This window comes from Triticum urartu, chromosome 1 (assembly GCF_003073215.2).
Source record: "Triticum urartu cultivar G1812 chromosome 1, Tu2.1, whole genome shotgun sequence".
Taxonomy (NCBI): domain Eukaryota; kingdom Viridiplantae; phylum Streptophyta; class Magnoliopsida; order Poales; family Poaceae; genus Triticum; species Triticum urartu.
In genome coordinates, this window is record NC_053022.1 from 19,093,655 (window position 1) to 19,165,743 (window position 72,089).

General features: G+C 45.0%; 2 protein-coding genes across 8 annotated transcripts; both read right to left on the reverse strand.

The window, feature by feature from the left end:
• Window positions 1-3,747: 3,747 nt before the first annotated feature.
• LOC125532578 (protein Rf1, mitochondrial-like) lies at window positions 3,748-29,861 on the reverse strand. Its single transcript, XM_048696588.1, has 5 exons — window positions 29,715-29,861; window positions 5,541-8,505; window positions 4,618-4,774; window positions 4,021-4,138; window positions 3,748-3,872 (listed from the first exon to the last, which is right to left on the reverse strand). Exons 1-2 carry the CDS (start codon window positions 29,859-29,861, stop codon window positions 6,064-6,066), a joined length of 2,589 nt encoding a protein of 862 aa, XP_048552545.1. The 3' UTR covers window positions 3,748-3,872; window positions 4,021-4,138; window positions 4,618-4,774; window positions 5,541-6,063.
• A 17,026-nt stretch (window positions 29,862-46,887) lies between these two features.
• LOC125543599 (proline-rich receptor-like protein kinase PERK7) lies at window positions 46,888-50,669 on the reverse strand. 7 transcript variants are annotated; one of them, XM_048707001.1, is made up of 7 exons: window positions 50,258-50,653; window positions 49,937-50,192; window positions 49,649-49,769; window positions 48,818-49,421; window positions 48,576-48,726; window positions 47,831-48,465; window positions 46,888-47,731 (listed from the first exon to the last, which is right to left on the reverse strand). In XM_048707001.1, exons 4-7 carry the CDS (start codon window positions 49,090-49,092, stop codon window positions 46,951-46,953), a joined length of 1,842 nt encoding a protein of 613 aa, XP_048562958.1. In that variant the 5' UTR covers window positions 49,093-49,421; window positions 49,649-49,769; window positions 49,937-50,192; window positions 50,258-50,653; the 3' UTR covers window positions 46,888-46,950. The 7 variants fall into 7 exon arrangements, with proteins under 7 accessions (XP_048562958.1, XP_048562988.1, XP_048562983.1 ...); XM_048707031.1 differs by having other exon boundaries at window positions 48,818-49,066; window positions 49,163-49,421; window positions 49,937-50,652; XM_048707026.1 differs by having other exon boundaries at window positions 47,831-48,459; window positions 49,937-50,657.
• Between the last annotated feature and the right edge of the window lie 21,420 nt (window positions 50,670-72,089).

The window sequence follows — 72,089 nt, forward strand, 5'->3', positions numbered from 1 at the left end:
TCCGGGAAGTACCTTGATTTCAAGACACGGGCACTCAATGAACTCGGATCTTGTAATATCCTCCAAGCTTGTCTAGCTAATAAAGCTAAGTTAAAAAGCTCAATATTGCGAAAACCCATTCCCCCCATATACTTTGGCTTTGTCATAGTGCTCCAGGAGACCCATGCTGCCTTCCTTTCACCCTTCTTACTCCCCCACCAAAATTTCCTCAGAAGCCCATTAATATGGTTGCAAAGACCACGAGGCAACTTGAAACATGACATCGAATATGTTGGTATTGATTGGGCAACTGATTTAATTAAGACCTCCTTTCCTCCTACAGAGAGGCACTTCTCCATCCACCCTTGTACATGTTTCCAAATTCTATCCTTCAAGTATCGAAAGCATCCCTCCTTGGATTTACCAACATCGGTTGGAAGACCCAAGTATTTCTCCGAGAGAGATTCAGTATGAACTGCTAGAGTCTCCTTGATTTCACCTCTTAAACTGTCCGGAACTCCCTTACTGAAGTAAATGGAGCTCTTGTCAGCATTGATTTTCTGGCCGAAGGCGTTACAATAAACCTGCAGCAGGTCACGGACTCTCCTTGCTTCGTCATTTGATGCCTCAAAAAACAACAAACTGTCGTCTGCGAACAGAAGATGATTGACCTCCGGGGCCGTCGATGCCACCTTGATACCGCGGATGCCATTTTTCAGCAAACAAGATAGACCTTCTGCAGCAATAATGAATAAATAGGGGGATATTGGATCCCCTTGCCTAACTCCACAAGAAGGCCTGAAATCATCCAGCACACCTCCATTAAAAAGAACCGAAAAAGACACCGACGATACGCACCTCATAATAGTCTTAATGAATCTCGGGCTAATACCCAACTTCGTCATGACCGCCTTCAAGTATGGCCATTCCACTCGATCATACGCTTTCATCATATCCAGCTTTAACGCACAAAACCGATTGCTCTTTACTCTTCTCGTTTTCATATAGTGTAAACTCTCGTAGGCAGTTATAAAATTATCCGTGATGAGACGTCCAGGAACGAACGCTGACTGCTCTTCTGAAATCACCTCTGAAAGAATCATTTTCAGCCTATTAGCTAAGACCTTTGAAGCAATCTTGTAGATTACGTTGCAAAGGCTTATTGGCCGAAATTGTCCTAAAATTTTTGGACTAGCAACTTTCGGAATCATAACAATGAACGTACGATTGATATCCTCCGGTGAGTCAACTCCATCGAGCACTCTTATGATCATACCCGTAATCTCTTCTCCACATAAGTCCCAATGCCTCTGGAAGAAGTGCGCCGGGAATCCATCAGGTCCCGGAGCTTTGGTTGGAAACATTTGGAATAGCGCTTCTTTGACCTCCTCTTTGCTATATGGCTTATTCAAGCGTGCATTCATCGCAGCATCTACCCTTGATGGTATATGGGAGAGCACTTCCTCCATACCAATTGTACCTTCCGAAGTATAGAGATTAGAGTAAAACTCAGTAGCCATGCGTGCCAGTTCCTCCGGATTTTTTTTGCAACTGAGTTATCTTGTTTTTTGCCCTGCGGGCACTTGCCTTTTTCTGAAAAAAATCAGTATTCTTATCCCCTTCAGCGAACCACTTTATTCGTGATCTCTGCCTCATCATGATCTCCTCCGCCAGAGAAACTTCGATCATGCGATCTTGGACTCGCTTCTCCTCCTCACTTGGGCCCACCCGACCCGGTACTGCCCGTAGGGTAGCTAGCTGATGTCGCAACAGACGCAGCTCCTGCCGGACTGATCCAAAAGACCCGCGTCCCCACTGAGCTAGCGCTACAGAAACTGAACTGAGCTTGGCAGCTAGGTCCGAAACTGAAAGAGAAGGTTGATTACGGTTCCAGGCTTCCTCCACTACTTGATGAAAATCTTCCTTTGTTTCCCACATACACTCATATCGGAAGGGTTTTTTTAGAGCGTGCCTCATACTTGTTGTCTCCAGCTCTGTATTAAGCCTATTTATCTCCCTTTTTTCTCTCTAAAACCAAGCATGTACCTCCTCCTCCCACGCGTTCATGGGCCGGCCCATGTGCGGGGTGTGACGTCCCCGTCCCCTTTTTCATTCCATTTTCTTGCCTTTTCTTTTCTATTTCTAATTTTTGTTTTTGTTTTTAATATTAATTTAGTATTTCCAAAAAATCTAATTTTTTTAAGTTGAAAATTTGAAAAAAAAAGTTTGAGGAATCATAAAATTTTAAGAATTGAAGATATGTTCGGGAAATCATAAAATGTTTGCAAATTAAAAAAATGCTGGTGATTTTCAAAAGTTGTTTGCATATTATGAAAAAAATCACAATTTCGAAAACTATGTTCGGGAAATAAAAAAGTGATGATTTTTTTTAAAATGATCATGTATTCAAATAATATTCTTGAATTTGAAAATGAATTTGAGAAAACATTCACAAAAATCAAAAAACATTCATCCATTCAAAAAATGTTCGCTCCGTCAAAAAATCCTTTTATTTGGCAAATTAAATCTGTAGACCATAAAAGCATATTTTTGAGAGGATAAACCCACAGACCATAAGAGTGTTTTGTAGGGAGGTTTGTGCCAACGAAGAGATCCTCGCGTGGTGCACGTAGCTCGACCTAGGCCTTTCACAACCCGTGCTCCAACTTAGCCGGCCCAACTATCACGAAAATAAGGCAACACTGCTAAAATAATTAGTCAACTACAGCATTTGGAATCCAAATTTATACTATTATTTGAACGGTGCAATTGAGTGGATTTTGGAATGCGTGTTGCTTAAAATCGAAATACACCTTAAAATTTTGTCCCATTGCAATGCACGGGTATTTGGGCTAGTACAAATATAAAATATGAAAATACTTTTTGTGATGGATCTAATGATACAAATTTACTACTGCAGATATTGCTATATTTTTTTCTAAAAACTTGGTCAAATTTGCAAAAAAAATTGGAAAAAACAAATGCACCTTATATTTTGGAACAGAGGGAGTATATGTTCTTAGCTATGCGATAAAGATCCAACAGGTCACACAAGAGTAAGTTTGCACTCACAAGTCGACTGACCCACATCACTTCTATAAAAATAGGACACATATCTGGTGCAGTTAGGACTGCTACTGCAACTTAAGCAGTCTGCATCTGGCCATCCAAAATAAAATCAAGGGCCATGATATCACACAGCTACTCTTCTACAGTACATGACAGAGTTAAGAAGGAACAGGTGAGTGTTCAGTTTAAGTTGTATTACAGAGAACTGTGGCATTTGACATCACTGCAATACAGTAAAGCATGCGCCAGTTTATCAATCGACGACTCCACCCTAATCAGTGATCAGCTGCCAACCATTAGGAGTGATGATCCTTTGATATATTACCCCCATTCCAAAATTCAAGACGTTTTGGTAGGCTACTTATATTTTGGAATGGAGGTAGGAGTATTATTTTAACTGGTTTCGTCTGTCGACCTTTGAGCGTGCAAATAATGCTAGTACCAAGTGTTTCTCCACTAGAATGAATTGGTAGTACACCTGCCCTTTACATAAAAGAAAGCCCCTGAATATCCATCGGTCATATCAATTATTATATCTTCTGGATACCTTGTCTTATTGCACTTCAGAACCCCTATCTTTCTTGCTGCATCAGCACCAACGGCTCCGGAATAATCTTGTCCAAAGGTGTGATCTGAAACTCAAAAACAGAAATTTCAGAATACTTACCATGTTTACTTGAATTAGTCAGGCCAGTATTATGATCTTTCTGGGGTAATTTGTTACTGAAGTTTAACGGGAGGGACTGAGCATTGAGTGATCAACTAATATCAGCTCACCAAAAGAAGCATCGATTTTAACAGCCAGTTCACTGGATGAGTGGTTTCTGCAAGGAAGACGAAACAATCGTCATACATTCAACTGTACACTTGTTTCTTTTCTATCTTCATTTTCTGGGGCAACTCTACAAGAATTTGACTGCAAATAAATGTAGGGGGGGGGGGGGGGGGGGGGGGCTATTCATTAGAACTCACAAGGCCGTAATTGTTGGAGGAGTGGCCCGCGCAAAGCTACAGTTCAACAATCGCAGACATAAGAAGACATAGGGGCAAATGGACAGGCCACCCAATTTTTCTCCACAGAGAAGTTCATCTGGATGGTCATATGGCATTAGCTGAAGATACCAAATAAAAGTTGAGGAAATGCACAGGTTTAATTAACATGATAAAACACAGTCCATGCATTATGAAACTAAACTCAGCAGGGCATTAACCAGGTAATGTGGTAGACATGCCAAATTATTCACAAGGTACAGTTTTAAAAGATCAAGAACAATATGACCTCACATCAGTTAAGATTCAGCTTCGCAAACAATTTGAGCTGGTGTGGTTTATTGTTAACATTTTTCATCGTACATAATTTATTATAAAATGGTACAGCTGATTCCAAAAAGAAAGTCATGGGTGAAATATAAGGTAGTCCTTTTCCTTTAATAGTACAACTAAAACAGGATATCTAGGGAGTCAGAAAATAAACTTCCACAAAATTAGATATCTGTAATTTGAATAATAACAGTGCATTAATACAAACCATATTCAAGGTCTAGACATGCCAAGGAAAAATTAGAGTACCTCAAACATGTAATGTGCCCCCAAAGCGACCAACTTAAGAAGAACTTTTCTGTAGTACCAAAATGTTACAGTTCAGCATAATTCCACCAGGCCCTGCACCAAGGAACAGAAGAGAAAACCATGGAGAAGCTCTTCAAAATCCATCAGACTATGGCCCCTAAAAAAAGAGGCGAGATGAATGAACTGATCTATAACTTAGGGCACACTTTTAATGATAACAACAACAACAACTAGATTCCATAACAAAATATAGTACCACATATCAGTTCGTTCCTGCCTGCTTCCTGTTCATACTACCAAAGCCAAAAAGAAAATGATATAAAGCATAACCCAGACTGCACACTTTGAACTATGGCAAAGAAGCTCAAATCCATCCGTCATATCCTTGTCAGTCTTACCATCATTATATACAGAGTACTGAACGACAACTGGCCAGCCTACTTTTCAAAAAAGGAACATGTTGACAGTCAATGAAAATTACCGACAGAGCCATATTAACTGTGAACACTGTTTGGAGTCAGTTTCTGCAACCACAGAGTATGTTTAATTCAATGTAAAAAAACGCTGAGCCCAGTGATAATACAATTTCCGGCGATAACACTAGCATGATCGAGGTGAGCCAAGTTACAGGGTTAAACTCAACGTGGTGCTGCCTCCATAAAAAAAAATTTGCAGACCGGTCCTTAAGTAAACCTCTACACCTCATATTTAATGCCAGAATGTACATACTACTTCAAATGGATCCATAAAATCTGTACATGGAAAAAAGACTAAAAAGTTGCCAAAATAACTAACAAGCACATATGATTCAGACTTTTGCATGCTTCACAGGTCACCCTAATCATCAAGAGCTTGGCATATAACATATTACACCTCAACAGTCAACAAAACACCTCTTTATTACCATGTTATAATTAACTAACCTTAAACTGGCTTTGATGAGAACAAACCGGTCAAGCTCCTGTTGCTGCTAGCTTCTTCAAATTCTTCTCGAACCAGACAAAAGGGGCATGCTCGCTGATTACTCTGACCCTTAGGCGTATTTGGCGGCTAGAAACGGTTGCATCTTCAATGGAGGCGCCCAAACTCGCTGGGAATTGGTTGACTCGATTCCGTGTGATGCTAAGCCATGGATGCTGGCAGCAGCGAAGGCGCATAGACGCCTGCCACTTCATGCCCGGCCGCCTGACAATCTCCTGTAGGAGTTTGGCTAGCAAACAGTACAGCTTCGGACTTTTGATGATGCATCTGTTTGAGTTTGGATTCAGTTTGGCGAGGTTTCTCTTTTGTTTTGGAGTGCGTTTGATTTGTTCTCTCTCTGCCATCCTGACGGCTTCTTATAAGCTGACTTTCTATTTACACATATGAAAGGCATTTGTTGCAAAAGCAGGAGAACCTATGGCAAGTAACAACTCAAGTTTAGCTTCTAGGAGTTACGTCCAGATATCATATAGCAAACCATTCAACTGTGGCTGCTTCTTCGAGAAACTGATACTTTGTAGGTAGCAATCTTATGTGTTCTCTGTATTTCCCTTTCCCTGAAAAGAGATAGATCAGCAACGAAACAGTTTTAGCTTCAAGTGAGTAGCTCTTCGCATCAACTTTAGACATATAACATCCAGCCTTGACTATCTCTCCTTTTTCCAGCAACCTTCTGATAATAAGATTTAACATCCACGAGTTCGAAGTACAGCCGCTCATCTCCATCGATAAAAAGAGTGTGTCAGCCTCTTCCACTGACCCTTCTTTTATAAGATTTGTCATCATTAGGCTGTAGGTAAAAACATTAGCAACCAACCCATTGGCTGTTATTGCAGCAAACAAATCCTTAGCTTCTTGCTTTCGCTGAACCCTGAAGAAGGCATCAATCATGATATTGACAATTCTAATATTGAATTTCACATCCATTGCGCTTAATTTCTGGAATAGCGTGATGGCTTCGCCGCTACAATTATTTCTGCAAAGTCCAGCAAGAACTATCGAATATGTATCAGTGCACACACTTACTCCAGATTCAACCATCTCATCAAACTTTTCCTTTGCAGCAACAGTTCGTCCAGCCAGAAATAACCCATCCAGTATGACATTATAATTAAAAGTTGTAGGTTTAAGTCCCTTGTGCAGCATCTCTTGGAACAGAATAAGCCCATCATCAATCCTTCTATTTTTGCAATAGCCATTAATAAGTATACCATACGTAATATTACAAGGTTCTAAACCAAATGACACCATATCCTCAAACATTTTTGTTGCATCCTCCATCTTGCAGACTAGGCAGTACCCACCGATCAGTATAGTAAATGTGCAAACATTAGGCCTCATACCTATGTGTGCTATCAAGCCAAGGATATCCCGTGCTTCTACTACCCTTCCTTCTGTGCATAGGTTCTGCATGATTGAATGGAAGAACATAATATCAGGAGGAGGTATACCTTTGTTCATCATTTCAGTAACCAATTCCTTTCCTTTCACCAAATCGCCGTGTGTACAAAAACCCTGGATTAGAGAACCATAAACAGCTGTGCCCTGTCGTACTCCTGTATCAACCATCTGATTAAACTTTATCATAGCATCGTCCAACCGACCCTTTTTACAAAATGCATGTATTAAGGTTGAATATGTGAATGCATCTGGGCTCACTCCTTGTTTCTGCATTTCTCTAAATATAAGCATAGCCTTATCAAGCTTCCCAGATTTAGCATATGCATTAATCAGTATGCTGAAGATATGACAGTTAGGTAGAATACAGTCTGTTGCCATGGAATTGAAGAGATTAATCACATCAACTAAGCATCCTTCGGTGGCATACCCATGAAGGAGAATAGCATATGAAACGTTGTCAGGTTTCAGGCCCTTCATAGCCATGGAATCAAAAATTCCTGCAGCTTCTTTGCTTCTTCCATGTTTGCAAAGAAAGGTTATAAACATGTTGTAAGTATGCACATCTGGTGTAACCCTCCGACTTGTCATCTCTTTGAATACCCTAACTGCCTCCTTCCAGTGGCCTGAAGAGGAGTATCCATGGATGAGGCTATTATAAGTCACATTATCAGGTACGACACCATCATCAACCATTTGACGAAGGAAATACTCTGCCTTGTCCATTGCTCTGGCCTTGCACAGCGCATCGATAACCGAGTTATATGTCACCACATCAGGCATAACACCCTGCTGCACCATTTCATGGAATAGATTGCACGCCTTGCCTACTTGGCCTTCCTTGAAGAAGCCATGGATGACCGTGTTATACGCCACAACGCCGGGGGTGCAGCCCAGCTCAGGCATCCTGTGAAGCAGCACGTCCAGAGCCTCATCTGAGCGCTTTGCGTGGCAGAGTCCCTTGAGGAGGGTGCAGAAGATGACTTGGTTTGCCTCCAGGCCCGTCCTGAAGAGACGGCCAAAGAAAGCGAGCGCCAGATCCGGGCGGCACGCGTGGCAGCAGCAGTCCATGAGGACGCCATAGGTGAAGACATTTGGCTGCACCACCCATCGTCCGGCGCCTCGGGACAAACGACCGAAGAGGGCGATCGCCAGGGCGGGGCCATCGCTGCAGAGTGCGGCGCGCCCGGGCGCGCGGGCGAGGGCAGCCAAAAAATTAGTCAAGGGACGCTCCTGGACAGGATTGCCCTGCCGCAGCAATTCGTCAAACAGGTGGTGTGCGTCCTCCGTGGTGAGCGTGCCAGAGCGCGCCCGCTGCGTCGCGGCGGCGAAGGCGGCGTGGGGATCCCAGATGCGTGAGTGCGCCGAGGTGGATGTGGAAGTGGAGGAGTGGCGAGGGCGGAGGCGGAGGCGGAGGCGCGGTGGAACAGAAGCGAGGCATGACGATTGGGAGACGATAATTTTTGCTATGGCCTTGCGTGTACTCAACTTGGCGTGTACATTACCAAGCTGTACCAATGTGCTAGGTGGCAAACATTCAGTTATCGTACTAGTACAGTAGCATTTTTTGCAGGTAAATTTAAGTTATGGTCTCATATGGATATATTCAAATCACACAATTTTCACAATATAACTTCATTTAGACCAAGAATATAAATTTAGTTGCAAGCCGTAGAAATGTACTGTGAAGCCATAAAAATATTTTTTTAAATATTCCCACGGAATGAAGATATTTTTAAGATTTAGTTCTTTGAGCATCTAGGTAGTGAATTTTGCGCCGTGAAACCCTATCCATGTTGTCCCAAACCTAAAGGTTGAAAGTCTACTATTAGAGATGACGAAGGTTCTCAACTCTTTTCCTTCTTGTGCCTAATGTGGGTAACAAGACGAAAATGGTGTTTTGTGGTGCGAACCATTCCTTCTAATGTGTCCCTTGTGCTCCGGGATCAGATGCATTCGGGTGATACCAACTTATGGGCAACAGGAATGTTATAATATGCCACAAGGGATGCCTGGAAAATGTACTCGACATGATGGCTTTCTCATGGTAGAATGGTGTCACGTTGATTATCCTGGTCGTGTCGGAAGCCAAATAGTGCATAGCTATGCAAAAGTAGGCAAATAGGAATGGTGAATCAAGCCATTGGTGGTGTTAACTTACTTGACCATCTGGATTCAGCGACGATGTTTAAGGCATTTTCTCACTACAAAAAATCCCATGATCTATCCCTGTTAGCTGCACAATTTTTATTTTTTATTTGCAAAAATACAGTGATCCATAATACCAGCAAACAGACCCCTAATGTATGCTATTCTAGATCACGCCATTTTCTTTTCTGTACTGCTCATGGTCCAAACGAGTTTCTTCTGAATTTCGAAAACTTAGTAGATTTCTTCTTACACTTACATGTGACACCCCCCCTCCTTGAAAGTTTTAAAAAAACTAAAATAATGATATTTAATATATTTTTCCTAAAATAAAAGGATGAATTGAGCTCTGCACAAAAAAATGCAAAATATAGTGATCCATAATACTGGCAAACAGTATAGGGCCTTTTTCACTATTTTGACCCTTTCAGAAAACTTTCGCACAAAATGAACTCCACACAAAACTATTTCGATCTAACCCTTTTGGTAACGCCACAAGCCATGTCATTTCTTGTCTATTTAGAAACACCGAGCTAGCCAACATTGCTCCACTTCATAAAAAAAATGGCAATATGAACAAACTAGTTCAAACGCAACGCCAGCCACCTTTGGCTTTTCCAGCAACGCATCGTACTTTGGTATTTCTGCCCTGCCACGTAGCGTCTCGACTAGGCCACAATGTTGGCTAGCTTGGCGTTTCCAAATAGAGAAGAAACGTCATGGCTTGTGGCGTTACCAAAAAGGTCAGATTATGAAATAGTTTTGTGTGGAATTTATTTTGTGAGAAAGTTTTCTGAAAGGGTCAAAATAGTGAAAAGAGCCACAGTAGAGTACCCCTAATGTCCGCTATTCTAGATCACACCATTTTCTTTTCTGTACAACTAATGGGTCCAAAAGAGTTTTGTCGGGGATATACCCCGCGGCGTAACCCGGCCGGACTTGGCGATTCACCGGCGACTCGCACTGACCAGACGGTTTACAAGCAACCTGACTGAACATTATGACTCACTAGTAACCCGTCGGGCAGGACAGACGGATGACAAGGCCCAAGGCCCAGAAGGTGTGAGGAATATTTCCCTTATAAGGAGTCAAGACCGGGACTTGTATCCGGTTTGTATTAGAAGATAGACTAGTCCTAATTCTAATAGGACTCCACATGTAACCCGCCCCTTCAACATATATAAGGAGGGGCAGGGCTCCCCAAAGGGAGACAGAAAATAATAGTTAAGGCTAGACACAACTAGAGGAGAGCTGGTTTATGCGACGACTCCCTCATGAGCATAATGAGACCTAGCCACAAACAGCACGTAGGATTGTTACCGGATGATGTTTCCCGGGGCCCGAAGCTGTCTAAATCCTTGTTTTGTGTGATGATCCGCCTCGCATCTCTCGATTCCGACCAACCCCTTCAAGCTACCGCATAGATGCGTTGGCCTCATGATTAAGTACTCACACTAGGACATCTGCCGTGACAATTCCACGACAGTTGGCGCCCACCGTGGGGCCTGCGCACGGTGGTGTTAAGTTTTTGGAGGGCGCTATCCCAGGGATCGAGAAGCTCCGTCCGGTTTATTGAAGAAGTTCCGGCCGGTTCGTCGGAGAGTTCCAGCTGGCTCGCCGAAAAAGTTCCGTCAGGCTCATCGAAAGGTTCCGCCGGCTCGCCGGAAAATTCCGGCCGGATCATTGAAAAGTTCTGAGCGCCTCGATGCAAGGTTCCGTCTGAATCACCAAAAAGTTCCGATCGCTTCGACGAAAAGTTCCGTCCGAATCATCAAAGGGTTCCAGCCGAATCAACAAAAGTTCTGATCGCTTCAATGAAAAGTTCTGTCTGAATCATCAAAGGGTTCCAGCCGAATCACCAAAAGGTTCCGTCCGAGTCGATAAAGAGTTCTGACCTAGGTTATGAAAAAAGTTCCGGACGAACCTCAAGAGGTTCGAGTTCAAAAGTTCCGGCCGGATTATCAAGAGGTTCTAGTTCAAAAATTCTGGATTATCAAAAGTTCCGGCCGAATTATCAAGAGATTCCGGTTCAAAAGTTCCGGCCGGATTATCAAGAAGTTCCAGTTTCAGAAATTCCGGCTCAAAAAGTTCCGGCCGGGTTATGTGGAGACCTTAGCCACTAGAAGACACAGAACCAATCAACTCTTCTGTCAAAAACAAAAACAACACTATGCATTATCCAGCACCAGCATCTAGCAAAAAATACCAGGTGTTATTTTTCCTATGTATTTTATCAATACATGTTAATTCATCCGACAACAATTACTGTGGCCTGTAATATTTTTATGCAGGACAGCTATTAAAAGAAAAATGGGTGGTATTATACCGCGGAGGCACGTTCGGCTGTGCCGCACAGCTTCACGGACACGCGTATCGCGGTCCGGTTTATATCAACGCGCCGGCTGACTCGCCCGTCCGCACCACCTTACAATGCCACGGATGACTCGCCCGTCCGCCTTCGCCGCCGGTTCATGTGTCCGCGCCGGCTTACAAACGCGGAGGACAACTTGCTCGTCCGCACCGACTTACAAACGCTGGGCCGACTCACCTGTCTGTTCCCGCGGTCGACTCTGCCGAGACTGATTTCGGCTTTACAGCAGCGATCATCAACTTTGTGATGGATAAATTCCGGTTTAACATATCAGGTGAAATCCATCCATTATATTTCTATATCATATATTGCTTTCTTTAAAAAAAGCAATTACTCTGGTTTGCGATGTTGTTAAGGCAGGAAAATTGTTCACTACATCAACACAACGTGGTTGACTCGCCCGTCCATGCGGCTTACCGCGCCTACGATTAAGTCGCCCGTCCGCGCCAGCTTACAATGCCGCGGCCGATTCATTTATCTATGTTGCCTCTGATGTTGCGGTCGTCCTTCCCGTCCGTCTCTTGCGGCTTGGTTTACATCAACATACCAGGCCGCACCTGTCTGCATGAGCTGTTTATTGAGTATGAGCAAGTCACAGCTTGGGTAGCCCGGTTTTCTTTCAAGTTGGAGGCAAAATTATCATCAACTGCCGTTTGCACTAGATGGCTCAATGAGCAGGCACAAGTCTCCGCCACTACTGTTTGGTTAAACTTCAAATAGCCAGTTGGAAGGAACCATTGGCCGAGTTGCTGACACGGCTCATACGGGATTATTTATGACCCGCCGCAGTGACCTCAACCTTCTATGGATTCACATCATGCTATCAACACCAATGATATACAACTTATGCTGGTTTATATCATGGTAAAATATGGAGAATCTCAAGTCAACTCCTCGAGTTACCTTGAGACTCGGGGGCTACGATGACATGTTTCAGCAAATCTTGCCAGTTTCACCCCAGGACGATGGAGGGAAAGATAACCCGGTTCCGGAAGCTACTGTTATATTGATGAAAATTTAAAGACCTTCAGAAAATTTCCGGCTTAGAAAGTATATGACAGTTACAAAATCCCGGCTCAATGAAGAAATTCCGGGTCATCGGGAAGAATTCCGGTTTACAATCCGGTTCAAGGGAAATATGTCTCCCACAAAGCTCTGACGCTCTCAATATCTGGTTCAAAATCCCGGTTCAAGAAGAATTTATCTCTTGCAAAATATTTAAAGGTTGCCGAAGAGGACCTATTGCCATGACGCGCGGTTCAAACATGGGTTATCCTGCCTTATTGACTTATCATATTATTGATCACATGGGGGCTTCTGTTTATAAAGCGGAGTTTTGATTACATATTGATCCGGCTGTCAAGCCAATATTGTCATAAGAGCACAGCTCTGGTTACTTCGGTAATCCGGCTATCAAGCCAATATCATCATAAGGGGCCAAAGAGAGTCTGTTGCACATCACAACTCAAACATGGGTATCCCTTGAGCATAACTCATAATACCACTTGGGGGCTATGTTCGAACCATAGTCACACCTCTTGATCGGCGTAAGGCCACCAGGGAAATCACTTGGGGGCTTGGTCGTATTCGAACCATAGCTACACCTCTTGATCGGCGTAAGGCCACCAGCGAAGTTACTTGGGGGCTCTTTGCTTCGCAACGAACTAAGAGTGTGCACCCTTGTAATAGGCTATCAAGCCAGGCTTGGAAGCCAGGTGTACGCACCTAAAACCCCGGATTAACCTGCCTTCTTTAAGTAAGTCACTCCGCCCAGGTAAACCTGGTACGACCCGCGAACGTTTGACAGTCAATCTCATAGACCCTGAACTTGTCAAAGTTAAAACGTGATTGGTTAAAGATTGAGGTCCATCTTAAGAGGCTTTGTGAAATAGTTAATTCAGTGGCCTAGCAGCCCATGAAAAGCCTCGATTTGGAGCCTGGCAGCTCGTGAAAAGCCTCGCATGTTTCTTTTTGAGTTCTATTTGCCAAGTTTTTTCGCCTTTGTTGAGGTTCATAATATCTTCTGATAAACCGGCGTCCTTGACCCGGCTTGGCTTTCAACTACAAGTTGTCAGTACATAATAAATTATCCAGTGTTTGTTAACCCAGACTGGCTTGCACTAGTGCAGAACCGGGCAATAGCACCAGTTCGTAAGGCCCTTTAGTGCCGGTTTAGGAACCGGCACTAAAGTTTCGGCACTAAAGGCCCCCCCCTTTAGTACCGGTTCAGCACGAACCGGTGCTAAAGGGGATCCACGTGGCACGAGCCAGCTCCGGGGGCCGGGAGCCCACCAACCGGTACTAAATGGTTGTGGGGTTTTTGGTTTTATAATTTCTTTTTCATTTAATTTTGTGTTTTCCATTTTAATTCTTTTTCGTTTGCTGGTATTTTATGGTACTACACATTGTACACGTTATGCATATATATATATATATATATAGAATTTCTAGTAGAACCAATCATATATATATATCATCAATGTCTCACAAACCACCATATTAATTTACACATACACACATGTATAGCTATATACAATTTCTCCTACATATGCATGTTGCCTTCGGAGCCAGTGGCATTAGCCTAATTGGTGCCTTCGGAGCACGATGACAATTGGAAGTGGTTCATGGGGGCGGTAGCGGGTAATAGTATTCTCCCTTCGGATTTATGACCTGGTCGAGCAAAAATCCCGCTATTTCCTCTTGAAGTGCTTCTACGCGCTCCGCTGGTAGGAGCTTGTCCCACACCTCTTTGAACTGTTAAGAAGGAGATCAATATGCATGTGTATTAGTTGTGTGACTAGATATCGATAATGGTGTAAAAATTGTGAATATTGTTCTGACAAGTGTACCCATTCCTGTCTTTGAGATCTGCTCCTTTCGGACGCCATCATGCGAATGTTCTCGCAAACGCAAAATGCACACAGATCAGTCCCCTGCGCCTGCTTCAGGGCCTTTATTACGAGAATGGAATTTAATTTGATCAGATAATAATTAATCAAGCATGATAATTAAAGAGATGACATCTAGCTAGCCAGCTAGTACTACTTAATTACTTACCTTGGATCGAAACCATTTCAGCTTTGGTTTCCATTCGCCTTCCGTGACGCTGATGAACCTTGCCCAAGCCCTGCCCGCCGACAAAGAAAATGAATAAAGGGGTTATTAAATAGTTCATATCATGAAATTAATGACGAACTAAATATGCCGAGATATATAGTTAATAATGATTGAAATTACCCATTGACTATCCCAAACAAGATGTTATAGTCACTATTTGCTTTGAGTAGAGAGTCCAGTATTTCAACTGTTCCGGCGTCAACTTTAATGATACACAAGATCCAGTGAAATCTGCATGCACACACGTTTGCATGTCTTAATTAAGCGGGCATATGTAAGCAAAAACATGTAGCTAGCTAGTAGGCAAAAACAGAGAATTTGTAGTACAAGAAAGTGTGACTCACTGGAAGTTGTAAGGAAGTAGTATATCTTCATTATATTTGAGGCGCTTCAAGAACTCTAGCATGCTGTCCTCTACCTCTTTTTCTTGATGCTTGTTCATTTTCCATGTGTATTCATTAACGGTGTTTGGGTCAATGAACCCAATGCCATAGCGTCCACTTTTCTCATTTCATACACCTTCATCCTGCATAATACCACAGAAAAGAATATAGTAAGGATAATTACAGGTAATGATTGATCAAAAGGATCACTACAGCTAGCTTGAGATTTAAATTACAGAAAGAAATCACTTACAGACAATAGCAACTGACGATAGATTTGTCGAGTGCGTCTTGATTGTATAACTGAAACAGTTCAGGATACTCAACGGCCACAACTTTCTCATGGTAGTAATCATCCTTCTTGACATTCACCATGAGGGACTCTCAATTGGATCTCTTGGTAATGTCCATGTACCATTGATGCAATTCATACATTCTCGTTGGGAGCTTGTTGACATCTTCTGGCTCGACCAAAGGTTGGCCCCGGACATATTTCCGTTTTATTTCCTCCTCTGTAATCCCAGGCATGTCGTCGATCTTGAGGAGTTGTCCAACAGTGATCTTGAGTTCTTCAGCCTGCATTATATGCTCCTGGGTTATTACCACATCGCCCACCTCGGGAACGTAAACTGTTTGGCCACAATAATATTGGGCGTGCGTACTGTCACGTGTTGTTGGCGGCACAACAAGCGGGGGGGGGGGGGGGGTCAATTGCGCCACTTGTTTTCCCAGCTGGGCAACGGTTTTCCTGCATTTTTTGACAGCTGCTTGTTGTTTGCTCGAGCTCAAGCTCGCCTCCTTCTGTAGACGTCGTCGATGTAACTTCCTGATGTGGCGCTCATAGTCTGAGTCAACAGGCTTAGGAGCTGGTGGTTGAGCCATACGAATAAAGTGGTCAACTACTTCCACAGGCACTTTCTCCCTTGGCGGCAGTGGCGGTTTCGGTCCAAAATGGGCGTCGACTTCTGCCTGCACTATGGCATTGGTTTGCTCCTCGGTCCTGTCGTAAGCCCTCACAGGAAGAGGAGTAGTGAGGTTTGGACCATATTTATATCGCTTGCCTCCGCCTGTACTTCCTGTACTATGACCTCGACTCGTACCGCTACGCACCATAGCTGCGGGGTGTCTCTTCTGCGACTGCTGAGGCGGCGGAGACGGCTGACGGGGCTGAGTTGGACGAGGAGGAGTGGCCTGAAGCTGTGCCGGACTTGCAGTGGCCTGAGGTTGTGCCGGACTTGGAGGAGGAGTGGACGTCTGACGCTGTGTCGGACTTGGAGGAGGAGTGGCCTGACACTTTGCCGGACTTGGAGGAGGAGGAGTGGCCTCACGCGTTGGTGGACTTGGAGGAGCGGGAGTCTGCTGACTCGGTGGCGGACTTCGACGAGGAGTCGGGTGACGCGGTGTCGGTGGCCTTTGAAAGATGATGCAATCCTTTCTCCATAGGATGACATGATGTATGGCCTCTCCCAATGTGTGCTCGTCGTCACCTCCAGGAATGTCAAGCTGTAGCTCCGAATATGGGTCCACCACCTCATCAACCAAGACACGAGCATAGCCCGCTGGAATCGGGTTGCAATGGAAGGTTGCCTCGGGGGAATTTGAAAAAGCAACGGCGTCCGCCACCTTCATGGATATGTTCTTCATTTTGAAGTGTAGCTCGCAGTTAGTGTTCTCCGTGATGTCATCCACGGGGTATCTATCCAGCACTACTGCGTCGCCCGGGATGGAACCCACGCTGCTTCTCGGCATGGATGGGGCGGTGGTATCCAATGCTGGATCATCCGCTAGCTGCTGCAGATGCTGAGACCCCCTTTGCTGGCCATGTAGCGATGGACATGCTCGTCCTCCTCCCTGACACGGCGACGTACCACCTCCGGCGGGGCCGGCTCCCTCCGCACCGAAAGTGGCCCACGCGAACGCCACCAAAGGAGATGAGGGTCGACGACGGGACCCGGGGCCGGGTTCCTCACCAAGCGTCGCGCCCCTGAAGGTAGCACCTCCCAGTGCCAGCCCGGCGGAGCCCAGTCCCGGACAGGGGTCCTCTGAAGCAGGACGTCGTCGCGAACGGGTCGACGGCGAGGATGCGGGCCGTGCATCGTCGACAACAAATACTATATGCAAATGTAACACTAATTATGCTATCATTGCATATGTCAAAATTCTATATGCTATTTCATACTAATTAAGCATCTAACACTAAAAACAGAAAAAACAACTTCTATACATCCATCTAACATGCATTCATACATATATACTAGTGAAAAAATAATAATCTGAAAAAATCTAAACTAATTAAACATACAAAATATGTATATACTAATTAACTTAATTAAGGAAATGTGCGTGTGTGTGTGTTCATGCTTGTGTGTGTATGGGCTCGGGGAGGGGTGGCGGCCACCGGGGGCGAGGGATCGGAGAGGGGTTAGAGGGGGAGAGCTCACAGCGGGGCGACGGCGACGGCGAGGCGACGGCCCGGGGCGTGATGGGGCGGCGATGCGGGGACGGCGCGACGTGGACGGGGTAGGCCCGGGGCGGCGGAGGGGGAGGGGGGCGGGGAGGGGGAGGGGGGCGGCGACGGGGACGGGGGCGGCGACGGGGATGAGGGCGGCGACGAGGATGGGGGCGGCGACGGCAACGGCGCGCGACTGGGGCGGCGTAGGACGGGGGCGGCGTCGATCGATCGGGAAGAAACAGAGGGGGAGAATGAAATTTTTCGAAGTGTTGTATATATAGAAGGCACCTTTAGTACCGGTTGGAGCCACCAACCGGTACTAAAGGTCTGTTTTGGCTAGCCCAAGCGGCGGGAAGCGACCCCCTTTAGTAACGGGTGGTGGCTCCAACCGGTACTAAAGGCCCCCCCTTTAGTACCGGTTGGTGCCACGACCCGGTACTAAAGGGTGTGCGCTGCCAGGCGAGGGGCGCAGAAGTTTAGTCTCACCTCGCTAGCCGAAGGGCGCTCACACCTGCTTATAAGCCCCGCCGCCGTTGCTGTCTCGAGCTCCTCTCTAAAGCAGGCCTTCTGGGCCTACCTCTGCTACTCTGCCCTGTGGGGCCTATTGGGCTTGCGCGCCTGCATCCTGGCCCAACAACAGGTTGGGTTTCTAGTCGTATGCAGGCCGCTGTGGCCCGGTAGGTGGGTTTTTTTCATTTAGTTTTTTCTTTTCTGCTTTATTTATTTTGTTTTATTTATTTTTAGTTGTTTTTTGCTATATTTAGAGTTTCTTTGTGAATATTTTTGATAGTTTTTAGAAACTTTCAGTTAGTGCCGGTAGTTTTTAAATTTGAATAGTTTAAATTTTGAATTATTTGAAATTTGTGTGAATCACTAGTTTGTGAATAACTTAACTTTAAAAATACATTTTCCAGTGATTCTTTTTTCTTATGTTTAATATTAGTGTGTTTTATCATTATATTCAATTTGGTAATGCTTAAGTTATTTAAAAATGAAATGCCTTTGTAACGGATGAGTTTTCGTCCGAAACCCTGATACTTCGAAACAGATTGTCCATTTTGTACACGAAATGCATCCAGTTTTTGCGATAACCCTCTCTACTTTTTTGCACATGCTATGTGGGTGAAATAATAATACCATGCCAACTTTCATCCTTTTCTGAGTTCATTTGAAATGCTTTTCAATTTCAGGGTCATTTAGCTGAAAAAATCAATAAATGCATGAAAGAATTTGCTTGCACATAAAATTTCTTCGCGTTTCAAATGCCAAAACACATAACTAGCTACCCTAACTATTACAGAGATTCCCTCCTGGGTGTGAAACACAGAAGAAAGTGATGATAGTTAAGCCGATCACATCCCAGATCTTTGGGTGTGAAACTTTTTCTTCGCGTGTGTCCCTTTGCGTCGTAGCCATGGAAAATCTTCATCATTTAACGGGATGCTCGGGTCAATATTCACTGTGAATGGAGCAATTTCATCAAACTTTTCATAATCTTCTGACTTGTCTGTCTTGTCATCCACTCCCACGATGTTTCTCTTCCCAGAAAGAACTATGTGCCGCTTTGACTCATCGTACGATGCATTCGCTTCCTTATCTTTTCTTTTTCTTGGCTTGGTAGACATGTCCTTCACATAGAAAACCTGTGCCACATCATTGGCTAGGACGAATGGTTCGTCTGCATACGCAAGATTGTTGAGATCCACTGTTGTCATTCCGTACTGCGGGTCTTCCGTTACCCCGCCTCGTGTCATATTGACCCATTTGCACCGAAACAAAGGGACCTTCAAACCACGTCGATAGTCAAGTTCCCATATGTCCTGTATATAACCATAATATGTTTCCTTTCCCCTCTTGGTTTCTGCATCAAAGCGGACACCACTGTTTTGGTTGGTGCTCTTCTTATCTTGGGCGATCGTGTAAAATGTATTACCATTTATCTCGTACCCTTTGAAAGTCATTATATTCGAAGATGGTAACTGGGACAGCAAGTACAGGTCATCTTCAATAGAGGTGTCATGCATGGTACGTGCTTGCAACCAGCTGGCGAAACTCCTGGTTTGTTCACGTGTAATCCAGTCATCAGACCGCTCCGGGTGTTTGGAGCAAAGCAAATTCTTGTGTTCATCCATATACGGAGCCACCAAGGCGGAATTCTGTAGAACTGTGTAGTGTGCTTCAGTGAGAGAATGTCCGTCCATACATATTATTTGTTCCCCTCCTAGCGTGCCTTTTCCATCCAGTATGCCCTTATGCCGCGATTCAGGAACACCAATCGGCTTAAGGTCAGGAATAAAGTCAATACAAAACTCAATGACCTCCTCATTTTGACGGCCCTTGGAGATGCTTCCTTCTGGCCTAGCACGGTTATGAACATATTTCTTTAAGACTCCCATGAACCTCTCAAAGGGGAACATATTGTGTAGAAATATAGGACCCAAAACGTTAATCTCTTCGCATAGGTGAACTAGGACGTGCGTCATGATGTTGAAGAAGGATGGTGGGAACACCAACTCGAAACTGACAAGACATTGCACCAAATCATTCTGTAACCTTGGTATGATTTCTGGATCGATTACCTTCTGAGAGATTGCATTGAGAAATGCACATAGCTTCACAATGGCTAATCGAACGTTTTCCGGTAGAAGCCCCCTCAATGCAACCGGAAGCAGTTGCGTCATAATCACGTGGCAGTCATGAGACTTTAGGTTCTGAAACTTTTTCTCTGCCATGTTTATTATTCCCTTTATATTCGACGAGAAGCCAGACGGTACCTTAATACTGAGCAGGCATTCAAAGAAGATTTCCTTCTCTTCTTTGGTAAGAGCGTAGCTTGCATGACCCTGATGTATGCCGTATTTTCCGTGCATACGTTGCTGGTCCTCCTGTGCCTCAGGTGTATCTTTTGTCTTCCCATACACGCCCAAGAAGCCAAGCAGGGTCACACAAAGATTCTTCGTCACGTGCATCACGTCGATTGCGGAGCGGACCTCGAGGTCTTTCCAATAGGGAAGGTCCCAAAATATAGATTTCTTCTTCCACATGGGTGCGCGTCCGTCAGCGTCATTCGGAACAGGTTGTCCACCAGGACCCTTTCCAAAGACCACCTTCAAATCCTTGACCATATCATGTACATCAGCACCAGTACGGTGGCGAGGCTTCGTCCGGTGATCCGCCTCACCTTTGAAATGCTTGCCTTTCTTTCTTACGGGATGCCTGCTCGGAAGAAATCGACGATGTCCCAGGTACACATTCTTATTAGCCAAATATATACTGTCAGTACCGTCCAAACAGTGCGTGCATGCGCGGTATCCCTTGTTTGTCTGTCCTGAAAGGTTACTGAGAGCAGACCAATCATTGATGGTCACGAACAGCAACGCCTTTAGGTCAAATTCTTCCCCCATGTGCTCATCCCACGCACGTACACCTGTTCCATTCCACACTTGTAAGAGTTCTTCAACTAATGGCCTTAGGTACACATCAATGTCGTTGCCGGGTTGCTTAGGGCCTTGGATGAGCACTGGCATCATAATGAACTTCCGCTTCATGCACAACCAAGGAGGAAGGTTATACAAACATAGAGTCACAGGCCAGGTGCTATGGTTGCTGCTCTGCTCCCCAAAAGGATTAATGCCATCTACGCTTAGACCAAACCATACGCTCCTTGCGTCATCTGCAAACTCCTTCCCGTACTTTCTTTCGATTTTTCTCCACTGCGACCCGTCATCGGGTACTCTCAACTTTCCGTCTTTCTTATGGTCTTCTCTATGCCATCGCATCGCCTTGGCATGCTCTTTGTTTTGGAACAAACATTTCAACCGTGGTATTATAGGAGCATACCACATCACCTTGGCAGGAATCTTCTTCCTGGGGCGCCGGCCCTCGACATCACCAGGGTCATGGCGGCAGATCTTATAGCGCAATGCACCACATACCGGGCAAGCGTTCAAATCCTCGTACTCACCGCGGTAGAGGATGCAATCATTAGGGCATGCATGTATCTTCTGCACCTCTAACCCTAGAGGGCAGACAACCTTCTTTGCTTCGTACATACTCTCGGGCAATTCGTTGTCCTTTGGAAGCATATCCTTTATCATTACCAGCAACTTTCCAAATCCCTTGTCAGATACACCATTCTCTGCCTTCCATTACAGCAATTCCAGTGTGGTGCCCAACTTTTTCTTGTCACCTACGCAATTCGGGTACAACAATTTTTTGTGATCCTCTAACATGCGCTGCAACTTCTTCTTCTCCAAATCACTTGCGCAGTTTCTCTTTGCATCGGCAATAGCCTGACCTAGATCATCAACGGGCTCATCTGATGCCTCTTCTTCAGCTTCTTCCCGCATTGCCGGCTCAGCTTCTTCCCGCATTACCGGCTCAGCTTCTTCCCCCATTGTTGTATCATCGTATTCAGGGAACCCATGGCCAGGATAGCTGTCGTCGTCCTCTTCTTCTTCATTGTCTTCCATCATAACCCCTCTTTCTCCGTGCTTGGTCCAAACATTATAATGGGGCATGAAACCGGTCTTAAACAGGTGGACGTGAATGGTTCTTGATGTAGAGTAATTGTGACCATTCTTACAGCGAGCACATGGACAAGGCATAAAACCATCCGCCCGCTTGTTTGCCTCAGCCGCAAGCAGAAAAGTACGCATGCCCTCAACGAACTGGGGAGAGCATCGGTCATCGTACATCCATTGCTGGCTCATCTTCATTACACAACACCGAATAGACCAAATTAATACAAGTTCATACATAAAGTTCATACAACACTTAAATGCAACAAACAAATAACTCTCTAGCTAAAGCATTTAAATGCAACAACAAATACGATCAAGATTGCAACTAAGGTAACAATGGATCCAACAGCATAATGATACCAAGCCTCACTATCGATGGCATATTTTCTAATCTTTCTAATCTTCAAGCGCATTTTCTCCATCTTGATCTTGTGATCATCGACGACATCGGCAACATGCAACTCCAATTCCATCTTCTCCCCCTCAATTCTTTTCAATTTTTCCTTCAAGTACTCGTTTTCTCTTTCAACTAAATTTAACCTCTCGGCAATAGGGTCGGTTGGAATTTCCGGTTCAGATACCTCCTAGAAAAAATTTCTATATGAACTTGATGGGCATAATTTGTCATAAACATGAAATGCAACTAGTTTTAAAAGAGAATATACATACCACATCCGAATCATAACAAGGACTAGGGCCGACGGGGACGGATATCAAAACCATGGCACTATATGTATAACAAACAGCGTACAGGTAAGATAATTATACGAGTAACTATATATCCAAATCACACAAACATCAATTTTTATATAAAATTTCATGAACAAGAGGCTCACCACAAGGTGGTGCCGGCGACGGGACGGTGCGGGCGATCGACGGTGGCTACGATGGAGATTTAGAAGGCACTAAGTAAACCACACCTACATATGCAAACTAAGTGTTATTTTTGACCTCAAATTGCATATAAATCAAATACTAGCACACACACACACACATATATATATATATCCTCCCAAATTACTAAACTCACAAATTAATCACTATATAAACCAATGCAAGAGCTAATCTAGCAATGAGAGATGAAAGGACAAAGTTGCTAACCTTTGTGATCATTTGAATGGATGAGGGCCTTCAAATCTTGACAAATTTTGGGTAAATTTTGTGATGAACTCGAGAGGAAGAAGGGAAGAACAGAGGAGAGGGCCGGAGAGGGGAAAGGGGGAAGAACAGAGTGCTGGTGGACGAAGGGTTTATATAGGACGACCTTTAGTACCAGTTCATGGCACGAACCGGTACTAAAGGTGCTGGAGGGGCCCCACTCTGACAACATCCTGCCACCACTCTCATTAGTACCAGTTCGTGGCACGAACCGGTGCTAAAGGTTCGCCACGAACCGGTACTAATGAAAGCGGCCCGGCTATCCGTTGGAACCGGCACTAATGTGCTTCACGTTTGACCATTACTAGTGTTGGTATTATAAGTCGCCAGTATATATTTGGATTGCGCCATTAGAATCATGCGCTCATAAATCATTGGATTATATTATTCAAATCTTCAAATAGCCAACATGGCTGGATTTTATTATGGTTATCAGTAACCAATATTATGATTAAGGTTTTCAAAGTCGCTTTAGCGCAATGGCTATTATATTATCAATGGATATGATTTATTCTACAATTGAAGGAATAGTCCCGAGTCGCTGCAGGCTTACGACCCGGCACTTGGGGGCTACATTATTCAAGTTGAGATTACATTAAATATACAAGTCTCATGTTGCTGCAAGCATGCACCATGACACTTGGGGGCTAATGTAAAGTCATTATTTGCTCACCTTATTGAAGACCCGACTCATCACATTGTAATGAGCTGGCCCTTGGGGGCTACCAATTGCTCCTATCAATGATTCAAGGTACACAAGTCTTAATCTGTTATATTCAAGGGTCCACTACTCAGTTGGTAAAACACAAAGCTCTTAACCTTGTGGACGTGGGTTCAAGCCCCATGGTGGAGTTACATCATATGATGTTATTTTCAATGAAGCATGATTATATTTATAAAGTCCCTGCTCATTATTGCATAATGACCCGGCCCTTGGGGGCTACACTGGTTGAAGTTTTGTGAGCATCAGGCAATTACAAGTCCCAGGTTGCTGCAAGCATGACAACCCGGCACTTGGGGGCTACATAATATGGAATATTCAGTTTTTACTAAGTGACTGGGATGAACAACATGGATTTCTTCTTAAGTGGCAGTATTTATATTGAAGCAAGTCTTAAGCCATCACTTTGTTCTGCTCAAGACTTGGGGGCTACAGGTAAAATGGGTATAAGGGAGAAAAATCTTCAAATTCTCAGTTTTGAATAAACTAGATTGACCCGGTGTCTGCAACAATCATAATCTGGTGTCATCAATAATCATGAACCGGCGTTGGCAACAGTAATGACCCAGAATTATCAGTTTTTATAGCCCACCGATTTTGGAAATCATAGCTTGGCAAGTTCTACATTTTCAAGCCGGATGAATATCAGTTGAATATTTGAAGACCAATATTTTTGTCAAGTCAGAGCATTCAAGGACGAATCAAATGGATTTTTTATTTACAATATTTATTCTATAAGCAAATTGATTATGAAGCTGGTCTATTGACCCGGATTTTCTAGAAGGAGGAAATGACAAAGACTTAAGGATGATCAGGTGCCGGTTTACAAGAATTCTTAACCTGGAGCACAACATGTCAAATTTGTTCTTGTGTTTATTTTGCAACATAAGTTCACCATGGATAAATCCAAGCTAAACTTGGGGGCTAATGTCGGGGATATACCCCACGGCGTAACCCGGCCAGACTTGGCGATTCACCGGTGACCCGCACTAACCAGACGGTTTACAAGCAAGCTGACTGAACATTATGACTCATTAGTAACCCAGCGGGCGAGACAGACAGATGACAAGGCCCAAGGCCCAGAAGGCTGGTTTATGTTAATGGTGGGCCGGTTTAAGAGAGAAGGTGTGAGGAATATTTCCCTTACAAGGAGTCAAGACCCGGACTTGTATCCAGTTTGTATTAGAAGATAGACTAGTCCTAATCCTAATAGGACTCCACATGTAACCCGCCCCTTCAACATATATAAGGAGGGGCAGGGCTCCCCAAAGGGAGACAGAAAATAATAGCTAAGGCTAGACACAACTAGAGGAGAGCCGGTTTATGCGGCGACTCCCTCATGAGCATAATGAGACCTAGCCACAAACAGCACATAGGGTTGTTAACGGATGATGTTTCCCAGGGCCCGAAGCTGTCTAAATCCTTGTTTTGTGTGATGATCCGCCTCGCACCTCTCGATTCCGACCAACCCCTTCAAGCTACCGCATAGATGCGTTGGCCTCACGATTAAGTCCTCACACTAGGACATCTGCCGTGACAATTCCACGACAAGTTTCTTCTGAATTTTGTAAATTTAGTAGACATTACATGTGAGATCGCGCCACTCCCAAGATTTCGAAAAGCCAAAAAATTTGCGTACGAAATAGTATTTACCAATTTTTTTGAGAAAGTATTTACCAAATAGTTTTTCCCATATTTTAAAACAAAATATTATTTACCAAATTATTGTTCATAATACTGGCAAACAGTACCCCTAATGTCTGCTATTCTAGATCACACCACTTTCTTCTGAATTTTGTAAGCTTAGTACATTTCTTACACTTACATGTGAGTCCCCCCCCCAAAGTTTTTTAAAAAAGTAAATATAATGATATTTAATATATTTTCCTAAAATAAATGGATGAATTGAGCTCAGCAACCAATTTGTTGGCTTATGAAATATTTACCAAATTCTTGTTCATAAAGTAGTATTCATGGACATATACAGAACCAAAATGTGTATGCACCTGCGGAAACCATTTTTGAAGTGTTTCTCGAAGAGCGGTCCTGTTTCGGAAATTAGTACAAAAATGTCAGGTCCAAGACCTTCACTTCTCAGTGAGTAATGAACTATTATGAGAGAAAAAAGAACAGGCTGAACTTGAGCTCTCTTAACATTAAAAAAAAGATTGTTCTGTAGTACCAAAATGTTAGAGTTCAGCATAATTCCATCAGGCCCTGCACCAAGGAACAGAAGAGAAAACCATCAGACTCTGCCCCTTGGAAAAAGAGGTAAGATGAATGGACTGATCCATAAATTAGGATACACTTTTGTTGGAGAAATACAATACTACTACAGCTGGATCCATACAACCTGTACATGGCAAAAAGAACTAGAAGCTGTTGCTGGAATTTTGCTAGTAGGCCTTTGGCCCAAAGCCCAACTAAAATTCTGAAATTCTCTTGGCCCATTCATGCACACATGTGAGCGGAGTGAGTGAGGCTAAAGTTTAGTCCCACCCCGGAACTTGAGAGAGAGTTGCACCTCTTTATAAGGTGAGCTCTTCTACCACTTGTATGAGCATGAGAAGAGAAGACCTACACGCGTGCTCATCCTCCTCGCTCACCTCGTCACGACGCGCCGCGGGTTGCGGGATTGAGCCGAGCCGAGCCGAGGACAGAGCTATGCATGTTGTCTATATTTTTTGCTGCTCGGGAAAATTAATGAGTCATTAATTAATAATTAACAGACGCATTAATTACTGAACCGTTTCGGATTCTTTTGGATCGTGACGACTCGGACGTAGGGTTTATTCCCACGACCTACCCGGCCCGCACTATATAGTCAGGCAGACGTCTACCCTAGCCGCCGCCGCTTCGTATGGTTTCTCACCACCGTTCCAGATCATTGCGCCGCCAAGCAAGTCTTCTCCATCCCTCCTTTCGGCGTGCACCGGGAGAAGGGACAGCAGGCCTCCGGAACCCCGCCTCTCGTGATCCTGCACGGGAGAGGGGCGATCAGGTTTTTGGGGAGCGCATTCATGCGACTGCTGGCAGCGATGACTTCGCGAACGATGACTTCTTCCCCGACCTCGGCAACCTCGTCCTCGACGACATGGGTGACAACGTCAACGCCAGCGGTGCGCTGCACCCACTACAAGAAATCTGTTAATCCAATCCGTCACAACACGCTGCAAAACCGTCATGCGTGGGCATCGATGACGGATTTGAAATCCGTCATGTATATCGCGTCATAATTTGACCATCATGCAAATCATGACAGAAATATGAGCCGTCATGGATTTTGTCCCATATCATGACGGCTCATGACTGTCACAATTGACATGTGATAACGGCGTTAACATGCCAGACACATCATCATCTGACATGGCATCCAACATGGCTCTGATGTGGCGGCCCATGTGATAATGCCCAAATTTACTTTGGCCCATACAATAATCCGAGATTGGTCAAGATTTTGGCCCACTAAATTTAATCGTGGCCCATATTACATTATGCCTGATTACATTCATAGCCCATTGGGGACAATACATCTTTAGCCCATAGATTTTAACCATATCACTAGCCCACTAATTTTGGATAGTTAACATTTTGATCCAATGTGTACTTAAAAGATTTCTGAACATATCTAACAGAAGACTTCACTTAAAAAAATCTTAATCAAATATAAATTACAGAAAGAATAATTACAGCCAGGAACATAAGCAAAACAGTTCCAATTTTTTTTTACAAACTAGCCACAAATGCTCTCTGCAACATCTCCGCTCAAACACCGTAATGCTCATTCTCTCTCAAAAAAAACACCATAATGCTCATTGGAGTTCCAGCAAACCCCGTCCTTCCATAGTGGACGTCAGTAGTGGTTTATTCAATATCCAAATCTCATAAGACATATGTGGTCATCCAGATTTGCGATGCAACAACATAACAATAGCCTACAAACAGAAGGTCCTTTAGAATCTAACAACACAAAATCATAATCATCACTACTAATTTAGACAAAGTAGTGTAGATGCAAAAAAGTAACATAAAAGCATTTATTACTGAAGTTAGAGCAGCACAACTGATATGTACTGAAATACAGATATGGTATGTCAAACATAAAAATAAAATTATGTTAGAATTTGGTCAGGCCTAATAAAGTATGTTTTCAAACAGCTAAATGATTTGATTTATCATTTACTTCCTCACAATGGGATATTTTGTTTGTTCACAAATGAATAGGATCCCCAAATTCAGTTGAAAACACCTTACAATTATTTCACTACATAAGAATGCCTCCATCCTATAGGTTAATAATTTCCTTATTCCAAACCTCCTATACAAATGATCTTTTCTATACAATGATAGGGAAAAGCTGAAGCAACCATATACTTACTAAACACTCCCAGTAAGTGAAACAAAATGATAAAAGGTTAATTTTCATTTAGTGTCTACAACTAAGATTTGAACCTTACTACTTTTCAACTAAAAAAATGTTGACAAATCAAAATGTAGTTTTAGGCAGAGTTGCATCTTGTTACGTTTTTATCTTCAGATTCGTGAATCACATAACTTAGGCAGAGCACATAGCAAACGAACTCAATTTATAATACGCCCACAATCTCAGAATGAAGAGACACACTACATCAGCAAAGTAGATGAAAATTATACTTACATGTCAATCTGTAAGGAGTACATTTCTCCATTTTCTAAGTACACACCTAGCCTGAAGGAGATGCTCAAATAGATGAAAGGTATAATCCATATGCATGGTCCTTAATGATCATATTCTAGCAGATAAATAATAGCTGAAGAAAATATTCAGAATGTACAGTCCACCTATATAAACAACGGTATGAATAGCACAAAACCAAGCACACAAACAACAAAGTATATATTTTTACATGGGAAATACCTACAGGACCAAAGATATCATATTTGGAGTTACCATCATGGACCACAAACTGGACATTTCCAGGCAGAATAAACTGAAAACATGAATCTAAAAATTAGGCTCGCATGGAAAATTTCCAGCTCCATTTTTTTGGACGAGACCCAAATAAGGACCTTCGCAAGTTGTAGCCACAAACTAAACAGTTTCGCAAGTAGTCTAACCACATTATGAAGGAACCGGTCAATATAAAATACTACTCCCTCCATTCCAAAATAGATGACAACTTTATACTAACTTTAGTACAAAGTTAGCACAAAGTTGGGTCATTTATTTTGGTACGGAGGGAGTAGTAGAAGGGAACATGAGGCCATTAGATGCTCTCCATGTTTCAGTCAGCTGTGATTAAATGAACTCTTTATAAGCATGGTAATGTGTTTACTATGCATAAGACAAGTGAGCCACTAAATCTATCTCGCAGTTCTGTCAATAAAATATCCGGCCGCTCTACATTAAGATGTCAGAACATACATCAATACATTTAATCACTTGAAAATTTCATGTATTGAAACTTGTACAGAGACTTGGACCAGTTGACAACATGTGTATATCATTCGAACATTACTAACCAGAGTACTCACTTTTAGCAAAATTATAATTAAAGAATATGAAGATACATAATCCAGCAGAAGGTGCCTCACCAAACATCACTAAATTCTTGGTTACAAAGTCAATATGTACAATAAGTTTGTGTCAAGATGCACATCTATCTCAAGTATTCCAGGATGCATAAAAATTCTTAGATCAGAGCACAGCCAAAAGGCAAACAACGTCAACGACCAAGCTTTAGAGTATTACCTAGCCAGGAGATGCAACAGAGATGGGGGCTGCATCGGCGAAGCAGAGGCTGGATCCATGTCGGTGGCGTCCTGTACACAACATCCGTGACGGCGGCGCCGCCCTGTACCTCACCATGGCTCGCTGCCGGTCAAAGATGGACCAGTAGCCCGGAGATACAACAAAGAAGGAGGCTGCGTCGGTGAAGCAGAGGCTGGATCCGTGGCGGTCACTGCTTGTACTCTGCATCCGTGATGATGATAGCGCCCTGTACCTCACCATGGCTCGCTGCCGGCCGAAGATGTCAGCGGTGATCTGGTTGAGATGGCCAGAGCATCATGGGGTTCGCCATCCATGCGCTGGTCGACTGCGACCGAGGAAGGGCGCGTCATGGACGGCGCCGACTGTCGTCTAGCCGCAGCAGTTGGTGTCGTCCGGAGGGGGCCGACGCATAGGGTGAGTGGATAGGGAAGCGCTAGATCGGGAGCTAGCAGGGGAAGATGGGTGGAGTGCGGCGGCTGAGGGAACGGGAGAAGAGAATGGGGATTAGGGTTAGATGGGCGTGGACTGTGGGGTTAAATAGGCCGGCTCCAAATTTTTGCCATCCAGATCGTCCCGCGTTGGCAACTTGAAATTTTGCATCTCCGCCCACGCGCTCTCCAATTTCCAGGCGCACCCTCCATTTTTTTAATTTTGTTGACTACATCCAACTGACATGTGGGACAAGTAAAGTGCCACGTACGACACATCAGCAGGAACCATCGATGATGGACCGGGTGATGTATAAGAAAAGAAAAGGCTATCCCAATAGGTCGATACGTGACGGTTTCTGTGACGGTCCTTGATGTCTGTCATGAATGGGGCTATCGTTTTGGGTGGCCACTTACATCTTGCTGACCCATGACGGTTTTCAAGAACGTCATCAGTAATCCGTCATGGATTAATAGGTTTCTTGTAGTGACCGTATGTGATTCTATCCTTCCTGTTCGAGATCGTGGTAGAATTCCTGTTTCTAGTATGTGCCCTAGATGTGATCTGTTCATCTGCTATGCTAGTTCACATGATTAGTTTAATCTTTGTTGCTGTAGTCATGATTTATCTTCTGTTTATTCGGATTAAATCTCGTAGTAATTTGCTCATATTTCCAACAATCCAAAAACCTGATTATAGGCAATTTACTCCGAGTGGTTTTGCTGCGCATCTAAAGCCGCCTGCCTTTAAGGGTGCGCAATATAAGAGGTGGCGCACGAGAGCAGTCTACTGGTTTCAGACCATGGGCTGCTATGACGCCACCAAGGGCAAGCCTGAGGGCGATCTTAATCCAGCACAGCTGGAAGCTTTTGAGAAGATCGATACCCTCTTTAAAGGCGCTCTTCTGAGTGCTCTTGATGACTCAATTGTGGATTCGTATATGTCGTTTGACAACGGCAAGGACATGTGGGCTGCGCTCGAGGCCAAGTTTGGTGCCTCGGACGCCGACAGCGAGTTGTACATCATGGAGCAATTCTATGACTACAAGATGACTGATGAGCACGCTGTTGTACAGCAGGCTCATGAGATACAGTCGCTCGCAAAAGAACTTGAGTACTTCAAGTGTGTGTTGCCGGACAAATTTGTTCCCGGGGGCATCATTGCCAAGCTTCCACCTTCGTGGAACAATTTTGCTACTTCCCTGAAACACAAGAGACAGGAGTTTTCCGTTGCGGATATCATTGGTACTCTTGATGTTGAAGAGAAGGCGAGAGCAAAGGACACACATGCTCGAGTTGCTGAGGAAGGTTCTAGTGCCCACATGGTACAGAAGAAGAACTTCCAGCCCAACAAGTTCAAAAACAACAAGAACAAAACTCAGGGCAAAGGCAAGTTTGATACAAAGAATAAGCCATCACATTCTACCAACTTTAAGAAGAATTCTCATAAGAAGGGGAAGGGACTTTGCCATGTCTGCGGTGATCCTAATCACTGGGCTCCGAAGTGTCCTAACTGCTTTGAGGAGCGCGAACATGAGAAGAGCGGCAAGTCCGCTAATGTCGTCATCGGTGATACTGATATGAAGGAATCAGGGTACGGTATTTTTCCTACCATCCTTTCAGTATTTCAATCCCCTGATTGGTTAATTGACACCGGTGCCAATGTACATGTTTGTGCTGACGCCTCCATGTTTTTTTCTTACCAGGCCACTGGGACTTCTCCCGTGCTGATGGGGAACGGGTCACATGCCATCGTTCGAGGTGTTGGTACGGTTGATCTGAAGTTTACTTCGGGGAAGACCGTGCGTCTGAAGAATGTTCATCCCATCAATAAAAATCTCGTTAGCGGTTCCCGTTTATGTCGAGATGGTTTTAAGTTGGTTTTTGAATCCAATAAAGTTGTAATTTCTAAGTGTGGACAATTTGTTGGAAAAGGCTATGAGTGCGGAGGCTTGTTCCGCCTATCTTTGTCAGATATTTGCACTAAAGTTATTAATAATGTTTGCCACAATAATGAGTCTGATATTTGGCATTCATGACTTTGTCATATTAACTTTGGATGCATGACGCGGCTAGCCAATATGAATTTAATTTCGAAAATCTCTCCTGTCAAGGGCTCTAAGTGCCAAGTATGTGTGCAAGCTAAGCAACCTCGCAAGTCCCATAAGACTGCAGAGGCAAGAGACTTGGCACCACTAGAGCTTATACTTCTGATCTTTGTGAGATGAATGGCGTGTTGACAAAAGGTGGAAAGAGATACTTCATGATGTTGATTGATGACTCCACTAGATATTGTTATGTGTATCTTCTGAAATCAAAAGATGAGGCTTTAACTTTCTTCAAAAACTATAAAGCTGAGGCAGAGAACCAACTTGATCGAAAAATTAAACGGCTTAGGTCCGATCATGGTGGAGAGTATTTTTCCAATGAATTTGATCTGTTTTGTGCGGAACATGGTATAATCCATGAGAGGACGCCTCCCTACTCACCCCAGTCAAATGGGGTAGCCGAAAGAAAGAACCGAACTCTAACTGATATGGTTAACACCATGTTAGACACTTCGGGTCTATCCAAGGAATGGTGGGGGGAGGCGCTAATGACTGCGTGTCATGTCCTAATGTTGCAGACTCGTGGAGGACTCGCAACTGGGATACAAAATGTGGGGCTCCCAATTGCATGTCAGGGTGTAATGCAAACGAAAACGAAAATAGGTTGGGCTCCAGTTGTGTGTTGATGGTAGACTTGCAACTAGGAAAAGAAAAAAGGCGGGCCCCCATTGCATGTCAATGGTGGTGTTGTAACTAAGACAAATATAGATGAGACCCCAGTTGCATGTCGACGATGGAGTTACGTACAACTGAGACAAAAAATGGGTCTGTCCCTAGTTGTGTACATGGGTAGAGTTAGAACTGGGAACCCTCGACAAACACACACAATGGTCGACATGCATCAGGGGACCCTCGAAACACACACACACACGCGCACGCGCGCGCACCCCCCCCACACACACACAGAAAGCCGGACGTCCGCCGGGTTGGAGGGGAGGATCAGGCCGGTGTCGGTCTTCTAGGGCCAGCTCATCGCCCAAGTCGCCGGCTGCCGTCGGGGCGGGGTTGCGCCGGGTTCGGGTGCGGCCGGAGTGCGCCTCGCCGGGTGGCGAAGACGCCATGTTCTGATGATCGCCGGGTCTGTCGGCGCGGAGGGAGCCGGATCCCGCCGGCTTCGCGAGTTGGTTGAGGCGGTCCTGCTGCGCGTTGGCCGCGTTGAGGAGGTCGTTCACCTGCTTCAGGCGATCCTTCAGCTCCTCGTCCACGAGTTGATCCAGTCAAACCGCGGCCGCCTGGGCGGCACACATGTTCTTCACGGGGGTCTCATAGACGAGCGGGATGACACCGAAGGTGCGGCTGATCACGCCACCCCTGGCTCGCACGTCGGCGACCCGGCTTGGCTTGGCCGCAGGAGGCGTGAAGCCGTAGGCGGCGTTGCATTCCAGCTGAGCGGAGTCCAGGCGATGCTGCATGGCGGCGAGCGTCTCGGTCAGGTCCAGCAGGTGCTGGCGGTCCTCCTCGAGCCGAGTCCGGGCCTCGGCGATGTTGGAGGCATCGATGTCGGTGGCGATGGGGACGCAAAGGCTCTACATCGTGGCGCGCAGATGGTTGGGCGAGCCGGCCTGATCCGCTGCGGCCCTGGCTTCGGCGACCTTCCTCGCCGCGCTGGACGAGGAAGAGGCGCCGGTGTCGGTGACGAAGACCTCCACGACAATTCCCAAGAAGCGCAAGCTTGGACCAAAAACCATGGATTGTGTTCTTCTGGGCTATGCTTTTCATAGCATCGGCTATAGATTTTTGATAATAAAATCTGAGGTGTCCGACATGCATGTTGGTACGATTATGGAGTCAAATGATGCAACTTTCTTTAAGGACATATTTCCTATGAAGGATATGTTGAGTTCATCAAATCAGGAGATACCTACTCCATCTAGTGAGGAATTCACTATAATTCCTGAACCCACCATTGCGATGGAACACGTTGAGAATCCTATTGAGGGTGACAATGGAACTCCTGTGAGGAGTAAGATACAGAGGACTACAAAGTCCTTTGGTGATGATTTCATTGTGTACCTCGTGGATGACACACCCAGGACTATTTCAGAAGCCTATGCATCTCCTGATGCTGACTACTGGAAGGAAGCTGTACGTAGCGAGATGGATTCCATCTTAGCTAACGGTACCTGGGAGATCACTGACCGTCCTTATGGGTGCAAACCTGTAGGATGTAAGTGGGTGTTCAAGAAGAAGCTTAGATCTGATGGTACGATTGAAAAGTACAAGGCAAGTGTTATACCCAGAAAGAAGGTGAAGACTTCTTTGATACTTACTCACCCGTGGCTAGACTGACCACAATTCGGGTGCTACTATCACTGGCTGCCTCACATGGTCTTCTCGTTCATCAAATGGACGTTAAGACAGCTTTCCTCAATGGAGAGTTGAAGGAGGAAATTTACATGGATCAGCCAGATGGTTTTGTAGTACCTGGTCAGGAAGGAAAGGTGTGCAAGTTATTAAAGTCTTTATATGGCCTTAAACAAGCTCCTAAGGAGTGGCATGAGAAGTTTGAAAGAACATTAACTGCTGTCGGTTTTGTAGTAAACGATGGTGACAAGTGCGTGTACTATCGCTATGGTGGGGGTGAAGGAGTTATTCTTTGTCTGTATGTCGACGACATATTGATATTTGGAACCAAACTTGATTTAATCAAGGGGGTTAAGGATTTCTTATCTTGCTGTTTTGAGATGAAGGATCTAGGAGTAGCTGATGTTATCTTAAACATCAAGCTGTTGAGAGATGAGAATGGTGGGATCACACTGCTTCAGTCTCACTATGTGGAAAAGGTCTTGAGTCGTTTTGGGTATAGCGACTGCACACCTTCTCCAACTCCATATGATGCTAGTGTGTTGCTTCGAAAGAATCGACAGATTGCTAGAGATCAACTGAGGTATTCTCAGATTATTGGTTCTCTTATGTATTTGGCGAGTGCCACGAGGCCTGACATCTCTTTTGCTGTGAGCAAGCTGAGTCGGTTTGTGTCAAAACCGGGAGATGATCATTGGCATGCGCTTGAGAGAGTTATGCGCTATTTGAAAGGCACCGCGAGCTGTGGGATTCACTACACCGGGTATCCAAGGGTACTGGAGGGTTATAGTGACTCAAACTGGATTTCTGATGCTGATGAGATAAAGGCCACAAGTGGTTATGTTTTTACACTTGATGGTGGCGCTGTTTCCTGGAAGTCTTACAAGCAGACCATCTTAACGAGGTCAACTATGGAAGCAGAACTCACAGCATTGGACACTGCCACTGTTGAAGCAGAGTGGCTTCGTGAACTCTTGATGGACTTACCTATGGTTGAAAAACCAATACCCCTTATCCTGATGAACTGTGATAATCAAACTGTGATCGTCAAGATAAACAGTTCGAAGGACAATATGAAGTCCTCAAGACATGTGAAGAGGAGACTAAAATCTGTTAGAAAATTGAGGAACTCCGGAGTTATTACGTTGGATTATATCCAGACGTCAAAAAACTTGGCAGATCCCTCCACAAAGGGTCTATCACGTAATGTGATAGATAATGCATCGATGGAGATGGGTTTGAGACCCACCGCATGAGTTGTCCATAGTGGTAACCCACTCTATGTGATCGGAGATCCCGTGAAGTAGAAGTGGGAGACAAGCTGTTGGTCAGCTGGGAGGAGAGTATCCCTATATTAACTATCCCACTCCGTGAAGATGCAATACTCTCCTGATCTGCATGGCAGGTTGATACTTATCTTAATGTGTTCCAAGTGGCTTATTCGGGTAAGCAGAGATGTTGTCCTGCAGAACATCTTCTGAGGAACACACCTATATGAATTTGACTGTTAACGTCGCAGTCTATGAGAATTGGGTGTTCTCTAATAAATTCATGAAAAGGCCCTGAAGTATGACGTATACGCTCCACCCGCGGGGAAGCCTTGCGGCAGCCAAGTATCGGTCAAGAATTTGTGTGAAACTAGTCTTGCAGAAAACTTGTAGTTCAAGGCATAGTCCACTATTCAAGTTGTGATCTAGTGTAACATAAATCTCTAAGTGGAAGTTCAACTTCACAGTCTCCACTAAGCACCGGTATATAAACAATATTTTGGAACTAAATGATGAGATGTGCCAATAAGACTTTGTGGGGGATTGTTGGAATTTTGCTAGTAGGCCTTTGGCCCAAAGCCCAACTAAAATTCTGAAATTCTCTTGGCCCATTCATGCACACATGTGAGTGGAGTGAGTGAGGCTAAAGTTTAGTCCCACCCCGGAACTTGAGAGAGAGTTGCACCTCTTTATAAGGTGAGCTCTTCTACCACTTGTATGAGCATGAGAAGAGAAGACCTACACGCGCGCTCCTCCTCCTCGCTCGCCTCGCCACGCCTCGTCACGATGCGCCGCGGGTTGCGGGATTGAGCCGAGCCGAGGACAGAGCTATGCACGTTGTCTATATTTTTGCTGCTCGGGAAAATTAATGAGTCATTAATTAATAATTAAGGGACGCGTTAATTACTGAACCGTTTCCGATTCTTTTGGATCGTGACGACTCGGACGTGGAGTTTATTCCCACGACCTACCCGGCCCGCACAAAATAGTCAGGCAGACGTCTACCCTAGCCACCGCCACTTCGTATGGTTTCTCACCACCGTTCCAGATCATTGCGCCGCCAAGCAAGTCTTCTCCATCCCTCCTTTCGGCGTGCACCGGGAGAAGAGACAGCAGGCCTCCGGAACCCCGCCTCTCGTGATCCTGTACGGGAGAGGGGCGATCAAGTTTTTGGGGAGCGCACTCGCGCGACTGCTGGCAGCGACGACTTCGCGAACGACGACTTCTTCCCCGACCTCGGCAACCTCATCCTCGACGACATGGGTGACAACGTCAACGCCGGCGGTGTTGCTCCCACTGCACCATATGTGATTCTATCCTTCCTGTTCGAGATCGTGGTAGAATTTCTAGTATGTGCCCTAGATGTGATTTGTTCATCTGCTATGCTAGTTCACATGATTAATTTAATCTCTGTTGCTGTAGTCATGATTTATCTTCTGTTTATTCGGATTAAATATCGTAGTAATTTGCTCATATTTTCAACAGCTGCAAAATAACTAGACAAGCATATATGATTCAGACTTTCGCACACTTTACAGGCCACCCTGATCACCGAGAGCTTAGCATGTACAGTAACATATTACGCCTCAACCGTCAACAAAACACCTCTTTAGTACCATGTTATGATTAACTTACCTCAAAGAAGCTTCGTTGGTGACAAGCCGGTCAAAGCTCCTGTTGCTGCTCAGCTGTACAATGTGTTAAGTAGCACTGTAGCTCTCCTCTTGTTTTTTCTTTGAGGCCAAGACTTCAAAAACTAAACAAAAAGGTTTAATGGGAGGGAGGAAAGTGAACCTATTCCTTGGCTATTTTGGTTCACTACAAATCTACTTTCCACTGATTCGTAGTGCATTCTTACATGTACAAGTGAGGTTTATTCGGGATGTTTGACTATAACTTACAACTGTACTTTCTGAAGAAAAAAAAAGATCAATGAATCTCCGAAAGCCGGAAAAAAATCTGCTCCCAGAATAGACCAATTTATCATTTCAAAGAGTCCCAACATTCAGAGTACATCCATATGCTGCTACATGGTGTGCTACTCCATTACAGCTCCGATTACAAGATATACATATTTTGTGCTAGGTACTCCTTCAGTTCAGCTGCAGTGCAAAACTGATTGGAATTATGAGATGCAAATAGTACTATATGATTAGACAATTATGCTCAGGCAACAGCCAACTTATGGAATATATCTACAAGAATGGGTTCTTTTTTCAGAAAAATAGTACTGGTATGATTTCATGTCCAAGACTTTCACTAGTCAATGCCAAGGATGTTTAGGACGATATTGAATTCCTTCTATAGCTTACACCTACATGACCCAGGAAAACAGTTTATTATTCATGCTAGAATTGTATTAACCGGAAACATAATACATGTGTGAATACATAGACAAACAGAGTGTCACTAGTATGCCTCTACTTGACTAGCTCGTTGGTAAAAGATGATTATGTTTCCTAACCATAGACATGAGTTGTCATTTGATAAACGAGATCACATCATTAGGAGAATGATGTGATTGACTTGACCCATTCCGTTAGCTTAGCACTTGATCGTTTTAGTTTACTGCTATTGCTTTCTTCATGACTTATACATGTTCCTATGACTATGAGATTATGCAACTCCTGGTTACCGGAGGAACACTTTGTGTGCTACCAAACGTCACAACGTAACTGGGTGATTATAAAGGTGCTCTACAGGTGTCTCCAATGGTACTTGTTGAGTTGGCATAGATCGAGATTAGGATTTGTCACTCCGATTGTCGGAGAGGTGTCTTTGGGCCCTCTCGGTAATGCACATCACTATAAGCCTTGCAAGCAATGCAACTAATGAATTAGTTGCGGGATGATGCATTACGGAACGAGTAAAGAGACTTGCCGGTAACGAGATTGAGCTAGGTATTGAGATACCGACGATCGAATCTCGGGCAAGTAACATACCGATGACAAAGGGAACAACGTATGTTGTTATGCGGTTTGACCGATAAAGATCTTCGTAGAATATGTAGGAGCCAATATGAGCATCCAGGTTCCACTATTGGTTATTGACTGGAGACATGTCTCGATCATGTCTACATAGTTCTCAAACCCGTAGGGTCCGCACGCTTAATGTTCGGTGACGATCGGTATTATGAGTTTATGTGATTTGATGTACCGAAGGTAGTTCGGAGTCCCGGATGTGATCACGAACATGACGAGGAGTCTCGAAATTGGTCGAGACGTAAAGATTGATATATTGGACGACTATATTCGGATGCCGGAAGTGTTCCGGATGATTTCAGAGAAAATCGGAGTGCCGGAGGGTTACCGGAAGCCCCCGGGAGAAGTAATGGGCTCCAGATGCGAGGTCGGCATGAGCGAGCGCGGGACACAAGGCATACGCAGGTTCGGGGTTCTCCGGAGAGATAACACCCCTAGTCCTGCCGAGTGTAGTTTGTATGTGATAGTACAGAGTTGCTCCTAGAGCTGTATGGAAGAAGAAGGAAGGATGTCCGGGGCTTAGGCTGCTCCCTCTCCTTGATGTGTTGGTGTGTAAATGAGTCGATCTCTCTCCATGCATGAGGGCTCCTGGGGGTTTTATAGGGCAATCCCCCAGGGGTTCAATGGTAATGTTACAAGGCCGTGGGGCTGGGTTGTCATTGTCCGAGAAGCCGGTGGGGACCCACCGGGTGTCAGGACTCGCCGGGTTCTCCGGGCACGGGACCCACGAGCCTAGGGGCACTGTTTGTCGTCTTGTCGATCGTCAGGGAGTGGCCGGGTCAAGCCTGCTACAGTGGCGCTCCGTCAGGTCGCCGCTTGCTGGCGTCAGCAGTGACGACGGGTGCACTGTAGCCACGCCAACCCTGGTCAGCGGGTAGGTGGGGCACTGTTGCCACGCCCCGGCTGACCAGAGGCATGGGAGGGGCACTGTTGCCTAGCTCATCTCTGAATGAAGACTCGTCCCATCGTACGGCCAGGATGGGACGGGAGCTGACCCGCGGTCGGGTTGGGGAACACGCCAAAGGGGAGCTGGCTTGTTGGGGAAGTCATGATGCGCCGGGTTCGGCTGCCTTGCGCCGGCCGTCAGGGCCGGGTTGAAGAATTTGGACGTGCCAAAGATGACCAAGACAACTACAAGAACCTGTTCGATTGTGAACTGGGATCTTTGCCCTTCAATTATCTTGGCATTCCAATTCACCATAGGAAATTAACTAATAAAGAATGGAAATGTATGGAGGATCGACTCGAGAAGAAACTTGGCTGCTGGAAGGGTAAGCTTATGTCTTATGGAGGAAGGCTCGTATTGATAAATTCGGTACTAACGAGTATGCCGATGTTCCTCCTGTCTTTTTTCGAGGTGCCCAAAGGGGTACGCAAGAGATTAGACTTTTATCGATCTCGATTTTTTTGGTAGTCTGACGAGGTGAAGACAAAATATCGCCTGGCAAGATGGGATATTATTTGTCGACCAAAAGACCAGGGGAGGGGGGGTCTTGGGATCGAGAACCTCGAGGCGAAAAATAAGTGCTTGTTGAGCAAATGGCTTTATAGATTATCGGTGCATTCCGAAGGAATGTGGGACCAAATCCTTCGCAATAAGTTGCACTCCAAAACTCTAGCCCATGTTACAATAAGACCTAATGACTGACCATTTTGGAAGGGACTCATGAGAGTGAAAGAAACCTTCTTCCATAGGGTGAAGTTTATTGTTGGGGACGACACAGCAACAAGGTTTTGGGAGGATACGTGGTTAGGTGATACACCGCTAGCTCTCCAGTATCCTTCCCTGTATCATATTGCTCAACGTAAGGAAGATTACATAGCAACGCTGATGCAGACGATACCTTTGAATATCCAGTTCATGCGGTCTCTAGTTGGGGAACGTTGGACCTCTTGGCTACACTTAGTCAGGAGGCTAATGGAGGTTCACCTTTTATATCAGGGAGACTCTTTCAGCTGGAAGCTAACGAGTAGCGGAATGTTCACGGTTAAGTCGATGTACTTAGATCTCATAAATTCTGGCCCAATCCCATGATCACTTCATATTTGGCGAGTTAAGGTTCCCTTACGAATTAAGATATTTATATGGTTTGTTCACAAGCAAGTGACCCTTATCAAAGATAACTTATTAAGGCGGAGATGGGTAGGTAGCTCGCGTTGTTGTTTTTGTGTTCATGATGAAACAATACAACATTTATTTCTTGATTGCCCTCTCACGAAGTTACTTGGGCGGTCTCTTCATGTAGCCTTTAATATTATTCCTCCCAATAGTATTGAAACGTTGTTTGGAACGTGGCTTAATGGGGTGAATACTCATATCGCGTCTAAATATTCGGATTGGAATATGCACACTTCTTTGGGCTATATGAAACTGCAGGAATGATATGATTTTTAACAGAAAACATATGATTAATTTCTTGCAGGTTATATTCAGGGGTACGGCATGGATCCGCATGTGGTCATTACTCACTCCTACGGCCTCCAGGGAGCAGCTGGCTACTGGGTGCAACCAATGAGAGATGGCAACATGGTTTTTTTCAACCGGTTTGGATGGCGGTCGCTGCATAGGATAGGTCCTTAGTGTATCTCTGTCCAGCCGGATGCGGCTTTGAGACATGTACTATTTATTTATTTGCTTGCTCCTTTTGTGAGTTGTACTCTGCAGATTAGGCTTATTTGTTTTGTCGTTTTAATAAAGTGGCCGCATGCATCTCTCGAATGCAGAGGCCGTGGGATGACCTCCTTTTCAAAAAAAAAAAATTCAAGAATCAGCCTACTAGCGGATCGGCCAAACAAGTACACGCACTTGCAATTGTTGATCGGCAGGAGACATCTTCGAACAAACAGTATACATTCATGAGCAATGACACCTAGGCCATCAATTTAGACCTCGTCCAAGGAACTCGTTGCATCCTCCTTGATCTAATGAAGAAAATGTCCATCAACACCTAGGTTGATTAGGCTTACACCTCCACCATGTACCGACATGTACCACCCATATGTCATCGAAAATCCGGGATCCGTGTGCCGTCAGATGAACTTTACGGTTCAATCCGGTGGTATTTCCGACCGATCCGTGAACCGGAACTCTCAAACCGCAGAAGAATGCAACAAGATCAGAACCAAATGGAATACACACTGACAGTGTGAGTCACCTGAGATGACAGTATGCAAGCAGCACAAAATCGTTACAAACTTACAATATAGATAAATACAAAACAGTTTGTAGAATAGTCTCTCTGCACTTCTAATTTCGATTGGCAATCCATTCCTCGACAATGCTGGAGATGGCCGATCAGTAACAGCTGATTATTGCACTAAGTTTACGGCCACTGCTTTAGACGTGAACCAGCAGTGCTGTTACACGCGCAGCAGCAGGAGTACTTGGTAGGTAACTGATCTTGGCATTGAAAATTTTGCATGGAAACCCCAATGCTGCTTAGGAGTGGGGGTCGACAAATAGCCATGGTGTAAATGAAGTCATCCTTAGGTCTCTTTTCTTTCAGTTGCTTCCCTTTCCCTGTTGTGTAAATTCCTGTGCAACAATGCAGCTGATTGCCTACTTTTGTTTTGTCCGTATTATACATTTGACAAGAGGAGGAGCCCGCTTGTGGTGGAGGCAGAGGTTGGACATGTTGTATGTTTATGATTTACTAGCAAATAGTATGTCCGTGCATTGCAACGGGAGAAAAAAAATATCACATACTCGTCGAGCACCTACCTCGTGGTGCAACCACCACTTGTGTGCAAATAATTATAGGTGTTTTTTATATTAATCCTTGTGACTTGTGCTTGTCCCTAATCTCTCACGTGAACAATATTAAAATCATAGGAGTTTTTCATTTTATATAAAATCTCTTCGATTAAGAAGTTTCATCTAAAATAAGAAAGGAGCTCAAGGTCGAGAAGCAGAAAACTAATTGGAGAAGCCATACCTTGCGATTAGAAGTTATAGCTAGCTGTGAAAGCGTCGGCCAGTTCTTTTCGGCGATTTTTCCAGAATCGCCCCCCTTCCCAGCTTCTCCCAGAATCGTCACTCCATTTTCTTTTACAATCCTATCTAGTTAAGGTTTTTTTTTTGCCTATCTAGTTAAGGTCTAATTAGCTAGGATTGTAAAAAATATATGGAGTGGTGATTCTGGAAGAAGCTGGAGAGGAGGGCGATTCTGGTAAAATCACTCAAAAGAACTGGCCCATATTCTGATTATAGATGACGAGGCAAAGCTGTGATATGGGCCTTGCCATGCACATCCAGCACATCTGACGTCGATCGTCCCGCCACATGCATATGCACTACTGCATCACGTCCATGCCATGTCTGAGTTTGGCATCGTACATATAGCCGAGCGTACTCATGATGGCAGAGACCGGCTTGGAGGACCCAGTCCATGGAGAAAAAAAATCAAATTTGAAAAAACTTTTAATACGTGAACTATTTTTCAAAAAGTGATCAAAAGTTTCAAAAAACATGAAAAAGGGATCAATTTTTTTAATACATGCTGAACAATTTCAAAATACACACTGACAATTTTAATATACATTGAACATTTTTGTGATATACACTAAAAAATATTCAAATACCCATTGATTTTTTTGTGATATTTTTTTTCCGATATACAATGAACAATTTTTAAATATACAATGCACATTTTTAAAATATGTTAAATTTTTTTAATATAGGGTGAATTTTTTCTTAAATATACGATGGACATTTTTATATATAAAACATGCAATAAACTTTTTCTAATACAGAAGAAAGGAAAAGGAAAAAAGAATAGAAAAAGGAAAAGGAAAAGAAGGAAAGCGAACAAACTACAGAGCGACCATGTCTAGCACAAAGTGGGGCGTCGGGAGGCCAGCCCAAACTTAGTTTTGGTTTTTCTCAACAAAAAAAAACTTAGCTTTGGTCTGGCTGGGAAGTTTTGTTTTAAAGAAAACTTGTGCAACCATTAAGAAGACACGGAAAATCCTATTGGACGCTCGCTGCGTCGACTTATCGAGGCTTCGCACAGAGAGCTAGCGATAGCGATCAAGATGGGCCGGCCCAGTTAGGAGATAGCGCTGGCGCTGCAGCTTCCGGTTTTGGGAACCTTCTGGAGGGTTCCTGAACGGTTTTGGGAACCTTCTAGAAGGTTCTTGAACCGAGTTTTCACTGGTTTTTTCTGTTTGCTTTTTCTTTGTTGTTTTTCCTGTTTTTTTTTCTTTCTTCGTTTTTCTGTTTCTTTACTTCATTTTTCAATTCCTTTTTCTTCTCCTTTTGTTTTCTTTTTGTTCACATTTCAAATTATGTTTGGGAGTTTCAAAAAATCTTCCCATTTCAAATTCGCACTACCAAATTTGTTCTCCATTTCAAAATTTGTTTTCAACATTAAAAATTTGTTCATGCTTTAAAAAATTGTCCGCGCTTCTAAATTTGTTCTCCATTTCAAAATTTGTTCTCAACATTCAAAAATTGTTCATGCTTTAAAAAATTGTTCGCACTTCTAAATTTGTTCTCCATTTCAAAATTTGTTCTCAACATTCAAAAATTCTTTGTGCTTTAAAAAATTGTCCGCGCTTCTAAATTTGTTCTCCATTTCAAAATTTGTTCTCAACATTCAAAAATTGTTCGTGCTTTAAAAAATTTTCCGCGCTTCTAAATTTGTTCTCAACATTCAAAAATTGTTCGTGCTTTAAAAAATTGTTCGCGCTTCTAAATTTGTCCTCCATTTCAAAATTTGTTCTCAACATTCAAAAATTGTTCGTGCTTTCAAAAATTGTTCGAGCTTCCAAATTTGTTCTCCATTTCAAAATTTGTTCTCAACATTCAAAAATTGTTCGTGCTTTCAAAAATTGTTCGAGCTTCCAAATTTATTCTCCATTTCAAAAAAATTTCTCAACATTCAAAAATTGTTCGTGCTTTAAAAAATTGTTCACATCGTTTCAGAAACTGTTCACCTTTTAATGTTTTATTCACAAAACAAAAAACATTTTGTTTCAAAAAAAGTTCCCATTTCCAAAATTTGTTCACAATACAGAAACTGTTCACATGTTTAAATTTTGTTTGCAAATGCAAAAATGTATGGGAATTTCAAAAAAACGTTCGAAATGTTGTTCACAAATTCAAAGCTGTTCAGGAATTTCGAAAATTATTCATGTTATTCAAATTCGTATTTAATTTTTTGTTCCATTTTTTAACTTTTTTGAGTATCCCAAATAATGTTTTCGTTTCAATAAGTATTTCCTTTAAAAAATAAACCTTTTCCCATACAATAAATGTAAAATGAAATTTCATGTTTTTTTATAATTAAAAACTAGTTGAATCAATAGGAACAGCGCCAGGTTTCATAAAAATGGAACCTACAACCATTGTTTAGTAAATTCAAGGTTTTTGTCTTTCATGTTTCTTTGGGAAACAGTTGAAACAGTACCATTGTTTAGTTTATACAAGGAAAACAGAAGAAATAGTAGAAACAGAAGAAACAGTGGAAAACAGCAGGGACAACAATCAGTGGAACAGCTTCGCGAAGCAGAATCAACGAAGCGGTAGAAACAATTCAAAACCAGGGAAACGCGCGCCTCGCGGCCCACAAAGCCCGCCAGTCAGCTGCTCCTGTGCGAGGCCGCACCTAGTTGACGCAAAATGCGTCACATAGGAGTTCCCGGAAGACACCTTTGCGAAAAAACGCAATAAGAAGACACCTTCCTTAATTTTTTCATAAACATTGGCTGGGTTAGTTGGTTGGTGCGTTGCTATTTACTCCATCCGTTCCTAAATATAAATCTTTTTAGAGATTTCAAATGGACTATCACATACGGATGTATGTAGACATATTTTAGAGTGTAGATTCACTTATTTTACTTCGTATGTAGTCACTTGTTGAAATCTCTAGAAAGACCTATATTTAGGAACGGAGGGAGTATTATCTTGCCATTTGATTTTTTTCTGTGTCTATCCTAAGGAAACCGGCGGATGGGAAAAAGAAAAGTTAAATCTCGGCAGTCAAACTTTCTGATTAACGTAAAATAAATAAATATAAAGAAGTGACGTATGAAGAACTATGAAAGCCTTCATTCTTTAATATTAGGTATATATATATAGATACTGTTGTGTAACTAGAATAAAGATGGCAATGTGTAGGGTATGGGCAGGATAGAGCAATACCATACCCATACCCGTATAGGTAGTGGGTATAAAATTCTACGCATACCCGTATAGGTAGTGGGTATAAAATTCTACCCATACCCGTACCCATGGGTATGAAACTTTACCCATACCCATACCCGATGGCTACCCATAACCATTGGGTACCCAGCAGCTAGAACATACACAATTCTACGCTCACTGATAGCACATTTGACAAAAAAAATCAATTATCTCAGCTCAATGACATGTAGATGAGTAAATGACCAATATCAATATTTAGAAATCACAACATACTCTTAAGTCAATAGGAGTAGATGAGTCACATGACTAATTCATGACAATTTAACATCAGTTTACAAACAGACAGGGCATGGTATACCCACGGGTACAAGGCTATACCCATACCCTACCCATGACTTAACAGGTAAGGTATGAGTACTACCCTTGGATATAAAAGTGTGCCCATACCCTGCCCATGCAGGTACCCATACCTGTGGGTAAAATTGCCATCCTTAAACTAGAAGAACCTGGCATGCTTTGCTTATGGACTAAGCACTAGCCCCGTTTTGCTTTCTCTCCAAACAGAACTGGTTAATGTGGTTCACGTGGTGCAGCAGCAGTGCTGGTTCGTATTGTACATCGTCGTGCCCTGGCAGAATCTGTGATGCATGCAGCATGCTGGTGGTTTGGCGGCGATGTACTGTTGCGGACAACCATTCCCCAGCTGTGTATGTCGGTTGCACGACAGTGCTTTGTGTGACGGGACACAACAGCCAAGTGTCGCATATTTTGAAAGAAAAAAGTGTCGCATATTTTTTCTGAAGCATGCAAATTCTCTTTTTTGACAGCTAGGAAATGTTTTTTTTGAAACGGAAGCAAAAAGATTTGCCTCATCTATTAAATAAGAGGGAAGTAGAGTTTTACAAGACATCTGCCGTCACGGTATGACAATTACTCACAGAACACAGTAACCCTTAGTTCTGTTTGGAGAGAAAGCAAAACGGGGCTAGCGCTTAGTTCATAACCCTGATGCAGCTCAACAAGCATAACAAAACAGAGAAAAATAAACGATAACGGCTAAAAATGTCTCTGCCATGTTCTTCTAGTTACACGACTATAAATCATGAACAGACAGCATCCTTAACCTCCTTTCCCACCTCCACCTTACACCTTTAAGCCAGCTGCTGCTTCCTCCTATCCCAACAATCGCCTCTTCTGGATCGATGGCAGTGTTTATATTAGAAAAATTAGCGGACTCAATGCCCAGGAATCTTGAACCTTCTTGTTCCTCTATTTCCAATATAGTATGCAACTCTATGCCGTCCTCTACGTGCTCGACGTCGATGACTATATGAGAAAACTCAGCCGAATAAATGCCCAAGAATCTTGAATCTCGTTGTTCCTCTATTTCCAATATAGGAGGCAACTCTATGCCATCCTCCAAGAATTTCATTGCATCTGACATGAAAGGACGGTGTCTCCCATTTGGGTGAGAGCACCTGAGGCCCAGGACAATCACACGCTTCATCTGCGACTTGTCAAAGATGCCACCTAATCTGCGGTCAGCGGCATACTCCATCACCTCGGGTTCCTCTCTATACAGCTCCCATACTTGCTCTCTAGACTTGCCTGTGCATGCTATCTCTAGTAGAACAATTCCAAAGCTGTAGATGTCGGACTTACGTGGGTCCATGTTGCCCTCTGTCCCAGTATCAGTCGCCACTAGTATTCTATTGTTTTTACTGGCTGTCCTAGATAGCCCGACACCGAGCTTGGCGTTGAAATCAAAATCCAGTAGTACACTGCTTGGCTTGATATCTCCATGCAAGACGGCTCTATTGCATTGGTGGTGAAGATGATGAAGTGCAGACCCTATGCCCTTAATTATTTGATACCTGTGAAATAATGTAAGGAGTAAAGTGAAATGTCGAGACATACATATCAACCGATCAAAATTCCAAATAACTGTGTACGTAGCATGTACTACACAATACCTCTTTTGCCATGGTAGAATTTTCTTCCTGTCGTGTAGGTGGTCCTCTAGGTTGGCATTAGGAACAAATTCAAAGACAAGAAAGAATTGAACCCTTTGTTGCCTACAACAAGAAATAAAATCAACCAAGTTCCATGTGTTTCTTCTGCAGCACCAGCCTTTCAGCTCAATTAGATTTGTGTGTAGCCTCATTCGACCAATTCTCTGGAGTTCAGCGATAAAGTCATGAACTTCTCCTTCAGTAGTATTCTTTATTTCCTTCACAGCCACTTGTTGATAGCCATTCAAGTCTTTGTAGCTCCCTTTATATACCATGCCAAAGGCACCCAATCCAAGATGTTTGGAGAATCCGTCTGTCATGACGGCCAAATCATTGTACTCGAATCTCGTAAGGCCGGATATATCAGGAGCAAAATATGGCCTCTTTGAATATACGTTGAGGGACCATAATCGAATCATATTCTCTGTCTGATTCATCTTATCAATGATATCATTTATACTCGGCCTTTTGCGCCGATCTGCCTGCACACACTTTAAGGCTATTTCAATGCACGTCTTTACTTGTACACAATATGCCTCTAGCCCTGGCTCATGGATTGGGGGTGCTTCTAACCTAGCCCTCCAATTTCCCTGTACCTACCAACAACAGAGAATATAAAGGAAGGGTAGTAATACTAAACAGGTCAAAGTATTACTAACATATAGCTAACATGTACAACTAATAAAAGGAGGCATCGCTTTCTTACAAGTTCAACGAATTCCTTGGAAGACATGGTAGCACATTTGGAGTGGCCCTCAGGTCCAGCCATTACCTTTATGATAACAACACCCAAGCTGTATATGTCGAACTTGTTTGAGATTACTTTCTGCTCTATGTATTCTGGTGGTAAATAACCGCTGCATGCCACATTATACATATTATAATATGTGTCTAATGCAAAGAGAATTCCATACTCAATTGACACGCAGAGTTAATAATTAAGCTTACCGCGTTCCGAATGAAGTATTTGTGATTTTTGTTTGTTCTTCTCCAAACAGCCTTGACAGGCCAAAATCAGCTATCTTTGGTAACATATTCTTATCCAGCAATACATTGGCTGGTTTTAGATCCAGATGATATATAGGAGAATTTAGGTCCTGATGCAGGTATTTCAAACCATTGCAAATCCCCTTAATTATTCCATAACGTGTGCGCCAATCACGTCCATTAAATTCATTTGTCGCGACAAAGAGTATTCTTTTGTTGCATAAGAATAAATCCATAACATATTAACAAATACAATTGGAGGATGTTTGAAAAAAAAATTATACGTAGAGCATCACGATATCATACCAGAAATATGATCGTGAAGGCTCCCATTGTGGGCATAGTCGAAACAGAGCGCCCTGTGTATCCTGTCAGCAACAACCGTTCTTCCTTCGTACTCTGCGCACTCTGGCCGAGTTTCATGGCAATAGCCGACTAACCGCACAATATTAACGTGTTGAAGACTCGTCAGATTGTTAAACTCCCTCATAAACTGCACATCATCAAGTGTAGGCATCTCATAGAGCAACTTCACGGCAATTTCTTCCCCATCTTTGAGAAATCCCTGTTTAAAAGCGTACCCATGAAGCTGAGCAGCACGGCAGATGAAATTGTGTGCTCATGCAATGTAGTCCCTCCGTTCTTAAATATAAATCTTTTTAGAGATTTCAATATGGACTACATACGAAGCAAAATGAGTGAATCTACACTCTGAAATACGTCTATATACCTCCGTATGTAGTTCATATTGAAATCTCTAAAAAGACTTGTATTCAGGAACGGAGGGAGTACCTTGTAAACTCTTCCATATCCGCCGCTACCGAGTAAGCGCTCCTCGGAGAAACCATCCGTAATTTCCTTTAACAGATCGTAGGAGAATTTCCTTGGCAGCGCACTTGCATGGTCGATCTTCCTGATAGAAAGAAGAACATTGATAGAAATTAATTACATGTCTACATCTTAACATCTAGGACGGTTATTTTCAAGAGCGATTTAACTGTGTGCACCTCTAAGAACAGAGTAACCGAGCTTGCAGGTGCAGATCAGATCCAAAACAATACTGTAGGAAGAGAAATCAACCTGGGGAAGAAGGATGGCGCCGTTGCTGGAGCAGAAGTGCTCGGTGCGGAAGCAGAACGCGGCGTTGACTCGGTTGATGCGACCTCCTCAGATGGTGATGGGGGAGGAGAGGGGAGTAAGCTGACCCGGTCAGCCGCTGCACGCACGTCGTTGGCGTCGGTCCTCGCCGCCTCCGCCATAGTTGTGGAGACGAGGTGCAGATCGGGATGGGGATGATGCAAGCAAGGACAGGGCAGGACTGGTTGACCTGACTCGTCTGGCGATATATGGTAAGGGGATTGGGAGATTCGAGCAGGGACAACACACGGGAAGATGAGTTACCACGAGAATGACGCGCGGGCTGCGGCGCGTTGTGGTGGAGGTTGGAGGCGACGCCCCTCTGTCGTACTACTTCCGGTGGGTGTGCGGCGGCGGCGGCGGGCGGGGCCGGCCAGATCTGGGCCCTTCCTGCCCCGTGGCTGGTGCGAGTGGTGGTGCGGACCGCGGCGCGTGGTGCAGATGTCCGTGCTTCCGTCGTGCTCCGGTCTGGGTGAGAGGAGGGGGCAGCTCTCCCCGACGATCTACTGGTAGGAGTATGCAATTTCTCCCGATGATGACAACGCCCGTGGATGGTGTTTCCTGAGTACAGTAAAATGCATCAGCCGTCCCGAACTCAGCTGGCAAGGACCAAAACGGTCACTCTCATCAAACTCCTACAACTTGCAAATACGATGTCAGTACAGTCCTGCAACTTCTGCCGCGACGTCCACGTCAGCGCAGAAACGAGTTCACGGGCAGCCACTAGGAGTCCTTCGTGTTTTTTTGTTCGCCCCTCAGGATCTGATTCTTTCACTCATCCGCCCTCGCCCGTTCCTCTCGTCGGAACACAAGCAGTCGACCTTGGACGGGCGCTGCCGGCTGATGATCGTCGGCAGGTCCAGCGCGTGAGTGGCCGAAGGCGGAGGAACAGAACTAGGTGCTATTCCCATTGGCAACTGAGAAGGTAGCACCCAGCTAGATCTCGTCTTTAATAGCTTGGATGGACCTCCAGAACTGGGAGGCAGTGGAGCGAGAACAAGACAGCAAGGGTTCTCCTTGTAGATATTCCGCCTCAAGCAGCTGGAGCCATAAACCTCCATCACCTCTCATAATTTGCCAGACCCATCCCAGGCACTTCGAAATGCATCACCCCATTAGCCATCCACCAGCTTGTGCTACCACGGTTACCAGACAACTCTCGCCGCCTCACTGAAGCTGCCAACACGAGACCTGGAGAGGGAAAGGCAACACCGGTGTCAGGACCCCGATCCTAAGTCACACCGATTTAGCATGTAACACATCATATCACTTTGCGGCCTCACGCACGGTATTCCCACGGGTGCCACCTTACCTGGCCCGGGACCGTTTGCGTCTTTTGGCTCACGTATATGATAGTGTCGCTAGCATCCATATAACAAAGAACCCGGGCCGACATGACTAGTCGTGAACCCAAAGTGGCGCTAACTTACGGGGACAGGCATACATGACCTAGCATCGAACGTGTCGGTCATCAGCGTGTGAATCCGGGCTGTAGCAACTGGGCTGACAGGACTCCGGGAACCCGGGCTGTAGCAGGCTAGCAGGACTCCGGAAGTCATCGCGTGACATTTCCCTGAAGGAACAGACACAGGAACGAAGTGAGACACATGACGGTCAGTCTAAGTGTTCCGGAGCAGTAGTAACTGGGCTAGCAGGACTCCGGTAAACCGGGCTGTAGCAGACTACCATGGCTCAGTGGAAGCACTAGACTACATTTCCCCATAAGAGAGGCTACCAAGGATAGACAACTAGGTTGTCGGATCCCACACATACCAAGCATTTCAAAATCATACACACAATATGCTCGATATGTGCAATACAACATGGCATCACAACAAGACTCTACGACTTAGAGTATTTATTCATTAGGCTCCGAGGAGCCAAGTATTACAAACATGGGTCTCATGACCCAACATACAGAGTATACAAGCAACAAGCGGAAGTATGAACATGTTTGAGTACAGACAACTACAAATGAAAAAGGCTGAGAAGCCTGACTATCCACAAGACCCTCCCAAGGATACAAGATCGTATCTGAGGTAACAAGCTAAACGTCGAAGTCCACGCGGAACTACTAGCGAGACTGAAGTCTCTCTGCAAAACATAGAATAAGCAAACGTGAGTACAAATGTACCCAACAAGACTTACATCAAAACTATCTACATATGCATCGGTATCAACAAAGGGGTGGTGGAGTTTAACTACAGCAAGCCAGCTTAGACTTAGTGGCTAAACTAAACTACGACTGCAAATAACTCTTTGAGGTGGCGAACACGAGTCCACATATTCACCATATCGATACACCACTATGGATCCGCTCCCATCTCCCTACGAGAACGCCATCCATAGCACTCATGCTTATCTTGCGCATTTTAGAGTATCCACTTTCACTTGTATATGAACTGTACAGGCAACCCAGAAGTCCTTTACCGCGGACACGGCTATTCGAATAGATGATGTTAACCCTGCAGGGGTGTACTTCTTCACACACGCTCTCGCCACTTACCACCATGTATAGGTCGTGTATCTCGGCAACCTTCAAGTGGAAGCCTGGCGAGGGAGTCGACCACGACCTGACTAACCACACAAGTCTCTAGTCCAGGTTTATCGCCTATTCGGGTTCCATCCGCAAGGAGATCCGGCCAGGGTGTCGCTCACGGCCCCAAACAATGTGAGCAGGGTTCCCAAGCCCACCATCCGGGTGCCACTTGGTACACCGTGCCACCGTGCCTAGTCTGTCCCAAGCCCACCTGTACCGGGTGCCACTTGGTAGACTACTAACACTACCTACAAACACCAGAAACTAGTTGCAACTCCTAGACAGAGATCAGGTTGATTAATAAGTCGAGAGGGGCACTTAAGCATTCCAATGCGTGGTAGTAACTGTTCATGGATCACAAACACAGAACTCAGTTACTGAGGACGGCTGCAATGAGACAACCCACCATGTACTCCTACATGGCCTCTCACCGCTACCTTTACCAAATTGTGTTCACACACTTAGCTCTCAACAGTAGGACATGTTCACCACATTCCAATTCATCCCCGATGAATCAGACCTGACTCAGCTCTAAGCAGTAGCAAGCATGACAAACACGCATGAATGAGTAGGCACATCAGGGCTCAAACAACTCCTACTCATGCTAGTGGGTTTCATCTATTTACTGTGGCAATGACAGGTCATGCAGAGGAAAGGGGTTCAACTACCGCAGCATGTAACAGTTGAATCGTTGTTGTCCTAATGCAGTAAAAGAGAGCAGGAGCGAGAGAGTTGGATTGTATCGGAATGAACAAGGGGGTTCTGCTTGCCTGGCACTTTTGAAGATAGTATAGTTCTTCATCGGTGTCATCGATCTCGTCGTCGGAACCACGTCTACTGAGAGGGAACAAACACCGGCAACAGAGAAGGAAACACAATCAATGCAATGCAAAAATATGATGCATGATCATGACCTGTCAATATGCTGTGTGTTGGGCTAATGCAACTAAAACCAGGGTGGTTTAAGCTTATTTGAATCTACCATTCAAATACAAGCCTAAACAATGAACTCATATAAGTGCATTATCATGTTTCATCTAAACAGCAAGGTTACGTTGCTCTAACATGCATGAAACTAGTACAAATGAAAAGATCGGATTTTTCTGATCATTTTTCATATATAACTTATTTCATTCTGAGTTACGGTTGATTTTATATGATTTTTAGAAGTTTATAACATTTTCTAAAATAAATAAACCATTTAAGATTTATTTAAAATCTAGAAGAATTACTGCGTCAGCATGACGTCACTGTGATGTCAGCGGTCAACAGGGCCGGTCCAGGTCAAACCTGACCAGTGGGGCCCGCGTGTCAGTGGCTAACTAAACTAACCTAGTTTAATTAGAACTAACCTAGGTTAAACTAATTAAGTTTAAACCTAAACTAGATTAATTAGCCGGGCAGGGCCCGCATGTTAGTGTGAGAGAGGGGTCAAACCCCTGGGCAGACGGGGTCAAACCCTGCCGGTCAAATTGGTCAACCCGCCGACGTTTAGCCGCCGGCGAGGCCGGACGCGGCGGAGCACGTCGGGATCCACCTGCAGGGGCTCTTTTGGCGCGCAGGGAGCAGCTACGGGAAGAGGGTGGAGTGGCGCATCCAACGGTGGCGGTGGCGGAGGCTGGGGTGGCCAGGAGCAGCACCGGCGTCGAGGTTTGCGGCGGCCGGAGCTCGGGTGCAAGCGGGGATGGGGCTGCTGTGTGCAAATGAGCGCTGCGAGGTGCTATGAAGGCTCTAGCGATGCAGGGAGCGCGTTGGGCGCATGCCCGGGACCAAATGGTCACCGGAGCGTCACTGGCGACGAGCGCGGGCGGCGGCGCGTGCGGGTGAACGCGGTGCAGTCGCTACGGCGCGCGGGGAAAGAAAAGAAGAGGAGGGGGAAGGTCAGTGGCTCATAGCGGTCACGTAGAGAAGCTCGGTGGGCTCGGGGAAGGGTTGGTGACGGCATGCGGTCGCCGGCGATCTCGGCGGACCGAGGTTGAAGAAGACGGTGTTGGCAGCATTTTAGGGCTTCCGGCGTCGCGCGGCTCGGTGAGGAGGAAGAGGAGGTCGGGGCTGAGCATGGGGACACGTTGGAGAGGCACGGGGAAGGCGATGGCCACGGCTACGACGGTCGGCGGCGGCGAGCACGCTCGGCTGTGGTGGGGAACGGCGAGAGAGAGGAAGAGAGGAAAAAGTGCGGTGTACAGGGGGTCGAGGGGAGGCCGGGGAGGCGGTTCAGGCGTCACGGTGGCGAGGGACGCAGGCAGGCAGGGAGGTGGCGTGTCGCCACGGCGTGCGCATGCGCTGTCTCCCTCCTCTGCCTACTGGCAGAGGTAGAGGATGACTGGCATGGGCCCTGGTGGGCTAGGCCACCAGCTGGGCCAGCCAGGTGGGCTGCCAGGTAGGTCCAGGTGAGTGGCCCAGTGGCCTTCTCTCTCTCTCTCTCTCTCTTACTTAATTGTTTCTGTTTTTCTATTTTTCTGCAATTTTAGAGCTTTATTAAAAATACTAAAACTAACGCAAAAATCATGAAACTTCTCATGCCCACTGTTTGTAATATTTCCAATAGTAAACATTTTAGTTTACGATTATTTGGACATTTAAAATATTTTATAGCATTTAAATGTCCAAATGCAATTAACATATGATTTAATGTAGTGACCTTATGATGTCCTAGTAAAATGTGCACCATTTTTGTCAGAGGTTCTAGACCAAGGCAAAGATGATGAACATTTTAGAAGGGCATTTCAGGTTCACTGAAAAAGATTTTATTTGAACCTATTTGAGTTCTTTCTGGTGCTAGGGTTAGATCAATCCCCATTTCAGCTTTACATAAAATTTAAACATGATGCAACATGCAGATCTAACCCAAATGCATTACTGAACTAGGGTTGTGACAACTCACCCCCACTAAATAAGAATATCGTCCCGAGATTCAAGACGTGAGGTAAGAGGACAGAGGGGACACTACATCTCACAACCTTCGTGATCCAAGTTGCACTTCTTAATAACGTTGATTCGATCATCATCTTTGTATCGACATCTTGCTCTGAGAATTTGCTACCTCTTGAGCACTGCGTTGGATTTCCTTGAAGAGGAAAGGGTGATGCAGCAGAGTAGAGTAAGTATTTCCCTCAGTTTTTGAGAACCAAGGTATCAATCCAGTAGGAGGCTACGCGCGAGTCCCTCGTACCTACACAAAACAAATAGCTCAACGCAACCAACGCGATTAGGGGTTGTCAATCCCTTCACGGTCACTTACGAGAGTGAGATCTGATAGAGATGATAGATAATATTTTTGGTATTTTTGGTATAGAGATGCAAAGTAAAATAAAAGGTAAAGTAAAAAGCAAAACAAATAATAAAGTGTTGGGAGATTGATATGATGAGAATAGACCCGGGGGCCATAGATTTCACTAGTGGCTTCTCTCAAGAGCATAAGTATTCTATGGTGGGTGAACAAATTACTGTTGAGCAATTGACAGAATTGAGCATAGTTATGAGGATATCTAGGTATGATCATGTATATAGGCATCACGTCCGAGACAAGTACACCGACTCCTGCCTGCATCTACTACTATTACTCCACTCATCGACCGCTATCCAGCATGCATCTAGAGTATTAAGTTCAAGAAAACAGAGTAACGCCTTAAGCAAGATGACATGATGTAGAGGAATAAATTCATGCAATATGATAAATACCCCATCTTGTTATCCTTGATGGCAACAATACAATACGTGCCTTGCTGCCCCTACTGTCACTGGGAAAGGACACCGCAAGATTGAACCCAAAGCTAAGCACTTCTCCCATTGCAAGAAAAACCAATCTAGTAGGCCAAACCAAACTGATAATTCAAAGAGACTTGCAAAGATAACCAATCATACATAAAAGAATTCAGAGAAGATTCAAATATTGTTCATAGATAATCTTGATCATAAACCCACAATTCATCGGTCTCAACAAACACACTGCAAAAAGAAGATTACATCGAATAGATCTCCACGAGAGAGGGGGAGAACATTGTATTGAGACCCAAAAAGAGAGAAGAAGCCATCTAGCTACTAACTATGGACCCGAAGGTCTGAGGTAAACTACTCACACTTCATCGGAGGGGCTATGGTGATGATGTAGAAGCCCTCCGTGGTGGATTCCCCTTCCGGCGGAGCTCCGGAACAGGCCCCAAGATGGGATCTCGTTGGTACAGAATGTTGCGGCGGTGGAATTAGGTTTTTGGCTCCGTATCTGATCGTTTGGGGGTACGTAGGTATATATAGGAGGAAGGAGTACGTCGGTGGAGCAAAGGGGGGCCCACGAGGCAGGGGCGCGCCCTAGGGGGGGGGCGCCCTCCACCCTCGTGACCGCCTCCCTCCTTTCTTGATGGAGGGTCCAAGTCTCCTGGATCATATTTGTTGAGAAAATCACGTTCCCGAAGGTTTCATTCCGTTTGGACTCCGTTTGATATTCCGTTTCTACGGAACACTGAAATAGGTAAAAAACAACAATTCTGGGCTGGGCCTCCGGTTAATAGGTTAGTCCCAAAAGTAATATAAAAGTGAAACCATGTCCCAAAAGATATAGTCTGGCTATGCTCTATCTTCACCACACAAAGTATTTAAATCATGCACAACCCCGATGACAAGCCAAACAATTGTTTCATACTTTTGACATTTTTAAAACTTTTTCAATCTTCACGCAATACATGAGCGTGAGCCATGGATATAGCACTATATGTGGAATAGAATGGTGGTTGTGGAGAAGACAAAAAGAGGGGAAGATAGTCTCACATCAACTAGGCGTATCAACGGGCTATGGAGATGCCCATCAATAGATATCAATGTGAGTGAGTAGGGATTGCCATGCAACGGATGCACTAGAGCTATAAGTATATGAAAGCTCAACAAAAGAAACTAAGTGGGTGTGCATCCAACTCGCTTGCTCACGAAGACCTAGGGCATTTTGAGTGAGTAGGGATTGCCATGCAACGGATGCACTAGAGCTATAAGTATATGAAAGCTCAACAAAAGAAACTAAGTGGGTGTGCATCCAACTCGCTTGCTCACGAAGACCTAGGGCATTTTGAGGAAGCCCATCATTGGAATATACAAGCCAAGTTCTATAATGAAAGATTCCCACTAGTATATGAAAGTGATAAAATGAGAGACTCTCTATCATGAAGATCATGGTGCTACTTTGAAGCACAAGTGTGGTAAAAGGATAGTAACATTGTCCCTTCTCTCTTTTTCTCTCATTTTTTTATTTGGGCCTTTTCTCCTTTTTTATGGCCTCTTTTTTTCCTTTTTTTTATTTTTCGTCCGGAGTCTCATCCCGACTTGTGGGGGAATCATAGTCTCCATCATCCTTTCCTCACTTGGGACAATGCTCTAAAATGATGATCATCACACTTTTATTTTTCTTACAACTCAACAATTACAACTCGATACTTAGAACAAAATATGACTCTATGTAATGCCTCCGGCGGTGTACCGGGATATGCAATGAATCAAGAGTGACATGTATGAAAGAATTATGAACGGTGGCTTTGCCACAAATACGATGTCAACTACATGATCATGCTAGCAATATGACAATGATGGAGCGTGTCATAATAAACGGGACGGTGGAAAGTTGCATGGCAATATATCTCGGAATGGCTATGGAAATGCCATGATAGGTAGGTATGGTGGCTATTTTAAGGAAGGTATATGGTGGGTGTATGATACCGGTGAAAAGTGCGCGGTATTAGAGAGGCTAGCAATGGTGGAAGGATGGGAAAAGTGCGTATAATCCATGGACTCAACATTAGTCCTACACTACTAGGGAAAACCTTATACACAGAATCTTAGCAGCAGCGTGGTTTAAAAACAGGCGCTACTGCTAATTAGCAGTAGCGAGCTTCAGAAAAGAGCGCTACTAACATCTAAGTAGCAGTAGCGCTCTAGGTGAAACGAGCGCTACTACTATAATTGCCACGGTGTTGCCTCCAGGCTAGATATAGTAGTAGCGCTCTTCCCAGGGACGCGCTACTGCTAAAGAACTTAGTAGCAGCGGTTTTCTTCAACACTCGCTACTGCTAAGTATCACCGCAACTAATTAAGTTTAGTCCCATACTGCTAAGCGAACAAGGTGTTTACCACCTTAAATATGTTACTTCTCAACCTATCTCGAGCACTTGGTCTTCATTGAACTATATGTGTATGATTTGTGGTTGCAATATGAATCCTCGCCTGTACCTATACAGGTACAGTGAGGATTCATGTTGACTATTTAGATTCTACACAAAAAGATCAATGATGACCAATGTATATTTTTGATGTTTTTACATTGCTTAGACTTATAGCTTTTTTTCAGTACAAAGCGTTACTGATATTGGGATAAACAAAAGAAATAACTGCTTTCATTAGCAGTAGCATTTTTCACTAAAACGCGCTATAGATAAGTTAGCTATAGCACGTTTTCCTTATGAGCGCTACTACTAGTTCGAGTTAACCACCCCCCGGCTCAAAATTTCGCTAAGTCCTCCCCCCCGCGGCCTTTTCCCCTACTCCTGTCGCCGCCACCCGAGCCCTCACCGCCGCCGCCCGAGCCCGCCCTCAACCTCACCGCCACCGCTCTCGACCACACTGTCGCCGCCCTCGACCTCACCGCCGCCGCCCTCGACCGAGCCTGCCGCCCAGGACCGCCGCCTCCCGATCCCGAGCCCGCCCTCGCCGCCCCTCCGTCGCCGAGCACCTCCCCGCCACCGTCTCTCCCTCTGTAAGCCCCCCACCCCTCCCCCACCCCCTCTCTATTTGCTTAGTTAGTAGATGATTTTAGTAGTAGTAGATGTTAATTTAGGGTTCATAGATAATGATTTTTAGTAGTAGTGGATATTAATTAGTAGTAGTGATGGTAAACTAGTTGTATAATTAGCAGTAGTAGATGTTAATTAGTAGTAGATGTAGTAGTTAGATGTTAATTAATAGTAGTAGATGTACTAATTTCTTTCTATTTATAGTAAGTTTATATTTAGTAAGAACGAGTTGAATTAATAGAACTAGTTTAGTTTTAGTTGAACTAGTTTAGTTTTAGTTGAACTAGTTTAGTAAGTAAATTAATAACTAGTTGAACTACTTTATTTTTAGAAAGAACTAGTTTTTTTCTTTTTATAGTAAGTTTATATTTAGTAAGAACTAGTTGAATTAATAGAACTGGTTGAACATGTCATATTTGTTGTTATTTTTTTTAGTTTAAGCAATTATTTCATGTTTTGGTTACACCTCCGAGTGGCCTATGTTTTGCCGGAGTGTTGATTAATTTTCGTTCCGGCAAATTTCAGGCGCTCGATATGTCCTTTTTTAGCAAAGGTCATGCCGGATTTTTCCGTGAATTCTCGGATGACTTGTGCTAGAATATGTACAAGTTTAATCTTTGAATTATGAACGTAGGAAATGTCGTACTCGGACGACGACAGTCTCCCGGGGGAGTGCAGCTGGTGCCACGACAATCGAGGTATGTGCGACAAGTTCGTTGAGCTGGATGAAGATCGGCGCTTTAGCATTAAGCTCGAGGAGACCTTCGATGTTGAAATGGTACGCAACAACGACAAGTGTTTTTTTCGTAATTAAGCATGACTTCAACTATTTCAACGTTTAATTTTCATCTTTTACAATTCGACTAGCTTATCCCATGCCATGCAAGACGCTATGTCTTGGAGAGGATGGGTTTCGAAGACCATGAAAATTTTGAAACAAAGAAAATACACCTAAGGACCCATCATGATATCGATTTTGAAGTAAATCGGTACAATTCTCAGAGCGTAACCCATTTTGGTTTCCAAAATTGGGAAGCACTTTGCAAAATGTACGGTTTTTATGAGGGTATGATTGTCACCATGGATCTTGGTAATCCTGACATCGAGCAAGACAATATGGACATTTGGGTCCTTGTTGATACGCTTCTGATTCTACCGCAATGTGAGTTTCTCAAACATAGTTATTAACTAATTTATATTGTTTATTTCAAAATAGTTGACAGCTTATTTCCATTGACAGCTTATTTTGAATCTTCAAAGAATGTGCAGAAGATGGTAGACAAAACCCACTACACTGATGGCTCCGAATTAACTTATAAGGAGAAAAGTCATCCGATTGCTTATTGTACTTTTCTTGAGAATTACAATACCTATTATCGAACTCCTCCAAATTATGGTGAATACGTGCCACTAGTGGACGTGTTGAACCACGGTAACTTCTATGGAGATACCCTGGTAAGATTTTTTACTATTACGACATCCGTGCATCTTTTGCATACTTCTAAAACTAGTACATCATTGCTAACTACGAAGTTATTACTATGTTTTTCAACAGAAAATCCCGATGGATTGTGTGCCTCATCTGATGAATCAGAATGGTCGCCTTGCAGTTATGAACATACAACCAGGTCAATCTAAGGAGCTCACCTATGCATATCGGATTTCTAAAACCGGTGAACACATGCTAATCAAAGAATGGAAAAAATGTTTGGACATTTGCAAGGAGGTTCTTGGAAGTAACATTAAGCGAAAGGCAAGAATTGGAGACAGGATAATCTCCATTCTCCATAATGGAGAGTCAGGGGTTATCTTGTTTTTTGCTATTTTACCTTAGAGAATATAGTAGGTCCTAAGAGAATGTAGTAGGTCCTATGAGGTACAATATGTTTATTATGTGATATAATGTGTTAGAGTTGATGATGAGGAGTACTTGTGATTACGACTAGTGACCAATTTGCTATGTGATGTCTCATTGATGAAAATGATGATCTTGAGGAGGTGTTATATGACAATGATGTGTTATGATGATAAGTTGTTAATGATATGATGATGATGATATTTATTATATCATTGGGTGAAAGAACCGCGGATTAGTTTCAAGTGGATGTCCATCCACTTGAAACTAGTCCACGGTTCTTTCACCCCGTGATGTAATAACTCATTATGATGTAAAAACAATTTCTAAATTCCTGTTGTATGAAAACTTGTGTAAAGGTGTACGAATACAACATGAAATAAAAAAGAAATAAAATATGAAATAATAGTAGCAGCGCGGGCAGGGAGAAGCGCTACTACTAATTACTAGTAGCGCTGCTCCGGGAAGTCGCTACTACTAAGTCGATTTAGCAGTAGCGTGGGCGGAGGAACACTACTGCTATACGTTAGCTGTAATGCCTTATCAGTAGCGCATAGCCCCACGCTACTGATAGGCCTAAAACCCGCGCTGCTGCTAGGCTTTTCCCTAGTAGTGATAAAGAACTCATATACTTATTGCAAAAATCTAGAAGTTATCAAAGCAAAGTATTACGCGCATGCTCCTAGGGGGATAGATTGGTAGGAAAAGACCATCGCTCGTCCCTGACCGCCACTCATAAGGAAGACAATCAATAAATAAATTATGCTCCGACTTCATCACATAACGGTTCACCATACGTGCATGCTACGGGAATCACAAACTTTAACACAAGTATTTCTCAAATTCACAACTACTCAACTAGCATGACTCTAATATCACCATCTTCATATCTCAAAACAATTATCAAGCATCAAACTTTTCTTAGTATTCAACGCACTCAAAAGAAAGTTTTACAAATCTTGAATACCAAGCATATTATTATTTTTAAGAAAATTACCATGCTATTTAAGACTCTCAAAATAATCTAAGTGAAGCATGAGAGACCAATAGTTTCTTTAAAACAAATCCACCACCGTGCTCTAAAAGATATAAGTGAAGCACTAGAGCAAAACTATATAACTCAAAAGATATAAGTGAAGCACATAGAGTATTCTAACAAATTCCAATTCATGTATGGCTCTCTCAAAAGGTGTGTACAACAAGGATGATTGTGGTAAACTAAAAGACAAAGATTCAAATCATACAAGACGCTCCAAGCAAAACACATATCATGTGGTGAATAAAAATATAGCTCCAAGTAAAGTTACCGATCGAAGTAGACGAAAGAGGGGATGCCTTCCGGGGCATCCCCAAGCTTTGACTTTTTGGTGTCCTTGGATTATCTTGGGGGTGCCACGGGCATCCCCAAGCTTAGGCTCTTGCCACTCCTTGTTCCATAATCCATCAAAAGATTTCACCCAAAACTTGAAAACTTCACAACACAAAACTTAACAGAAATCTCGTGAGCTCCGTTAGCAAAAAGAAAACAAAAGACCACTTCAAGGTACTGTAATGATCTCATTCTTTATTTATATTGGTGTTAAACGTACTGTATTCCAACTTCTCTATGGTTTATAAACTATTTTACTAGCCATAGACTCATCAAAATAAGCAAACAACACACAAAAAACAGAATCTGTCAAAAACAGAACAGTCTGTAGTAATCTATAACTAACGCAAACTTCTGGAACTCCAAAAAATCATCCAAAATAGGACGACCTAGGAAATTTGTTTATTGATCAGCAGAAATTGGAATAAGTATTTTATCACGTTCTGGTGAATTTTAATAATTGTTTTCGTGAACAGAAAGTTTCTAGAAATTACAGCAAGATCAAATAACTATCATCCAAGAAGATCCTATAGGTTTAACTTGGCACAAACACTAATTAAAAGATAAAAAAACATCTAAACAGAAGGTAGATGGATTATTTATTCCTAAACAGAAACAAAAACAAAAAAACTAAAATAAAATTGGGTTGCCTCCCAACAAGCGCTATCGTTTAACGCCCTTAGTTAGGCATAAAACAAAGATAGATCTAGGTATTGCCATCTTTGGTAGGCAATCCATAAGAGGCTCTCATGATAGATTCATATGGTAATTTTATTTTATTTCTAGGGAAGTGTTCCATGCCCTTCTTTAATGGAAATTGGAATCGAATATTCCCTTCCTTCATATCAATAATTGCACCAATCGTTCTAAGGAAACGTCTACCAAGAATAATAGGGCAAGAAGGATCGCAATCTATATAAAGAATGATAAAATCTACGAGCACATAATTCTTATTTGCAACAATAAGAACATCATTAATTATTCCCATAGGTTTTTTAATAGTGGAATCCGCAAGGTGCAAGTTTAGAGAGCAATCATCAAAATCGCGGAAATCTAGTCAATCACACAAAGTTTTGGGAATAGTGGAGACATTAGCACCCAAATCACATAAAGCATAAAATTCATGATCCTTGATCTTAATTTTAATAGTTGGTTCCCACTCATCATAAAGTTTTCTAGGGATAGAAACTTCCAACTCAAGTTCTTCTTCATAAGATTGTATCAAGGCATCAACGATATGTTTGGTAAAGGCTTTATTTTGACTATAAGCATGAGGAGAATTTAGCACGGATTGCAACAAGGAAATACAATCAATTAAAGAGCAACTTTCATAATTAAATTCCTTGAAGTCCAAAATAGTGGGTGTCGGTGTCAAAACCGGCGGATCTCGGGTAGGGGGTCCCGAACTGTGCATCTAGGCGGATGGTAACAGGAGACAAGGGACACGAAGTTTTACCCAGGTTCGGGCCCTCTTGATGGAGGTAAAACCCTACGTCCTGCTTGATTAATATTGATGATATGGGTAGTACAAGAGTAGATCTTCCACGAGATCATGGAGGCTAAACCCTAGAAGGTAGCCTATGGTATGATTGTTGTATGTTGCGTTGTCCTACGGACTAAAACCCTCCGGTTTATATAGACACCGGAGAGGGTTAGGGTTACACAAAGTCGGTTACAATGGTAGGAGATCTAAATATCCGCATCGCCAAGCTTGCCTTCCACGCCAAGGAAAGTCCCTTCCGGACACGGGACGGAGTCTTCAATCTTGTATCTTCATAGTCCAGGAGTCTGGCTGAAGGTATAGTCCGGCTATCCGGACACCCCTAATCCAGGACTCCCTCAGTAGCCCCTGAACCAGGCTTCAATGACGACGAGTCCGGCGCGCAGATTGTCTTCGGCATTGCAAGGCGGGTTCCTCCTCCAAGTACTTCATAGAAGATTGTAAACACTAGGGATAGTGTCCGGCTCTGCAAAATAAGTTTCCACATATTGCCATAGAGAGAATAATATTAACACAAATCTAATCTGCCGACGTATCCCATAGCGTGACATCACACCATGGCCAAGCCTTTATTCGAATCGTTTTTACTTCCCCACCTCAGCACACTTTGCGAGGCGGTTTCCTTGGCACGTCTTGTCAAAGCAGAGACCGTGTCCCTTATTTACGGGACTCTCATCAATACGGACGTGGGTAACCCAACCGTGCCATTTATCACGGCGCTTGGGGGATAAGAGAGTTTTACCAGGCTGGTGGGGACGCATAGTCGCATCCGCCCATATAAGGGGATAAGGATCCACCTCTTTACCTATGCCTTCTTCCTCCTTTGCCTATCCATCTTCCGCGCACTCGAGCTCCAGCGCCCAAGCCCGCACTTCCCACCTCAACCTTCTCCAGCCATGTCCAGAGAGGGAGGCAAGTGGATGGTCTCCTCCGTTACGGAGGGCCATATCAAGAAACTGAGGAAGGCCAGATACTTGTCTAGCGACATCGCGCACCGGCTTCCCGGAAAGCGGCAGCTCCTCCCCACCCCAAGGCCCCATGAGAGGGTAGTATTCCTTCCCCATTTCCTCCGCGGACTGGGCTTTCCTCTCCACCCATTCGTCCGGGGCTCATGTTCTACTATGGCCTGGATTTCCATGATCTGGCCCCGAACTTCGTCCTCAACATATCGACGTTTATCGTCGTGTGCGAGGCTTTCCTCTACATCCGCCCCCATTTCGGCCTATGGCTCAAGACCTTCAACATCAAGCCGAAGGTGGTGCATGGCAACCAGGCGGAGTGCGGAGGCGCCATGGCAGGCAAGATGGCCAACGTCCTATGGCTCGAGGGCTCCTTTGTGGAGACCCTGAAGGGGTGGCAGTCAGGGTGGTTTTACATCACCGAGCCGCGCGATCCGGAATGGATCGCAGCCCCTGAGTTCCGGTCCGGACCCCCTACGCGGCTCACGTCCTGGAAAGAGACGGGCCTGTCGTGGAGTTACAAAGAAGAAGTGACCGGACTGCAAAAATGCATCCAAATCCTGGTGAACAAGCAGCTTAGGCTTGTCAATGTAGTCCAGGTTATGCTCGTCCGCCGGATCCTCCCGTGCCAACAACGGGACTTCAATCTATGGGAGTTCGACCCGACGCAGCACCCAACCCTGAGCAGGCTCTTCGACATGACGTACGAAGATGTCTGGAGGGTGCTATTCAAAGGCGCCGAGGCTCCCGCGTCTGCTTCCGAGGACCGCGGATTCAGCACGCAGCGTCACGCTGACGAGGTAAGCTATTTTTACCTTTTACAGGATGTTGTTTTTCCATAGTTTGACTCTATGCGGGATCTAAACTCCCTCACCTTTGACAGGACTGGCAGGTGAAGTCCGGACAGATCGACTGTCCGGCTCCTTTGCCCGAAGACCCAGCCAATGCTCGCTTATCGAAGCTGCTGGTTCCGGCACCCTATGTGGTGCCAGAGAAGAAGGTCAAGAATAAGACCACAGGGACTCGAAAGAGTGCCCGGCGTTTGGAGGTGTCGGATTCATCATCCGATGAATCCGAGACGCACTCCCCCCCGTGAAGATGAGGAGGAAGAAGAAACCTCTCCCCCTCCAGCGGGGGGAGGAAAGAAGAGGAAGGCCTCCCCAACGGGGGATGCCGAAGGGTCCAAGAGGGGGAAGATCCCTCCTCCGGACTACTCCACCGACGCCAACGAGGGCGAAGAGGAGTGGCCGCACAGGGCCAAGCGCCCAGCGGGATCGTAAGTATTTGGATACCAGAGTAACTCATAATATTCCTTTGTTGCCCAGCCCTTCCTTATGTAGAATATAATTATACAGCCCGCCCAAGGCCGGGCTCGACGAGTCATCGAGCGGCTCCCTGGATTCATCGGACGTGAATTCAGTTCCGCCCACTGCCTCCCCCCTGTGCCGCGGACGACGCCGAAGTGGCGCCGCAACAAGTTCCGGGCCAAGAGGAAGTGGTCCTGGAGGAGCCGCGAGGCGACCTCCCGGACTCCGGGAGTAAAGGGGACAAGACCCCCCAGGGCTCCAAGTCCGGCTTTGCGCCGGACTCTGCGCCGGAATCCTCAATGGTTCCAGACTGCGGCAGGCGACCTCCTTCTAAGAGGAGCAAGCCTACTAAGCCGGCGGCCTCCGTCCAATCGGAGGCACCGGACAATCTGCTGGAGGTGCTTAAGGGCGCCTCCATCGACGAGGATCACCGTACTATCATGAGTACGGTGATCCAGAAGGTTCAGTCCGCCAAAAGCGGACTGACTGAAGCTTGTGCTAGCCTTCTAACGGGCTTCGAGGTAAGTAAAAAATATGTAAAAATATTACCGCATAGACAATAGCCCCTGATGCTCTTTTTGGCGTTCGGAAAGAAAAGCCGAATAGAGGATCTAATAAATTTCGCAGGAGTCTAACAAAAAATGAGTCAATATGCGTATGCAGGCTTCGCTGCTTGCGACCGCCGCACTGACTGCGGAGGCGAGCACACTGAAGCGGGGCCTCGAGCGGTCCGAGCAAGAGCTCGGCCTTGCCAAGCGGCAGCTCGAGGAGAAAGAAGGTAATAGATAACTTATAGAAAAATGTATATAAAAAGATGCAATTGCAAAAATGACAGGATTATGCTGCTTATGGTAGGTGCCACAACTGAGGTGGCGACCCTCAAGCAGGCGTTGTCCGAGGCCGAGAAGAAAGCGGCCACGGAGCGCACCGAGCGGGAGAAGTTTGAGGCGCAGGTCGGCGAGGCGCGGCAAGAGTTTCAGGCTCTCATGAAAAAACATGAGAGTTTGGAGCTTGACTCAAAGACGCAAGCGTCCGAGCTCGCGGCGGCCATCGAGACTGCCAAGTCTGCCAAGGCCGAATCCCAGAAGGCCCTCCAGGAGTTGGATGCGGTGAAAAAGATAGCGGCGGGTAAGGCATTCTTTATGCAAAGCGAACATACAAAAGTAAGCTACTTGTTACTTACCCGAATCCGGAGCTCTCCAGGAGCGTTCGCAGATCTTCCCGTTAGCGTATCCGATGCCGCCGTGTTCTACCGAGCTGAGGAGGGCAACTCGACGGAGAAGGTGTTCTGGTCTCAGTATGCTGAGGCCGGACACCCTGTGCCCCTGAGCGACCAGCTGAAGCAGTTGGTCGAGCTCCACAAGGCGGCCGAACAGGCCATGAAGGGCCTCATAGTTCGGCTGTGGCCTGGAGAGGCCCTGCATGGGAGCTACTTCGGGCTGGTGCGGCGGCTGGTGGAGTCCTGTCCAAGGCTCGAGGTGATCAAGCGCTCCGTCTGCATCGAAGGTGCCCGGAGGGCCTTTGCCCGTGCTAAGGTGCACTGGGGCAAGCTGGACGGTGAGAAGCTTGTGAAGGATGGGCCACCGCCGGGGAAAGAGCATCGCAAACTCGAGAACTATTATAAGGATGTACTGAAGGGTGCCCGCCTTATGGCGGATGAATGTACCAGGGATGTAATTTTTGAGTAAACCCGCTCGTATTGTCTTGTGCGCTGAAAACTTGTTCATATGCGCTAAGCAATGCTTGTTGAATTTAAAATATTACTTTCTGTGCGGCCGTTTATCAAAAATTGAGAGATGGCCAGTCGTCGGCTTCTGCCCCCATGCAACCAGTGCTGGGGTGTTCGGGATAAACCTGAGCGCTCTTTTTCCCATGTTTGGGTCCTTCGAGGGAGGCGCTCAGCACAATGAACAAGGCAATCGGACTATGATGCTTGAACACTCTCACTTAGCCATAGAACTCTATAATTTTAAATTTCGGCGAAGCCCCTAGTATTCGGAAGAACGAGTTCGGGGCGCTATCCACGCCTTGGCCGGACAAAGTCGGTTCCTCGCTCGAAGCGGCATAAGTCTTTAGGGACTCGAAAAACCTTTCGAACAGCGACCGGTCTCTTGCTTCATCATGACAGTCAGTTTTAGCTTTCTCTAGTGAGGTGCTCAGCCCAGCTCAACTGGGGCACAATCGCAGTAGTTCTCCTAGTGCTACCTTAGCCGATATAGCGGAACGTAAGGCACCAAAATGTAGGAGCCGGGCAAACCCAACTATTGACCCAAGACATGATTCGGAGCCGATGCATATAATGCTATAAGTTTGGGGTGCCGCACTTGTTAAAGTGTTCGGACTTCTCACACCATATGGAGGGGTACTGAAGCCCCTGGCGTATTTGCCGTATCACAGTGTACGGGTGCAACATGTCATTAATGAACATATATTTATATAAAAAAAGTAATGCAAAAATAGATAAAAGCTATGCATTGTTTATTAAAAATGCTGCGATCGAAGCAGAATGATACAAATAGCGCGATAAGCAAAAGGTTGGACTATTTGACATGTCCGGTCCAGGGGCAGGCCGCGGAATTGTATGCAAAATAGGTATACTGCTCGTGATAGAGACCACCTGGGAGTTCCATAATGCGGCATAGCTTGTCTGCATCCCTGGTTCTTGCATCGTTTGTGCGGCATTTGAATTGCTGAACAGGTCATCCGAAGTATGGAGTCCTAAAAGTAAGAGAAAATAAAGAAAGAATTCGGTAGCCCCTTGTACGGTTTAAGCCGTGTTTTGGGCGTGCCGTGATGGTGCCCCTCCCCCTGTGCCCATGGTATTTCGAGAGCGTAGTTATGTACGCGAAGCACTGGTTTCGCTATTTCGCGAGGGCCGGGGTTGGGGCCGCATTGCTACGCCTGCTCAGAACATGCCAGGCGGTCTTGTTGTAGGTTACTCCGGCGCGCTTGACAGTGTCCGGCCTTTTAACGGCCGGACTGGAGAACTACCTAGAGAGGCTGCTTTGTACTTCCGCTGCGAGGGCCGCCGTGTGCTCCTCCGTTCGGAGGGAGCGTTCGGTGTTTCCATTGACCGTGATTACTCCGCGAGGGCCTGGCATCTTGAGCTTGAGGTATGCGTAGTGCGGCACTGCATTGAACTTCGCAAATGCGGTTCGCCCGAGCAGTGCGTGATAGCCACTGCGGAACGGGACTATGTCGAAGATTAACTCCTCGCTTCAGAAATTATCTGGAGATCCGAAGACCACTTCAAGTGTGACTGATCCTGTACAATTGGCCTCTACACCTGGTATGACACCTTTAAAGGTTGTTTTGGTGGGCTTAATCCTCGAGGGATCTATGCCCATTTTCCGCACTGTATCCTGATAAAGCAGGTTCAGGCTGCTGCCGCCGTCCATAAGGACTCTTGTGAGATGAAATCCGTCAATAATTGGGTCTAGAACCAATGCGGCGAACCCGCCATGACGGATTCTAGTGGGGTGGTCCCTTCGATCAAAAGTGATCGGGCAGGAGGACCATGGGTTGAACTTTGGGGCGACTGGCTCCATCGCGTATACGTCCCGTAACGCACGCTTCCGCTCCCTCTTGGGGATGTGGGTTGCGTATATCATGTTCACCGTCCGCACTTGTGGAGGAAAACCCTTCTGTCCACTGTTGTTCGGCGGCCTGGGCCCCTCCTCGTCGTCGCTAGTAGCCCCTTGTCTCTATTTTCGGCATTTAACTTGCCTGCTTGCTTGAACACCCAACAATCCCTGTTGGTGTGATTGGCTGGCTTTTCGGGGGTGCCATGTATCTGGCACAAGCGGTCGAGTATTCGGTCCAAACTGGACGAGCCTTGAGTATTTCTTTTGAATGGCTTTTTCCACTGACCGGATTTGTAGTCTCTGAATCCGGCATTGACTGCCGTATCCTCATTGCTGTCGCTGTTAACGCGATGCTTTTGCTTGTTCCGACGCGACCTGCCACTTTTGTCCTTGGTATCCGAATTACCAAGGTTCTTGGTTAAGTTGTTGCTGCGAGCTAGCCAGCTGTCTTCTCTCGCGCAAAAGCGGGTCATGAGTGTCGTGAGGGCTGCCATAGATTTCGGCTTTTCCTATCCAAGGTGCCGGGCATGCCACTCGTCGCGGATGTTATGCTTGAAGGCTGCTAGGGCCTCTGCGTCCGGACAGTCGACTATTTGGTTTTTCTTTGTTAGGAACTGTGTCCTAAATTGCCTGGCCGATTCTTCTGGCTGCTGAATGATGTGGCTTAGGTCATCGGCGTCCGGTGGTCGCACATAGGTACCCTGGAAATTGTCGAGGAATGCGGCTTCCAGGTCCTCCCAAGAACCGATTGAATCTGCTGGCAAGCTGTTAAGCCAATGCCGGGCCGGTCCCTTAAGTTTGAGCGGGAGGTATTTGATGGCGTGTAGATCATTGCCGCGGGCCATGTGGATATGAAGGAGATAATCCTCGATCCATACCGCGGGATCTGTTGTGTCATCATATGATTCAATGTTCACGGGTTTGAAACCCTCAGGGATTTTATGATCCATTACTTCATCTGTGAAGCATAGTGGGTGTGCGGCGCCTCTGTATTGGGCTATATCGCGACGTAGCTCAAACGAGCTTTGTCTATTGAGTTTAGCCCGGCTGGATTTATTGTATCCGGAGTGACGATCATCGTCACGTGCCATGGGGCGCCCACGCGATCCGTAGATTGATCTTGTTTGCCTTGCCTTGTCCTCCAGTATCTCTCGCAGGTCTGGCGCATTTTCCCGTGCCTTAGTATGTTTTGAGCGGCGCCAGGGCACAGCTTGAGTGGAGGGCCGAGAGGCCTCTCTGTCACAGCCACGAGGTGGCCGGTCGGCCATGTCATGCGTTGGTGATGTAGGTTTAGGTGCTTCCTCCTCTAGTCGGGGTAGCAGCCTACGCTTTGGGTAACTCTTGGAGGGGCGTTCGAGTTCATATTCTTCGACCGCCAGGACTTCAGTCCATCTCTCGGCTAGCAAATCTTGATCAGCTCTAAGCCGTTGCTGCTTTTTCTTGAGGTTGCTTGCCATGGCCATATGCCTGTGTTTAAAACGCTCTTGTTCGGCGGGATCCTCTGGCACGACGAATTCGTCGTCGTCGAGGCTTGCCTCGTCTTCGGAGGGAGGCATATAATTATCATCCTCAACCTCTCTGTCTGCCGCTCTCTCGTGAGGGCTGGCTTCTCCATCCTCCTATGCTGAATCTTGCTGGAGGGGGTGTTCTTCGACACTATCTGGAGTATTATTATCTCCCATGCCGGAATCACCGTTTTTACTTTGGCGGGATTTAGAGCGGCGCCGCTGACGCCGGCGCTTGGGCTGTTTTTTGGAGGTGTCATCCCCTGCTGTTCCATCGCCATCTCCATCTTTTGGAGTGTCCACCATATATATGTCGTACAACGAGGTGGCCTTCCAGTGCCATATAGGTGCTGGTTCTTGGTCGTCTCCTGCATCGTCGTCCATACCGTCGATGTCTTCGGAGTCGAAGTCGAGCATGTCGGTTAAGTCATCGACAGTGGCTACGAAGTGGGTGGTGGGTGGGCTTTGAATTTCTTCATCATCCGCATCCCAACCTTGCTGACCGTAGTCCGACCAGGGCTCTCCTGATAAAGAGAGATACTTTAGTGACTTCAGGATGTCGCCGAAGGACGAGTGCTGAAAGATGTCCGCGGTGGTGAACTCCATGATCGGCGCCCAATCGGATTCGATCGGCAGGCGCGCGGAGGGCTCTGAGTCCGGAGAGGAATCCGGCCCCTCAGAATCATGGGCCTTGCGGAGTACGGGTC

Coding starts and splice junctions, on each gene's coding strand:
- LOC125532578 (XM_048696588.1), bottom strand. CDS start 29,861: ATGGTGAGGTACAGGGCGCTATCATCATCACGGATGCAGAGTACAAGC. Junction 8,506..29,714: donor TTGACCGGCAGCGAGCCATG/GTGAGGTACAGG, acceptor ACATTGGTACAG/CTTGGTAATGTACACGCCAA.
- LOC125543599 (XM_048707001.1), bottom strand. CDS start 49,092: ATGGATTTATTCTTATGCAACAAAAGAATACTCTTTGTCGCGACAAAT. Junction 48,727..48,817: donor AATACTTCATTCGGAACGCG/GTAAGCTTAATT, acceptor TGTGGCATGCAG/CGGTTATTTACCACCAGAAT. Junction 47,732..47,830: donor ATTCTACCATGGCAAAAGAG/GTATTGTGTAGT, acceptor ATTATTTCACAG/GTATCAAATAATTAAGGGCA.